The sequence below is a fragment of the Chionomys nivalis genome, chromosome 14, assembly GCF_950005125.1.
Source record: "Chionomys nivalis chromosome 14, mChiNiv1.1, whole genome shotgun sequence".
Taxonomy (NCBI): domain Eukaryota; kingdom Metazoa; phylum Chordata; class Mammalia; order Rodentia; family Cricetidae; genus Chionomys; species Chionomys nivalis.
This window is the reverse complement of record NC_080099.1, coordinates 23,797,855-23,859,740: the sequence shown is the minus strand read 5'-3', so window position 1 is coordinate 23,859,740 and position 61,886 is coordinate 23,797,855. Positions and strand designations below refer to the sequence as shown.

Sequence of the window (61,886 nt, the reverse complement as noted above, 5' to 3'; positions counted from 1 at the left end):
TTATTAGTGATTAAATCCACTTGGGTGTAGGTAGTGAAAGAAAACATATCAGCCTGCCTTGTACTTGACAGCTTCATTAAAAAATAGCAATTAGGGTTTTATTTTTCTTGGTTTGAGACAGAGTCCCTCTGTGTAGCCTTGGCTGTTCTCGAACTCTGTCGACCAGGCTTGCCTTCACTCGGAGATCTGCCTGCCTCTGTGTCCCAAGTTTAAAGGTGCGTGCCCAGCTAGGATTAGAAAAAGAGGAAGGCTAGTGCTACTGACAAATTAGTATTGGGTAGGTTTAAGATACAGTGCTCTAGTCAGGAATACTGTGAGTTCTGTTACATGTAACGAGTTTCTTTTTGTTTTGCTTGTGGATATAAATACACAGTTGGAACATTTCTGTATGCCCAGGTGAGTATCATTTGGTCTGATACAAACTAGTATATAAAAGGATTGTTTTTCCTCCCTCTTAACTTTAGAATACAGTACTTTTAGAGCCTGTCATGGAGCAGAATGTCTTGGGTATAAAAGTGCAGGCCCTTTATTGATATATATTAGATGATAGTTTCGTTATGACACTTAATACATGTACATATATTTTGATCATGGGCAACCAATTTTATTTTCTTCCCATATTTCCCAAACAGTCCCCTTTGATATCTTTTTGTGTGTGACTCAATTATTCACCAGAGTATTTCCAAGCAACTTTCTTTCAGAAGCCATTAGCTGCCTGTAAAAGTGGTTCTCAACCTGTGGGTCACAACTCTTGCAGGGGGATCACCTAAAACCATTGGGAAATACATTTTCTGTGGTCTTAGGTACTGTGACACCTCTGTTTTATCCATCTCCAGGCGTGTCCACATATATGTCAAGTTTACTGAGCTCTTAGCCCTGGAGGCGGTTTCCAGCCCTTCCGGGTTACTCATCCAATTTGCCTATGACTGCCGGCATTTCCTTACTCAGTTGCAATGAGAGCTGGACACTAATTTTGTCTCTATTGCCCAGCACAGAGCTAGGCCTACAGTAGGGGCTCTCTTGTGATTGAGAACTTTTCTTCCCACTTTTGTTAAGGCACAAATCCTGATCCCTGGACCTTAGTGTGTGGCTCAACTGGGTTTTAAACAAGGTGATTGATGCCAGGCGGTGGTGGCATGTGCCTTTAATTCCAAGGCCACCCTAGTCTACAAGAGCTAGTTCCAGGACAGGCACCAAAGCCACTCAGATATCCTATTTTGAAAAATCAAAAGTAAGGGGTCCTCCTGTCACTCCAGGGTTACTCTGTAGCTCTGGCTGTCCTGAAATTCTTTAGACTAGGCTGGCCTCAGGCTCACAGATCACCTGCCTCTGCCTCTGGAGTGCTGGGGTTAAATGTGTCGCCATTGTGCAGCTCAACTGGCATCTTTAAGAAGCTGGCAGGTGGGGCTGGAGCTACCGCTCAACTGCTGAGAGCAAGTACAGCTCTTGGAGAGGATCCTGTAGTTCAGCCTCTGAGGATCCGATGCCTCTTTGTGCACCTGCACTTGTGTGTACACATACACACGAACTTAAAAAAGAGTCCACGACACTATCCGCAGGTCACCAGCACATGACCAGATGATAGGTGTTCTAGAATATACAGAGACAAGTACCAGGAAAGGAATAGAAATGGGCCTGTCTTTTTCCAGTCTCTCCTCCCAAGTACCTCCTTAATTAACTTCTCATTCCACCCATAACAAAAAGCAGAAACGAGGGAGGAGTGGGAAATGAAACTTAGGGCTGCCCCCATTGGCTCTCTGAAATAAAATGGAATCTGTTTGGTTTTTGAGACAGGGTCTGTTTATCTCTTGTCCTGGAACCTGCTCTGTAGATCAGACTGGCACCACCATGCCTGGCTATCTTTTGTAACAATATTAAAGCCACTGTTACATATTTCTTTTGGAAAACCATCCTATGGATAGTGGATCATGTAGAGAAGACCATTAAAAGAAAATAGGATTTATGTGAGTATGGCTTTACCTCAGTAATTACAGTAGGAATTGAGAAAACAGGTTATTTTGAAGTTCTATCAGCTGGATCTATGAAGGTGAGCAAACTAAAAATGCCATTTGGGGACAAGCATCTAAGCTTGCTGACATTGATACCAACTGTCTTTGAAGCAAAGGTGATGGGCTCAAGAAAGCCAGACCTGACAGTGGTGGCAAATATTAGAAACAACATAGCTATTAAAACTTCATATTTGGCACTCAGAATCAGAGCTATGAAACTTCAACACCTTTGCCGAGGATTTTCAGTTGCTAGTAGTGGCCCTGCAGTGTTCCGAGTTGTGATCGGAGATGAATTTGTTCCACAGTAATGCAGTTTCTCTAATGACCCTGCAGAAGAATAGATGGCATGTCAGCTGATACTCTTGACCATGTAATCCAGGAAATTAAATCTGCTCTACTCCAATGTTTAGTATCCAGCCTGATGGATCCACAGATGTTGCAAACTGCTCACAGTTTCTAGTTTACGTGAGGTGTATTAACGATGGTGACTCTAAAGTTGAGCTTTTGCAAACCTCTTGAAACAGCAACTACTGTATGTGATGTATTTGACATGGATCGTTTCTTAAAGAGCGTAAGATCTGTGGGAAAGTTTTGTGGTATTTGCACAGATGGTGCTCCAGCTACGCTAGCTTGTCTATCTGGATGTCAACGCTTGGTACTGATGAGTCACCAAAAGGCACTGGAACTCACTGTATGACTAATCAGCAATTATTGGCAATGAAGACGCTGCCACAAGAGTTAACAAGTAGTAATAAGTATAAGTTCTTTCAATTTTGTAGAAGTAAACACTTTAAACTGTCAACTATTGTCAAAACTGCACCAAACTGGATGCTCCAAACGAAGCTCTGCTATTTCACACTGAGGAAAGGTGGTTTTTGTTTTTTCAAGACAGGCTTTTCCCCTTACTCCTGGCTGTCCTGGAATTCACTCTGTAGACCAAGCTAGTCTCTTAACTCATGCTTCTACCTCCCAGGTGCTGGTACTAAAGGCATAAAGGCGTGCACCACCACCTACCGGCTAGAGGTATTTTTTATTTTCCGAGAGGGTTTCTCTGTAACAGTCCTAGTGGTCTTGAAACTAGCTCTTATAGACCAGGCTGGCCTTGAACACAGATCTTCCTGCCTTTGCCTCCTGAATGCTGGAATTAAAGGCATGTGCCACAACCGCCCAGCTGAGGAAGTTTTTTAAAAGTGTGAGCTTAGTGATGAGCTCAAAATGTTTGTTAATCAGTAAGCAAGACCAAAGTTGAAAATATTTTTCAGCAGCATAATTGTGAATTACAGAAAATAACTTACGTGGTTGCCATCTTTGCCATCGCAAGTGAGCGAGTTAAATTTATCCCTACAAGGCCCAAATGCAACATGCCTCGGTTTGTCTGAAGAGATCTAATCATTCCCAGTGAAATCTCAGCTATGGCAAAAAAAAAAAAAAAAAAAAAAAAAGAGAATAAAGTTTGCATCTTGCCCAGCTTCTCTGCCTTCAAGGAAGGCGACATTGAACCACACAAAACAATTACAGTGATCTCTGTGAAAGAACACTTGCCCGTGCTTGCAGACGGAATCCCATTATATTTTCCAAATCTCCCCTACACCCCAACTGTGCTTGCCAAAAGCCCATTCTCAGCCAGATGATGTTCCTGAGACAGCACAAGAGTTCATGGACCAGCCATGCGGTGATGCCAGGTATAAAATTTGGAAGCAAGTGTTTGCAGTCCTGTGCTGCATCTTCTTCCATTTCCAAACATGTATCTTTGTGAAGCAGGGTTTTCCAGCTGATTGGTTATCAAGTCTCTGTACAGAAGTAGACTTGTGGAAGGTGAGCTTCATTGTGCTCTCAATAAAGGCTGCCCCCAGAATTCCTGATCTGTTGAGAAAAAAGCAGTCACACACTGATTAGCTTTTTTTGCATATAACCGCGAAATGTAGCCATGTAGTTTACTGTTAAGACTGTTAGCCATGCTACACCATGCTTCAAAACAAAATTTTATATATTTGTAATCAGAACTAAATATTTCACAATATATGACTACATATTTGTGATTAATCACTGCTTTTGTTATGTTCAATTGTAACAATGAAATTACATTCTGCATTTCAGGTTTTATATTACAAATTCATAATAGCAATTTACAGTTATGAAGTAGCAATGAAAATAATTTTATGCTTGGGGGGGTCACCATAACATAAGGAACTAAGTCGGGTGGTGGTGGCGGCACATGCCTTTAATCCCAACACTCCAGGCAGAGGCAAGCAGTTCTCTGTGAGTTCAAGGCCAGCCTGGTCTACAGAGTTCCAGGACAGGCTCCAAAGCTACAGAGAAACCCTGTCTTGAAAAATAAAAGAAAAGCTGTATTAAAATGGTGTAGCAGTAGGAGGTTAAGAACCACAGGCCTAGAGATCCTCCATGATCCCTGCCTTCCTCTGCTGTAACTAACCCACCGTCAATCCTCAGGGAGCAGTGGGGCTCAAAAGCCCCTCCCTCCAGAATGTAGACTTTACAGTACCATATTAAGTCTGAAACATTACTAGCTCAGGGGAGGAGAACAGTTTGAACAATTTCTGTGGGTGTCAGGCCGCCAGCCACTGGTTCTGCATACCACTGGACGTGACACAGTGGGGTTACTGTGTCTGTAAGCTATTTAGAATTGGGAGGAGGCAGGTGACTTTTCATTGCAAAGTGACTTGCTTAGCTAATACGCAGGACTATGAAAGTAAAGTTGTAGTCTGGACTTAGTAAAACTGATGAATTTGGCCTCTGGCTTTGGGTAACTTTTAGTACATGGAGAGTATGTACGCTGTCACTACTTTGGGGTTATGACTGCCTGCATGGTTTTGTCTAGGAGATAGAATCTTGCTACTTTTCCCAGGCTGTCCTTCAACTCCTGGTTTACTCCTGGGTAGCTGGGACTACAAGTTCGTATACACCATGGTGAGTGCTTAGTTTTTAGTTTATTAACCTAGGCACAAGACAGAAAACTTACATATTATGCCAAAGTAACAAATTAAGTTTTCTCAGTTTCATGAACAGGAAGAGTATCGGTGCCCAACATCGTTGGTCTTTCTTGGGAATTCAGAAACGATGTTGTGTACGGGACTAGAAGAGGTGCGTGTGCACGTGATGAGGGAAGGACCAACTGTGTTCCCTAGCACATAACATGGTTTGTTGTTGTTTTGTGGGGGTTGGGTTTCATTCATGAGTTTTATTAGTGTATAAATTTTTGTGTTACTATCATGGGTGGGGAAACAAGATGAGGAAATTGATGCATCAACAAGAACCTAACAGTAGGGGAAGGTGTGTGGAGGATGGAGGTGATGGGTAGAAAATGGGTGAGTGGCCAGAGAACAAGCTCTCTCTTAGACAGTCGGGCCCTCTATGAAGTCATGTCTGGGAAAGTACCATTCTGCACAAAAGAAAAGTTGCCGGTTTTAGGCGATAAAATGCCCCTCTGGGGTAAATGCATTGGCATGTCTTCTGGGCGCTGCTTGTCTGCCTGTGCTGCCGTAGCGGTGTTGGGACTCAGACCCAGGACTCATCAACTCTAGGGAAGCACTCTAACCTCCCTACTGTTTCTGGCCTTACTGTGAAGGAAGATGCACTGTATGCTTGGGGAAGGAAATCCCATACGTTAAACTGTTGCCAAAGCGTCTCATAAAGCCACATTTAGATGCGCACTGTCACCTGGGAAGATGCTAACTTAATATGAAGACTTTAGATTCCGAGTACTGAAGAGAGATGGCTCAGTGTTAAGAGGCCTTGCTGTCCTTTCTGGCATCTTGGATTCAGTTTCTAGAATCCTCATTGTGTATGTCAACCACCGGTAAGGGGGTCGGACATCTGATGTCCTCCTGGTCTCAGTGGGCATGCACATACATTCAGCTCATTTTTTTTTCTTGTATTGGATCCCTTGCCCTTTTTGTCTGTTTGAAATGGTGATGGAAGGGATAAACAGAACAAAATGCCAAGAGTAAACAAGATGCATACTACATATGCAGGTCAGGTCGCTGGGTGCTGAAACGGGTTCATCGATACACAAACACTACTGCTAAGTCAAATCTATAAGGATTCATTGCCTATGAGAAAGAGGGAGAAGAGAACTCTGCTGTAGGCACAGAGGCATAGATTCCCCCAACCTCTGTTTACACTGTGGGAGGTTTTATCACCAGACTGGGTTTGAACCCTCTCTCCCTCTGCCTCAGTGCTGAGATTTTAGGCATGCCCAGTAGAAATGCATAACTTCAAGCCCTGCCTAGACCCATAGAATGGTGCAGTCCAGCAATTTCACATATATCACTTAGAGTCGAATTGTGGCAAAAGAGAGACCAAGTAGAAGACAGGATAAAGATTGGGCTGTGGTAGTGCATGCCTTTAATTCTAACATTAGGGAGACAGGTGGGTCTGAGTTTGAGGCCAGCCTACAGAGAGCAAGTTCCAGGACAGCTGTTTTGGGACCTGATGCATGACTAGTTTGCTACCTATCTGAGCTGGTTATGAATGGAATGAAATCAGATTAAGGACTTGCTCAAATGTTGATGGCATCCACTTTGGTCATCTTAGCTATCATTTCATATATACATACATATTTACGGTCACACACATTAATGAAAAATAGATGGCCAGTTGTGGGAGCTGGTTCTCTCCTTCCACTGTGTGTGTTCAGAGGCTCAGACTTGGCAGCAAGCACCTTTACCCACTGAGCCAGCTTGCCAGCCCATCCATAGTCAACCTAGAACTCTTTGAACTAGACCAGTGTGCTCTGGGTAGAGCCCCAGCTCTAGGGTTGCATATGCACACCTCCTGACTTTTAATAATTTATTTAACTTTGTGTGTGTTGATATGAAGGTGTCAGATCCCCTGGAACTGGAGTTAGAATCAGTTGGGAGTTGCCACGCGGGTGCTGGGAATTGAACCCAGGTCCCCTGGAAAAGCAGCTATTACTCTTAACCGCTGAGCCATCTCTCCAGCCCCCATACCTCCTGACTTCTATAGGTGCTTATAGGTCTGAATTCAGGTCCTCATTCTTGCACAGAAGGAACTTCACCCGTTGAGCCAGCAACCCTGTCCATCCCTTACCTATCACTTCTACCAAAACTAAAGCTACACAAATTTTGTGAAGCCACTGAAGACAATGTGGGGCAGCAACGTGGCTTTGGTAGTGACAGGCAGAGCAAGGTGAATTCTACACTGGAAACTTTGATCCAAAACCGAAGAGTCAAACATGGCTCCAGGGATACAAGGATAGAGAATGACAAACTTACTGGCAAAAGGCCTTGGCAAGGACACCCCGAGGATATAATGGGCCAATATGGGGAGGTCAAAGAGGAGACGTCATTGTTTGTTTAGCCGGCATACCTAAAGTGAATTCTGCAATGGATGAGGACAAGGCGGATTTCTCCTTCATGGGAGCCATGTGGTGAGCCTCCCAGGTGGGTGCAACAGGGAGAGCCAGGGGAGGCTCACCAGCACAGTTGTCTCGCCTGGGGTGTGACAGTCAGCCATTTGGCAGTGACCAGCATAGGTAAAGTTCTGTGTCAAGTGCTAGTGTAGAGAAAGTTGGGAGTGCTGAGCTCTTGAGAGGCAGAGGCAGGCAGATCTTTGAATTCAAGGCCAGCCTGGTCTACAGAGTGAGTTCCAGGATATCCTGCGCTACACAGAGAAACCCTGTCTCGGAAAGTGTGTGTGTTTTGGGGATGGAGGCAGGCATTTAAGAGGCAGTTTCTGTCTGTATCCTCAGAGTGAGCTAGGTTTTCCTTCCAGGAAGGAGAGCTCAGGCCTGGTAAACTCATGGCTTTTGTCCTGGCTCCTTGCCTCTCTTTCAGAGTTTGTCACATAGGAAAACAAGCCGTGCAACTCCCTCTGTTGCTAGGAGATGGTCAAACATAGCCAGAAAAGATCTACTGAGGGTTTAGTGTTGCAGCTTTCCCATAAATGACAAACAGCTGTAGGGAAAGCAGGGGGAGGTAGCGGCCAGTCTCTGTTGGTGGCATAAGAGGACGGAAGAATTTCTACTGTAGCGGTTTCTTGTGCTCAAATTCTAGAACAAACGTGTCAATTAAAACCTATTTAGAAGAGCGTTGGACTTGTGCTTTATGAAAAATGGGGGTGGCAGCTTTTTACTTGTATATAATTTTAAAATCAGAAGAGGCCCCACCTTTAATCAATGAAAGTTCCCCTCTAGATTCAGGAGCTACATTATGCTATTTTCCCTAACTGTAAAAGGAATTTTTGTTTTGTGAAACAGGGTCTCGGCTGTGTAGCCCTGGCTGGCCAGGAACTCTAGATCAGGCTTGAACATGAAGAAATCTATCTGCCTCAACCTCCAGAGGCCTGGGATAAAGGCAGAAGACACCACGCCCAACTGTAAAAGGATTTTTTTTAGAGACAGGGTTTCCCTGTAGCTTTGGAACCTGTCCCGGAACTAGCTCTTGTAGTAGACCAGGCTGGCCTTGAACTCACAGAGATCCGCCTTCCTCTGCCTCCTAAGTGCTGGGATTAAAGGCGTGCGCCACCACCCAGCAAGAGTCTTATTTAGTTATGAATGCCTGGCCTTAGCTTAACTAGCTTCTTGCTAGCTTTTCTTAAATTATGCCAGCTACACCTTTTGCCTCTGGACTTTTTCCTTTTATTTCTGTATATCTTACTTTCCCTCTTACACAACCCTGGCTGAGTGGCTGACCCCAGACAGCCTCCTCCCTTTCCTCGGGTCTCCTTTTATTTATACTCTCTGCCTGCCAGCCCCGCCTATCCTCGCTCCTGCCTTGCTATTGGCCGTTCAGTTCTTTATTAAACCATCAGGTGTTTTAGACAGGCAAAGAATCACAGCTTCACAGAGTTAAACAAATGCAGCATAAACAAAAGCAACACTTCTTTACGTCATTAAATGTCCCACAGCATAAACAAAAGCAGCACACCTTAAAATAACACTCCCCAGCACAGGTGTGAACCATCACACCCTTTTCCCATGACATCTTGGCTGTGTCCTGCTGCCAGCCCTCCCTGGCTCCAATCCCTGCTTACCATCTCCCCAGCCCTCTGTCTTGGCCTCTCTCCCAGCACCCCACACTTCACACCTACTGCTTCTCACAGGACTCACTGTGCATCCGGCCTCCCTCAGAAAATGCTTCCACTTTACCCACCCGACTTGCATGTCTCTGGGATGCATCCCACGCTCAGGGAAGCTGCTCCCTTACCCTCGCGTTAACTCCTTCCTAACTGTTCAGACTGAGCTCCTCGGGTGTTGGAATCCAGCCGCGTCGCCCCATCCCCCGTGTTCAAAGAGGAGCATATTAGAGCCGATGTGTAATTCAGTGATGGACTCACGAAACACTGCGAGCTCAGTCAATGATGTGGCAGGGCAGGTGGAATCTGGAGGACACAGGGTCTCAAACTGAGTGTATATGTCACCCAAAGATGTATTCATTCTTCAGGAGGGGTGTAGACCAGAGAAGGTGGAGAATGCAAGATTTGATTTAAATAGTAACATGGGCTGGCAAAATGGCTCAGTGGCTAGGGGAAGGTTCCCTTTGGGCTTGGCAGCCTGAGTTCAATCTTTGGACCTACAGGGTAGGAGGAGAGAGTTGACTCCTATAGCTGTCCTCTGACCTCCACAGGTGCGCCGTGCATGGGACACTCAGTGATACACAAACACAAAGCCTTTAATACAGCAGGAATCTGAAAATATCATTGCTAGACACTCAAGACTATCAACCTTAAATATAGGATTGATCTTTTTACATGTATATTTCCAAATATGAAGTGGAGTTCACAAGGTCCTGCCCCTCCCCAAAGGTCATAGGCGGTAAACAATTGCTGAGAGGCTTTTCTTTCCAGAGCTGTAGCCACTAGGAAGTTGTCCATATTCCTGTAAGCAACTCTAATGTCCTTAGATTGGCAGGGGAGGGGGCTGGGACACCTGAAAGTAGAAAGGGGTTAGTTGGGGAGAGTAAGGGGTCAGCAGAAGTGTGCAGCACACAACATCTGTCCGTGCTTATGCGCTACCATACAGCTCATGAGCTTCGGGCAAGGGGCTGGAGGGTGAAACGTACAAACACACACAGAGACATGGACCTCTAGTCACTGGTAAGAAGCCCTTTATTCAATAGCACCATGGAGGCTTATATATCCTACACAGTCAGGTGGGCCGACAGGTGAAAACCTTATCCTCTGATCCTCAAGGCCAAGGCAACCCGTGCTCGTGTAGCAGAGCTGGTAAACAACTTTGACACAGCCTTTAGTAACTCAAATCAGAAGAAAGTAAAGATCCCTAGCAGGGAAGAGCAGCTGGAGGCCAGGACTCCAAATGGTCCCAACAGAAGTAGGACAAGGAAGGATAATGGGGGGCTGGCTTCATTAGAACGAACAGTTATAATCCGCATTGGCCACTTTAGAACTCTCAAAGCTATAAAGACAGGGAGCGAGTGCATGAGTCGAGCTGTTTGCAAGGCTGTGCTGGTCCTGGATCACGAGGTGACTGAGGTCTATGAGTGTTATCTGCTCCTTCTCTGGACATTTGGAGCTGCCGTATGCCTCCATGTCTTGTATCTTTGTGTCTTCAGCCTGGAAGGGGGCCCAGCGAGCCCCCACTGCTGTTAGACAGTCCATGACTGGACAGTATGTCCACATTTGGAGGTAAAGCAGCAGCCTGACTGAGTTCTAAGATAAAAGCAGGTACAAAACGAAGGCAGGGACGGTAGCCTTGTATCCTACTTTTAGCTACTTTGTAGCCCCGAGGGGTCAAATTTGCGTGTGTCTGTTGTGGTTAATGGTCCTAGGGACACCTGGCTGACACCCAGTCTTGGGGCTGAGAGCTGTAGGACCTTGTCCCAGAACCTCCCCTTTATTTCCTATCCAATGTCGGGAAATGTCTAACATCCCTTGGTCACTAGAGTTCTGTGTATCACGTGCAATGAAATAAAAATAAAGCCTGGAAGATCTTTTATCAAAAGTAATAGCTAATCGAGGGATGTTGTCCACTAGGCAGAATGGTTGTGTAGCATACATGAAGCCCTACCGTAGCCTACCTCACTACATAAAACAGGCACAGTGGTGAGCGCCATCAGGAGGTGACGGCGACAGAAGGGTCAGAAGTAAGGTCATCCTCTGCTACATAGTGAGTTCAAGGCCAACCTGGAATACATGTCCATTGAATAAGCCAAATATAGTGCACATGCCTGTAACCCCAGCAACTGGGAAGCAAAGACGAAAGGACCAGTCCACACTTAAGTCCATCCCAAGCTATATAGTGAGGCCATGTCAAAAAAATCCTCCTTCATCTCATACCATGAGCGCTTCTTTTCTCAAAAGTTGTTCTAAAGTAGCTTCTGAAACAGCAGCCCTCATCCCAGTACTCTGGAGGCAGAGGCAGGCAGATCTCTGTGAGTTTGAGGCCCAGCCTGGTCTAGGTCCAGGACAGGCTCCAAAGCTACACAACAAATAATTTCATGGTTGGGGTCACCATACCATGAGATGCTGTATTAAAGGGTCGCAGCATTGGGAAGGTTGAGAACCGCTGTTCTAGAACAAGGCAGGAGGCGCAAGTTTGCCATCTGCTCACTGGTGTGCCTTCTGAGGCTGGTCTGCCCCGGGGCCTCAGGTCCCGAACAAGGGGCTGAAACCCTTTAGCTCTGCCTCTTTTTTCGCCAAGTTTGAATTGCCCCGTCTGGTTCCTGAAACTCCTCTGGGCTGAAAATTAGGGCTGTTTTCTGCCCCTCACCCTAGCAACCTATCTGACTCTCTGTGCCGCCCCTCAGCCCTTGTAACTAACAGATCAATCCAATCATTGATGTGCTTTTCAAAGCCCAGTTTGCTGGAAGCTTTCGGTGTCAGCTGTTTGGGCTCTTTAGGACTGGCGCTGACACAAGGCGCTCTGAGAAATTTCGAGAGGCTGGTGCCCGGCCCCTGACTCGCTGCCCTCAGCATTTTGGCTCAGGCCATTAGCTTGCTTTTGTATCTGAATCTGCTTGGATTCCTGCCTCTTTTGGGCCACATCCTTCATCTCGGTTTGCATTAGGGCTCTCTCTTTGGCTCCGTCCCAGGTCTAATAAAGGTAAAGCCACAACGTCAAAGCTGCTGCAGTGGTAACATTCTCTTGCATTAGTCTTTGCTCTAAACAGAGGCGGGCATCCTCTTTCTGGGGCAGCTCCGTCCCTTGGAGATGGTGCTGAGGTCGGTGGGGATGAAACCCAGTTACTAGATTGTGTGTGTGTGATGTGCACACGCGTCTGTCTGTCTGAACGCAAGGCCTCTGACCCTCGGCAGATACACTACCAGCTGAGTCATACCCCTAAGCCCCTGGCTTCCATTCTGACTCTGTAACTGGCCTGGCAAATGAAGATAATTTCAGACTATTGAAACAATGGAGCCCAAAGAAATGGGAATTTCCCCAGGAATCTCATGCTGGGAGAAGGAAAACGCACCAGCTGGTTGGAAAACGTGTAAAGGGATTTTACACAGGTTTAATAACTTATCAGGTCATCTCACAGGATGAGGCTAAAGCCCATGACAATGATGTGTCTGTGGGTGGTGAGTGGACCACACCTTGACCTGTACTGAATAGATGTGCTATACTTGGCTTTCTAAACTTTGATCTCACTTCAGGAGCCTGGAAGATGGACTTAGAGAATTCGCGGGATCTCTTTGTCCCTCTTCCCAATGACGCCATATCGAATAAATCTTCCTTTTTCTGCTTTCCACTTATTTTTTCTTTTTAGTTAATTTATATGTATGGGTGTTTGGCCTGCATGTATGTCTGTGCACCACATACAGGCCTGGTGCCCATGGACGTCAGAAGGCATCAGATCCCCCAGAACTGGAGTTACACAGGAGGGAGCCACCATGGCAATAGGAATCAAACTTAGGTCCTCTCGCAAGGCAACCAGTGCTCTTAGCTGCTGAGCCGTCTCTCCAACCCCTATGCCTTCCACTTTTAGTTGGCTTATTGGGGATGGTGACTGGACTTGACTTTGGGCACAGGCTGTGAGCCAGGCTGACTCCTTCCTTTATCCTGACAGAGTTCTTGTGTCAAGGGGAGGAGCGGTGCGCCAGCACTTGAGATGAACGGGCAGAAGATCAGTCATCCTCAGCTGTGTAGTGTGTTAGACACCGGTCTGGGCCACGTGAGCTCTCATAAAGCAAAGCGAGTTCCACAGTTCTTGTGTCTAAACGACTGTGCACATAGTTTTTACTCTAACCTGGGACTGGGGTCCAGTTTCAGAGCACTCCGGTGTGTGCCCTGTCCTGGATTCCATCCCCACAACCAAAAATAAAATACTTAGCCGGGCAGTGGTGGCACACGCCTTTCATCCCAGCACTTGGGAGGCAGAGGCAGGCAGATCTCTGTGAGCTCGAGGCCAGCCTGGTCTACAGAGCTAATTCCAGGACAGGTTCCAAAGCTACAGGGAAACCCTGTCTCTAAAAAAAAAAAAAATTCCTTTTACAGTTGGGCGTGGTGTCTTCTGGAAAGCAGGCTGGGGTCGGTTGGAGGAACTGTAGATTGTGGGAATTATGAAAACTACATACAGAGAAATCAGCCCGGAATGGCCTTCAGCTCTTAGTCTTTTTGCTTGGCCAACCAAATGCTAAGACTGAGGTGTTGGATCACCAAACCTGCCAAGTCTGTAGTGTGGTTTGTTTGGTTTTAATTTTTTGAGACAAGGTTTCCTGTAGCCCATGCTTGTCTCAAACTTACTATGGATGGAGGATGGATTCAAAGGTGACCTTGAACTCCTGATCCCCCTGCCTCTGCTTTCTAGGTCACTGCTGTGATTACATATCCCACCATGCCTACTTTATGGGGTTCTGGGGGTCAAACTTGGCCTTGTGCATGTTAAACAAGCACTTTACCAACTGGGGAGCTATCTTCTCTTGTTATCTAACGTTTGCGTGTTGTGTCTGTGAGTTTTTTGTGTTAATGTTTGTGTATGTGTATGTATGTGTGTGTACATGTGTGGCTTCGTTTCCTGCCTGTGGCCCACTGTTACACTCCATGACACACCCGTCTCTGCCCCCCAGGGCTGGGGTTACAGACTCACACAGTTCACCTGGCTCTGATGTGGGAGCAGGAACTCGGAACTCGGATGCTCGTACTCGGCATACAAGCACTTCTGCCTCTCAGCCCTCTTCTTGTCTCCATTCGCCTTTTTGGTGGTGGGGATTGAACTTGGAGTTTGTGAAAGTTACAAAATCTTGCTACCACTGAGCGACTGCCCCCTCCAGTCCTACCTCCTCCCCCTTTTCAGGCAGTATTTGTTATACAGCTTAGGATGGTCTGCACTACATAATCCAACCTGGCCTCAACTCGGAGTCTCTGGCTCAGCCTCCTGAGTACTAGACTTGAAGGTGTGGGGCATCCAACATCTCCAGCTTTTCTTGTTGATATTTTTTTGAGAGAGGGTCTCCTGTACTCTAGTTTGGCTTCAAGCTCACTATGTAGTTGAGGATGTCTTTGAACTCCTGATGTTTTGTGCCTCCCCTTTCCCAGTGCTGGGATTACAGGCATGTGCCATCAGGCTGAGTTTAGGCTGTGATGCTCTGGATTGAACTCGGGGCTCTGCGCACGCTAGAGACAAGCACTCTACTAACCTAGCTATATGCCCGGTCCTTCTGTAACTTGCAAATACCTTTATAAACAGCCACAGGGAGCAACAAACCCAAAAGAAACACGAGGAAGTACACTTCTATCTGGATCATTTTTACAGTCACCGTAATCAAAGCCGTGTACCTCACTTGGCTCAGATATTCATTATCAGGTCTCTCATTCAGGACTTTAAACTTGAAGTCCACAAAGTGCTGAATGAGCAGGTCCAGAAGGCAGGCAACAATTTGAGATCCAGTCGGGGCTCCCTGATGAGAATTGAGTCAGCCCACGCCCACGCAGGGTCATCATCTGCTCTTCCATAAGAAGCTGCTGCCGGGCTGTGGAAATGCCACCACACCAAGGGACTCTGACACATTGGCAGATTCCCATCTCGCCACATGACTCAGCCCCACCACGACACTGGACACACACAGTGCTTATGCCAAGGATGTTCTGGAAGCTATGTGGTCACCCTCCAGCGATGACCATCATTTCCCCTGTTTAGACATCAAAGTGGTGACAGCAGCAGTGTTTAACACAGGTCAGGCACCCAGCAATTTCTTGGTCACACATTAAATGAGTCATTTGCAGAGCCATCGATGTCTCTGGTGCATGACCTGAGACCACAGAGCCATCAGCGATCCCTCCCAACCTTCCCTAGCTATACTTCGGCTAAACCACCATCCCAACCCTCCCTCCACAGCCAGGGCAGAGTCCAGCTGCAGTTTCCTGGTCTCCGGGGTTGATGGCAACAGCATCCACCTGGGTGTGTGCGCGCTGGGCCTGTTACAGCCAAGTTCTACAAAATAGGCATCTTAAAGAACAGACTCACGCTGGCCCCTTGTGTAGAGGCCTGAAAACTGAGAGTATGATGTTAGTGGGCTTGCTTCCCTTCAGTTTCCATACTGGGAATTAAACCCAGGCCTTGCTCATGCTGGGCAGGTGCTCTACCCCCTGAGCTATATGCCTAGCTTTTGTTTGTTTTGTTTTTGTTCCTGTTTTTTGACATAGAGACCTGATCAAGTCTTCCTCATCAGATTAGACCATGAAACCCAATATGGACAACAGAACCGCCATATACAGGCTGCCCATGCCTGCTTCAGCATTGCCAGGGCATACATTTCAATTTCATTCATTATATTACATGCTGTTATATAGACCTGACTGGCCTTGAACTTGCAGAAGTACACTTGCTTCTGCCTTCAGAGTGCTGGGGTTGAAGGCGTGCACCATCATCCTTGGCCTAGCCCATGATTTGGAGAGTCTTGTTACATAGCTGTGGCTGAACTTCCTCTGTAGTCTAAGCCATCCTTCAACTTTTGCCCCAGCTACTCAGGCTTTGGGATTACTGGTATACTACCACACTGGTAGTATAGGTACCAAGCTAGATAGGGCTGAGCAGAAGACCCTACTCCAGGCCTCTTGCCTAGCACTGGGGAGCTTCAAGCAATCTCACCTTGAGTGTGTCCATATAGCCCTTATCTCTGCCCCCCCCCCACTTTCTTTTCTGTTTGAGACAGGTCTTACTATATAGCCTTGACTAGCCTGGAACTCTCTATGTAGACCAGGCTAGCCTCAAACTCACAAAGATCCATCTGGCTCTGCTCCCTGAGTGTTGGGATCAAAGGTGTGTGCCACCACACACAGCCTTTTGTTTTGTTTGTTTGTTTCATTGTTAGAATTTATTTTATGTGTTTTGCTGCAATGTTTGTATGTGCACCTCATGAGTGCCCGATGCTCACGGAAGTTAGAAAGCATTAGATCCCCTAGAATTAGAGTTAAAGATGGTTGTGAGCAACCATTTGAGTGCTGGGAACCAAACCTGGGTCCTATACAAGCACAAGTACTTCTCTCTGCTGAGTCGTCTCTCCAGCCCCTGCCCTCACTCTTGCATTGTGTCACCCTGTGTCTATGTTTCTCGCTGTGAAGACAGGAGTGCTCTGGGTTCAGGCTCACCGTACGGATCTCAGCTTAACTTGGTTTCTATGCTGACCATAGTTCCAAATAAGGTCACCATCACAGCCGGGCGATGGTGGCGCACCCCTTTAATCCCAGCACTCAGGAGGCAAAGGCAGGCGGATCTCTGTGAGTTCGAGACCAACCTGGTCTACAGAGCTAGTTCCAGGACAGGCTCCAAAACCACAGAGAAACCCTGTCTCGAAAAAAAAAAAAAAAAAAAAAAAAACAAAAAGAAACAAACAAACAAAAAAGATAAAAAAGATGTCCTCATCAAATAATGAAAGCCTCCATTTAGTTGGTAGTAGAGTCTAAGTCTAGACTGGAAACCTCCTGATGCAAAGGCAGGTGCTGCAGACCCGAGCAGGCAACTCCTTCTGCCTTTCCCCTCGTTTCCTTTGTACCGATTTTTAAATTATCCAGTCAAGAGTAGACTGTGAGCTTGACTTCCAGCCAAGCATCCTCCTCACAAACAGACATTGCCTTGCAGGCTTCCTTTCCCTTTGGGTGTTTCTTTGTCTGAATCCAGGACGTCACTCAGGCTGAGCAAGTGTTCCACCACCCAGCTTTGTCACCTGCCCGCTTTTTATTTTGAGACAAGGCTTGGGCTTGGCAATTCTCTGGCCTCTCGGCCTCTCAAATAGCTGGGATTGCAGGATTTTTGACACCAAGCCCAGATTTTTTGTTTGTTTGTTGTTTTTGTTTTGAAACAAGGTCTCACTTTCATGCCCTGGCTGACCTGGAACTTGTTCTGTAGAGGAGGCTAGTCTCAAAACTGTGGTTATCCTCCTACCTCTGTCAAATCCAACCTAGATTTCAGGCGGGTGGTATTTACTCATTTATTGAGACAAGGCCATGATATATGGTCCAGGCTGGCCTGGAACTCATCAAGTTGTCCAGGCTGGCCTCAAATTTGAGATTCTCCTGCCTCAGGCATTTAAGGCTGGGATGACAAGTAAGGAATCCTTTTCCTGTTTTAAGCAGTTTTGATGAGTCATTCTGGGATTGGGGGAGGGTGAAAGCTTCCACATCCTTTATCAATGCAATCCTAACCTTCTAGGAAGTGACCAGTAAAGGTAAACTATTCCCCAAGGCTGCACAGCTGGCTAGTGGCCACAAAGGTGGATTTTAACTTTCATAAGCTCTGCCTATGAAAACTGTCGCCCACTCAGGCCCTAAGAGGAACTGGCTTCAACTGGTTTTTAAATACGGCATTAAGAGCAAGATGGAAGCAGTTATGCCAGAGCCAGAGGGGCTGAGAAGAGTGCAATTTTATTTCGTGCCTGCCTCTACATCTCACCCAGCTTTGGCCTCGCAGCGACCCAGAACCTGGCCAAATCAATCTGGGAAGACTGAGTGGAGAGAGCGGGGCCAACTGTGACTCGGTCCAGTGGCCAGAGCTTACTTCCCCAAGCCTTGTTTCTAGGCCGCCAGGGGACAGGTCCTTGCATGTAGGGCCGTTCTGATCCCTATCCTGCGTGTTCTTTAGGCTATCCCCAGACTCTCTTGGGAACCTCTTGCATGGGCCTTCTTGCAGAACCTGCCTAGCTGGGATTGTGCCTTTCTTGTAGCCCAGCATTATGTATGAGGCCCTGGGTTAGTCTCAGCATAGAAGGGGGTGGGGGAAGACACAACAATCTGGGCACTGGTCCTTTCTTCCCGTGCTACCTCCTGAAAACACCATCACAAGCATCTTAGATGATCCCTCGAGATCATGCAGAGTTCCACAAAAAGAGAAGTAACACTTCATGCTAGCTAGGGCTGCCTGACTTCGGTCGCAGGCAGGTGACCCTGGTGAGCTTGAGAGCCCAGGAGCATGATGGGTGGTTAAACACAGAGGGTCACATGTCCCACCCTGCATGTCTCACAGGTCTTCAGGAGGGCACTGATGCCCACCCTTCAGCCCTTGCGAAACGCCTGAGCCCAGGCTTCTTCCTCCAAAAGTCTAAAACAATGGCTCTCGACTTCCCTAATGTGGAACCCCTTAATACAGCCTCATGATGTGGTGGCCCCCAAGCATAAATTTATTTTCATTTCGACTTCATAACTGAAGTATTTCTACTGCTAAGAATCATAATGTAAATATCTGTTATGTAGATGGTCTCAGGTGACCTCTGTCAAAGGGGTCATTCGACCCCCAAAGGATTTGCCACTCACAGGCTGAGAACCACTATGACTAACCCTATGAAAACTGTCGCCCACTCAGGCCCTAAGAGGAACTGGCTTCAACTGGTTTTTAAATACGGCATTAAGAGCAAGATGGAAGCAGTTATGCCAGAGCCAGAGGGGCTGAGAAGAGTGCAATTTTATTTCGTGCCTGCCTCTACATCTCACCCAGCTTTGGCCTCGCAGCGACCCAGAGCCTGGCCAAATCAATCTGGGAAGACTGAGTGGAGAGAGCGGGGCCAACTGTGACTCGGTCCAGTGGCCAGAGCTTACTTCCCCAAGTGTTACTTCTCTTTTTGTGGAACTCTGCATGATCTTGAGGGATCATCTAAGATGCTTGTGATGGTGTTTTCAGGAGGTAGCACGGGAAGAAAGGACCAGTGCCCAGATTGTTGTGTCTTCCCCCACCCCCTTCTATGCTGAGACTAACCCATAGGAATATTTCACATAAAAAACCTGAATTTCGCCGGGTGGTGGTGGTGTATGCTTTAATCCCAGCACTTGGGAAGCAGAGGCAGGCGGATCTCTGACTTCGAAGCCAACCTGGTCTACAAGAGCTAGTTCTTGGACAGACTCCAAAGCTACAGAGAAACCTTGTCTCATAAAACAAAAACAAACAAAAAAACAAAAACCCTGAATTTCAGCCAGGGGTAGTGGCTCGTGTGTATAGTTATAGCACTCAGAGGCTATAGAAGGAGGGCAACCATGGGTTCAGGTCTAGCCTGGGTTACAGAATGATTTCCAAGTCAGCCAGGGCTAGAATGAGACTCTGCCTTTTAAAAAAAATCTAAATTTCTTTCTGTTGAAAATCTGAAAAATAACTGGTAGTAATGGCACATTTTAGTTCTAGCACTTGGGAGGCAGAGGCAGGCGGATCTCTGTGAGTTTGAAGCAGCCTGGTCTACATAGTGAGTTCCAGGACAGCCAGAGCTACATAGTTGAGACCCTGTCTCAAAAATGAAAAAAACCTGAAAAATGCCAGTTTCAGATTAGCTTGGTCTACATAATGAGTTCCAAGCCGGGGCTACACAGTAACATCCTGTCAAGGGAGGAAGAAAGGAAAGAAGGAAGGAAGGAGAGGAACCGGGAAAATCTGGTACATGGAGCTTGTGAGCCTATGGGAAGGCTGGGAGGGCTAAAGTCATGGCTCTCTCTCTCTCTCTCTCTCTCTCTCTCTCTCTCTCTCTCTCTCTCTCTCTCTCTCTCTCTCTCTCTCTCTCTCTCAAATGTGGTTTTGCTCCTGTATAGAATTTTACTTATATCAAAATAAGAAACAGAGGAAGACACACACACACACACACACACATGCATGCACGCACTCACACACACACACACTGACCTCTACTGACTGCGCATGCAAGCACAGCTCTGAGAAGTCTTGCGATTTCTCAGAGCACAGTGGTCCCCATTGGATACAGTGGCGTTGCCCCAGCCAGACATCCTGTCCCATAAGCTTCCCTGGTTGTTTCCTTAGTGCCTCCTCTAAGTGTTGAACAGGTCTCTATCTGTTGGCTTAGGCGCTCTTGTGTGAGGTGCTGATGAACTTCAAACTCAGCTAGTGAGTCAGCACTTTACCTTAGTCCTGCCCTTGGCGAAGGTGTTGCTCACAAGCTGGCTGATGTCAAGATCCCCAGGATGACAGGTAACCTCTCCCCAGAGAAACTGACCAGCTGCTCCACACCCTTTCCCTGCTCAGGTAAAGATGTGCTGACTCACATCCTGAGTGCGCCAGTGCCCAAGGCGACTACGAGATCATCCAATCTCATTTAGTTCTCGCATGTTGGCTGGGCTTGCTTGAGATGGCATCTCGGAATATATTGTAGACAATGAGTTGGCTTCTGGGCTTAGTCAATGGGAGGGAGAGATAGGATTGATTGATCTTGCCTGCCCCAGGTGGGAAAGGAGGGAGTGGCGGCCTACAACACCGTATATGGTATGTATGTGTATATTATGGCCGCCTGTATCTAGACTGTGGGTCACAGGCTTCACAGCTGTAGAGGGAGGGGAGGGAGTCATGGAGACAGTGGAAGGCATGACCTTTAGGTGGTCAACTTTAGTGTAACTGTCCTGCCACAGCGTCCTCAGGAGCAGACAGGGTGAGACCCTGAGCTGCTGCCCCTTGGGTACAGCTGATTGGACCTAGATAGGGGTCCAGTCTACTGACAAGCTCGCAAGATTGTGAGGGAGCCTGGCTGGAAGATGGAAGCAGGTCAATCTGAGTGGTTTTGGGGGTAAACAGGAATTCAAGGAAGAGCAGGGCAGTTAGTAGCAAGGAAGAGCAGATGTCAGAGGCAGAGAGGGAGAGAGGAGACAGGAGAGGGAGTAAAGATTCACCCTGAAGTTGATGTAATCAGCTCCAAAGCCTCTGTGGGCCAAGGGTGGGAAGGCGAAAGAAAGGCATGCTGGACTATCGATGCAGGCATCTGCATTCCACACCATATCTTTTTCTGGCTACAGGAGACTGGAGCTTTCCTCTCTACGCTTGTTGAAGCCTCCGCCTTGTGGTGTGGGGTCAGGCCCATGTGGATACCCCAGAATTGCAAGATGAAGTAGATTCAGGTGGTACTGTTAGAACTCATGGCCTAGCTGGGTGTGGTGACTCACACCTGGAGTCCCAGCATTCTGGAGGCAGAAGCAGGCTGATCTCTGTGAGTTTGAAGCCAATTTGATCTACAGAGTGAGTTCCAAGGCAGGCTCCAGAGAAACCGTATCTCAAAAAGGGGGAAGGAAGAAAGGAAGAAAGAGAGGGGGGAGAGAAGAGGAGAGAGAGAGAAAGAGGAGAGAGAGAGAAAGAGGAAGAAAAACAAAACACTTAGCCTGTACATTTCCTAGGCTATGGAATGCTGGGAGCCGAACTCTGGGCAGAGTGTGCCACTCTCCTGTGCTCCTATCCTTGGTCATGAAGCTAAGTGACAGACCTTGGCCTTGGGTGGCCCTGTGACCTAGAGAAAACCTGTGGATGTCTCAGCAGATGCTGGGTCTTCCCCTCCTTCCTGCGGTAAGAGCTGACTACGTGAAGACAGAAGCCTGGCCTCGAGGCCAGATCCTGATCCAAATCCAGGAAGCAGCTACTTTCTGGTCCCTGTTTTTTTCCTCTGTTTCTCATCTGCAAATAGCCAGTCGCATGACCAGCTGCCTGGAAAGGACAAACAAAAGAACAGCCCAAAGGTGACGGAGCGCCCTGGCCACGCTCAGCTTTCACTGTTCTTAGCAGCCATCCTGTGTCTAATTCCCTAGGTGGGAGAACCATGGCCCAAGAGTGGGGGCATGGCTATGGGTCAGGAGGACCCTGTGCCTTAAGAGGAGGTAGGGGGCCAGCCAGCTCCAGTAGCAGCAGTGGCCACAAGTGTGCCAGGCACCTAACATACACCCTTGCCTTCATTTGTCGCCTAGAGCTGCCGTCACAAACCACGTCGAGGCACTGGGGAGATGGCTTAGTTGGTGAAGCACTTGCTGCACTAATATAAGAGCCTAGTTCAGGCCGGGCGGTGGTGGCACACGCCTTTAATCCCAGCACTCAGGAGGCAGAGGCAGGCAGAGGATCTCTGGGAGTTTGAGGCCAGTCTGGTCTACAAGAGCTAGTTCCGGGACAGGCACCAAAGCTACAGAGAAACCCTGTCTCGAAAAACCAAAAAAAAAAAAAAGAGCCTAGTTCAGTTCCTCGGTATCCACATAAAAAGAGACAAGAGAATTCTAATGGCTCACTGGACACTCAGCCCTAACCAGCTGTCAAGCTCCAGCTTCAGTGAGAGACCCTGTCCCCCAAAAATAAGGTGATCCCAGCACTCAGGAGACAGAAGCATGTGGATCTCTGTGAGTTCAAGACCAACCTGGTCTGCATAGTGAGTTCCAGGCCAACCAGAACTACATAGTGAGATCATGTCTCAAAAGCAAAACTAAGAAGACCAGTAGAAGAGGACACCTGACATCAACTTCTGGCACTATTCACACCACACGCACACACTCACATGCACACATGTTCATGTATATACACACATTCATATGCAAACACACATACACACATGCATATACCTGTACACATATTACAGCATGTACCCCCCCCACACACACACCTTGGACTGGGGAGATGACCCAGCAGTTAAGATCCTCAGAATCGCCGGGCAGTGGTGGCGCACGCCTTTAATCCCAGCACTTGGGAGGCAGAGGCAGGCGGATCTCTGTGAGTTTGAGGCCAGCCTGGTCTACAAAGGGAGTTCCAGGACAGGCTCCAAAGCTACAGAGAAACCCTGTCTCAAAAAACCAAAAAAAAAAAAAAAAAAAAAAAAGATCCTCAGAATCTATGTAAATGCCAGGTGGGAGTGGTCTAATTCCAGTCTTGGAAGGCAAAAACAGGAGGATGCCCAAAGCAAGCTGGTTAGCGAGACTTAGCATATCAGTGATCTTAGGGTTCAACTGAGAGACCCCGCCTTAAAGAATTAGGTGGAAAAGCTATGGAGCCAAATATGTTGGAACAGGGCTTTAATCCTAGCACTCAGGAGGCAGAGGCAGAGATTGAAGCCAGCTTGGTCTACATACTGAATTGCAGGTCATTCGGGGCTTCATAGTGAGATCCTTTCACAAAAATAAAATAAAATTAAAATAAAATACCATCTTGAGCCGAAGAGATGGCTCAGTAAGTAAGGACACTTATTGCTAAGCCTGTGTGTTCAGTACCCAGGCTCCACATGGTGGAAGAAGAGAAAACTCCTACAAATTGTCCCCTGACCTCCACGTGAGCTGTGTCGTACATATGCATACACATTTGTCTGCTTTTTTTTTTTTTTTTTGAGACAGGGTCTCTCTACTTAGTCCTGGTTGTCCTGGAAATCATTTTGTAGACCAGGCTGGCCCTGAACTCAGAGTTCCCCTGCCTCTGCCTCATAAGTGCTATGATTAAAGATGTGTGTCACTAAGCCTGACCCACATGTGATTTTACAACTAAGTAGCCGGGTGGTGGTGGTGCACACCTTTAATCTCAGCACTTGGGAGGCTGAGGCAGGCAAATCTCTTTGAGTTCTAGGCCAGCCTGGTCTATAGAGCAACTTCCAGGACAGCCAAGACTACCTAGAGAAACCCTGTCTTGAAAAACCAAATAAAATAAAAAAAAAAAAAAATAAAATAAAATAAAGGGGAAGAGCCATCAAGACAGATTGCTGATATCAGTCTCAGACCTCCACATGGACACATGCCCACGTACATGGGAATGCACATACATGCAGTTACCGCTCACCATGCACACATACAGACACTTGAAAAAGAAAAAACCCCACCAAACGAAGAACATGTTCAGAGACCAGAAAGAGAGATGGATCCGTTCAGTGTTGAGTGCCTGCTGTTCTTCCTTCCTTCCTTCCTTCCTTCCTTCCTTCCTTCCTTCCTTCCTTCCTTCCTTTATGATTTTTCAAGATAGGGTTTCTCTGTGTAGCTTTGTAACCTGTCCTGGAACTTGCTCTGTAGACCAGACTGGCCTCAAACTTACAGAGACCCACCCTGCCTCTGCCTCCTGAGTGTTGGGATTAAAGGTGTGCACCACTCTTGGGAGCTGTGAACCCCCAGGTCCTGAATTTCTTGTAAACAATGTGTTATGCTTGCAGGTGCTCTGAGCACGAGACCCTCGGGAGTTCCTGATGGCAGGAGAGTGGTTTCTGGTGGGTTTGGCTGGGGAGTGGATATCGGTTAAGGATCCCTATATAAGCTGCCCCTGGACTCAATAAAGGAAGCATTCCTGTTTCAAGGATGACCCGTGTGTCTGTCTGTATTTGTGTGTTTAAATCTCCAGGCCCTTGCCCGGCTTGCGAGTGGTCCTGTAGTGCAGGCTCCATGCTGCAGGCACAGTACCGTGGTACACTAGTACCGTAGTAGACGTAGTAGTACGGACGCTGCACGCCACCACCGCCTGGCCTCTTTTAAAAACATGACATCACTCAAGTGACACAGTAACTCTATTAATTTATATATTGTCAATTTTCTATGTGTATGAATTGTTTTGCCTGCACGTGTGTGTGTGTACACCACATACATGCCTGGTGCCCAGGGGGTCAGACCCTCTGCAATGGGAATTACAGTTATAAACTGCATATAGATGTTGGGAATTAAAGCCTGATCCTCTAGAAGAGCAGCAAGAGCTCCTCACCTCTGAGTCAAATCTCCAGCCTTTTTCTTTTTCTTTTTTTAACCTTTTAAAGACTTATTTTATGTAACTGTTCTGCCATATGAGATGTGTGTGTGTACCAGATGCCTGAGAAGGTCAGAAGAGGGTGTTGGATCCCCTGGGACAGGATTTATAGACAGTTGTGAGCCGCCATGTGGGTGCTGGGAATTGGATCTGGGTCCCCTGTAAGAGGAGTCAGTGCTCTTAACCACCAAGTCATCTTTCCAGTTCTGCCTTTGCTGCTCTTGCAGAGGATCTGAGTTCAGTTCCTGTGCAAGCCTAAATAGCCTGTGTGAGTGATCCTCACCCTCCTTGTGATAGGGGTCAGCGCTCAGCAGGCTGGGACTTGGAGTCTGGATGGGGGCAACTCCCAGGCCAGGGGCTTTCAATCATCCAAGACTTCTTGGATATAGGGGTGTTAGAGGGCTGGGGTGATGTCCCCAACTTATTACACATAGCAAAATCAAAGCCAGCCTAAGATATCACGAGACTGTGTCAAAGCAGAGAGAGAGAGAGAGAAAGGAAGGAAGGAGGAAAGGAAGGAAGAACACACACACACACACACACACACACACACACCAGAACTGAAGAAATGGTCCAGGGATTAAGAGCATTTATAGATGGCCTAAGTTTTAGTTCCCAGCACCTATACTGGGTGGCTCCCAACCAACTAAATTTAGCTCCAGGGGATGGACACCCTCTTCTGATCTCTGCATACACGTAAATAAAAGCAAACCTTTTTTAAAAAAATCAAATAAGATTTTATTTACAGGTTCCAGTGAACAAGAATTGGTGTCTTTAACTTCTGCCTTTGGAAGGCGAGAAAACAGGCAAGGAAGGAGAGGCTCACGGTCACTCAGCAGACAGGGCTGCAGATCAGCTTTCTGACCTACAAAAGCTCAGTGTGCCAGACTACAGCCAGACACGGTGGCGCTCCCCCGGAAGGAGGAAGTCTCAACAGGAAATTCCTCGGGAGCAATGTCCTAGGCTGCTTATCAGCTCAGGGACTGGACTTCAGCCTCCCAAACTTTCTCCAGCCCTACTACCTCCTGCCCTCCTCAGCACAGACATGAAAAGGCAAACTAGTAACTGCCCAGGCCTGTTCCAAGCCTGTCTGGCCAGGCTGAGCTGCTGGCAGTAGCAGCAGCAGCAGTGGTAGCAATTCCAGAGAACCAACGGCTGGACCAGCTGGCAAAAAAGATTCTCCAGGATCCCGCAGAGAGAAGAGAGCTGGGCCTTCACAACTAGGGGCCACTTGTCTGAAAAGGGCATTTGTCTCCCCCATAGGCCGTGTCTGTGTGTGTAGTTCAATAGGCTCCAAGGGGAGGAGGGTTCAGGCCCAGCCAAGAGCTGTTGATTCTCATCACAGGAATAAATTCATTCTGGCAAGCAGGCACCCAGGAACCATGAAAGGGTGGACTATGAAACAATTGACCAGTCTGCTGTTGCCTCCTTCCTCCTCCCCAGCACAGCTCTGCAATTAGCAACGTCAGTCAGTTGGAAAAGCACGCGGGTTAAAAGTCACTCTCAGCAGGCTGTTAGAGGCCTGGAATCCCAGCACTCGGGAAGCAGAGGCCAGAGGACAATAGCCGGGGGCCAGCTTGGACTATACAAGACGCCGTCTCAAAAACCAACCAAACAACCAGCCACCGCAAACAAACGAAATTACACTTTGGTTCTAACCCCAGCCCCAGAGCCCTGGTGACATCTCTCAGCATAGTGAAGCCAGAGGAGAAAGGCAGGGCAGGGCGGGGTCTCCAAGTCAAATCCCAGGCACTTTCTCCTGGTGCCAGCTACACGGGCCACACCCAAACCTTCCTTTGGACACACCCTGTGACTCATCCCTGGCTGTCAGGCAGGTTTTGCCATGCTGCAGCTGGCACACGGGGACAGCAGCCCGGCTCCGGCCCCGGCTCAGCAGCGCTTTGTGCGGGGAGAGTGTTCTAGCCAGGGCAATTGATTCCAAGACCTCTAGGCTCACAGTCCCCAAGATGACCAACTTGTCCACTTCCTCCTACTTCCTCTTCATAGAAAAGGTCTTGCGTAGCCCAAAGGTGACCTTGAAGTTTTTGAATTTCTGATCCTCCTGCCTCTGGGAGGTTTTATAGGTGAGCTGAGATTATAGGGACAAGCCACCAAGCCCAGTTTATGCAGGGGTTGGGATCAGACCCATGGCTTTGCATACTCGGCGGGCACTGAGGTGTATCCCCAGTTCCTCAAGTTCCTTTATAAAATGATGGGGCATTTGTGTGTAACCTGTGCTGTGGGAGAATTGTTCCTACAGCCACTCTACCAAGCCAGTAAAGTCACCTTGAAACAAACGACGAGTCAGCGATTAGCTGACAGGGGGATTAGCCATAGAGTTCTTGGAGGACTGAGGAGGTTGGCTAGAAGAACAGGAAGAAAGAAGAGGATTTCCAGGGTGTTTTCAGGGCTGGTGCTTCAGGAAAAACATGGAGGGTCAGACAATCGACTCTCTGCTTTCCTTGGGTTCATCAAGTCTTTATTCTCAATTTCTGACTCCCGAGTTTTTACTATACTGAACAGTTTAGGTATTCGTTACATCTAGCATCTAATACGTGGTAAACCATGCCAAGGCGGTGAACCCGCCACACTACCGTCCCTGCCCATAGGCCCTCCCTGCCTGTTTTTCCCTTGCAAGTCTTTCTACTGGCCTTAAAAATGCTGCTGGGGTCATTGCTGTCCCTTCCCACCACTCGGGCCTCCCTCAGACCCCTTCCCTGGACGGCAAACCCAGACCAGCTCAACCAACCACCTTGAGACCCGCTGGGGCTGGGGCTTTCACTGCTGCCGCCACCACTGCAAGCTACTGAGGGACCCGGCCATGCACTACCAGCATCCTCTAGCCAGTCCTGCTGAGGAGCGACAGCTAACTCCGCTGCTACAAGAGTGGGTGTCTTTGTCCTTGCGGTGCAGCAATAGCTGAGTACACTCTGGGTCAGCCACCCCACCGCCGCTTCTGGCAGGCACCTTGGTTTCCTCCCGCACTGTGTCCTGCCCTCCACAGTGGCAGGCGGGCCGTCCTATCCCACGCAGCATCCCAGCCCCGTGGATTTCTCTTCCAGTTTCCTTATATTAGCTCTTCAGATAGCTCACCCCTCTCCTCAAAAGTCCTGCGAGCAGCCATAGCGGCCCCCGCTGCACCTGCCCTCCGAGCTAGCATAGTCAAACATTATCACAGCAGCTGATTAACCCCGCATCTCTGCCTATGCAGTTGGCATCATTAGATCTAGTGAGACACTCGGGATTTTTTAAACGGGAAATTAGGGGATTTTTTAGGGGGAGCTTTCCCATGTTAAGATTTGAAAATATTACAACACAGATAGTTAGGACCCTGTTTTTGGAAATGGAAAAATAAATGAGGGGATAAACAACTTAGCTGGGATTGACATAATGTCAGTCATAATTAATATCAGTTTGGTAATTCTTATTTTATCCTTTTAAAAGTGGTTTGGTAACTGGGCAAAATATAATTTGATAGATACAGTCTTAGACTTACTAACGAAAATAAGAAAAATACTCAGACACAAACAGCAAAATTCAGAGGAGTACCTACTTTATCATTGCAATATGAAAGTGAAAAGGAGTGGCCCAGCGTTTTTAGACAACCAGCCTTCATCTATCCAGTTATCATACAAGAATGAGCACCAGATGATAGGTACCCCAAAGGCTATGCAGAAGTTACCTGGGATCCTATAGAAATGTTAGAGTTGAAGAGATTTAAGGAAGCAGGTGTCTCATAAGGTAAGCTTTCACCTTTTGTGCAGCAGATGTTAAATTCATGGGCAGCTAGGAACAAAATTATTTCACGAGACTGAAAAGCATTCGCTGTGGCAAATATTGGGAGCTGGTCCTCAGTTACAATGGAAAACAGGGTGGAGAGAGGAAGCTAGGGCCATAGAACAGCAAAATATGGCTAGAAGTATTGAAATCTCCCAAGATTTAGCTCTCCTTGAGAATGAATATGCTGACTTGCAAAGACAGCTTAGATTTGATGATCATACCTTGGTGCAATGTCGTATAGCTGCTTTGAATAGTGAGACAGGGTTGGAGAATCAGGAAAGAGGACTGAGTCATTTACTAAAATTATACAAGCCCAAAAGAAACCTTCATTGATTTTTTTTTTTTTACAGAGATCGACTTCAGTTGTAAATAGAATGATTTCAGATCCAGAATTTAGACAAATATTAATGGAATCTTTGGCTTTTGAGAGTGCTAATTCAGATTTTAAAAGGATTATTAGGCCTTTAAAGGCAAGATCAGTACCCGTAGATAAATGGATCCAAAATACGGCTGATATTGAATCTCATGCTTATGATGCTGCTTTGGTAGGAGTAATTTCTAGAAATTAAAGAAAAATCAAAATATTAGATGTTTTAATTATGGTAAACAAGGTTATTTGAAAAGTATGTAGGCACTGGGTGATGGTGGCACATACCTTTAATTCCAGCATTTGGGAGGCAGAGGCAGGAGTCTCTGTGAGTTTGAGCCAACTTGGTCTACAGAGTGAGACAGGCTCCAAAGCTACACAGAAAAACCCTGTCTTGAAAGAAATGCTTCTGAGAGAAACATTAAAATGTATTATTAAAAATGGCCACAGACTGTTCAGGTTGTACATAGGCAGGGCACAACAGCTGCTGGTCTTTCAAAGGTACCAAGAGCCCTACCTTTAAAATGGTTAACTGATAAACCTTTCTGGAACAGTGACCTTTGACAACAGAAAAATCACAGGCATTAAAACAGTTGCTAAATGATCAACATATTGATGAATTGACCAGTTCTTGTAATTCTCCTATTTGTCATTAAAAAAATCTGGAGCTGGGTGGTGGTGGTGCATGCCTTTAATCCCAGCACTTGGAAGGCAGAGGCAGGTGGATCTCTGTGAGTTTGAGGCCAGCCTAGTCTACAAGAGCTAGTTCCAGGACAGGCTCCAAAGCAACACAGAGAAACCCTGTCTTGAAAAACCAGAAAAAGAAAATGAAAAAAAGAAATCTGGAAAATGGAGAAGGTTAACAGATTTAGGAGCCATAAATAAGGTGATTCATTCAGCCAATGGGCTCTTTACAGCTTGGAATTCCCTTGCTTTCTCTATTACCTAAAGGATGGTCTATTATAGTGACTGATTTTAAAAACTGCTTTTTTTACTATACCTTTACACAGAGAAAAATTTGCTTTCACAGTGCCTACTTAAAATAATTCACAGCCTGTTAAAAGGTATCAGTGGAAAATTCTTCTACAAGGGATGTTAAACAGCCCCATATTTTGTCAATATTTTGTCCAACAGCCCTTGTAAATAATTCAGAGTTTCCTGAATCTATAATTTACCATGATATGGATGTTATCTTACTAGCTGATTCAGATGCAGATACCTTAGAAAAAAATATTTGAAGAAACAAAGAAAATTTGCCTTGTTGGGGATTATAAAATGCTCCTGAAAATAGACAAAGAGGAGGTTCTGTTAATTACCTAGGATATAAGATAGGTTTGCAAAATAATTCAACCACAGAAAGCACAAGTCAGAGATCATTTACAAACTCTTAATGATTTTCAAAAATTGCTGAAAGATATTAACTGGCTATGGCCCACAATTGGATTAATGACTCAAGAGCTAAGTAGTTTATTTCAAACCTTACATGGTGATAAAGACCTGAATAGTCCAAGAAAATTATCAGCTGAGGCTGAGAGAGAATTGGCTTTGGTAGAAAAGAAACTACAGGACACACACATCAATTGCTTGGATCCACAGCTTGATTGTACTTCTACACATTCTCCTACAGGAACTTTTATGCAGAGAAAAGATCATATTTTAGAATGGATATTTTGCCACACAAGTAGAGTAAAAAACACTTAGGTAGAAAAGGATTCTGAATTGATTCTAAAAGGAAAATTGACTTTGTTTTTAATAGGAATAGACCCACCAGAAATTATAGTATCTTTTACTAATGCCGAAATTTTCTCATTGTAGGCAAAAAGTGAAGATTGGCAAAGAGCTTGTAGTAATTTCTGAGAGATTAACAACAAATATCTCAGAAGCAAGATACCTCAGTTTATAAAAAGAGCCAATCGGATTCTTCCTCACATTGTGCAAGGAACACCAATTTTTTTGTTATGATAGAAAGTAATTAGGTAAAAACACTGTACTCGTGGAGATAATATAGATAATAAAATATTTTCTCTGAATTGGCCAAATACTAATGGACATCATGAATGTATTTCTTACTTGATAATTGTTTTTATTGTATTCAGTTTCACAATGTTAGAGTTGAATCTTCCCTTTTTATAGTACAAAAAGGGGGAAATGTTGTGGGAGATTTGTTTGTATAACCATTGCACTGTGTTAATAAAGCCACCCTGAATCCAAGGACAGAGTCAGCTATTAGCTGACCCGGATTAGCCGTAGTTCTCAGAGGACTGAGGGGGTCTACTAGAGAGAAGAGGGGACTTTGGGGGTATTTCCAGGACTGGCAGTTCAAGAAAAACATGGAGACAGAGTTTGCCATCCTACTCTGCTGTCCTTGGATTTATCAGGTCTTTATCTCAATTTCTGACTCCCGAGTTTCTCCCACCTCCACAGGCATATAAACTATTTATTAACAGCGAAGACCCAGGGACTCATTTCTTCTTGGACACACCCATAGGATGGCCCGGTGGCCAGTGATCTTGGTGTGGTGACCTCAGACACAAAGGCCCAAAAGTGGCGCAGCCCTTTGGGCTCTTACCTTCTTCAGTCGCTCCAGGTCCTCATGTAGCTTGTTGTCTAGACCATCGGCCAGAACCTGGCTGTACTTTCTGTCCTTCACACCCTTCTGTCTGTTCAAGAACCAGTCTGGGATCTTGTACTGTCGTAGATTTAGCATGAGTGTGATCACACGGTCCACCTCGTCCTCCCTGAGCTCTCTAGCCTTCTTGGTGAGGTCAGTGTCCGCTCTCCTCCACACCACAGGAGCGTATCTCCGCTCCCACACACCCTTAATGGCAGTGATGGCAAAGGCTATTTTCCGCCGTCCATCGATGTTGGTGTTGAGTGCTCTGAAATGTGCCCTAACGTCTCAGGGATCACTAGAGACATGGCGGCAGCACAATCGGCAGTGTGTAGGCCTGTGGAAGAGCCGAGTTTTTTGTTTGTTTTGTTTTGTTTTCTTCGAGACAGGGTTTCTTGGTAGCTTTGGAGCCTGTCCTGGAACTAGCTCTTGTAGACCAGGCTGGCCTCGAACTCAAGAGATCCACCTGCCTCTGCCTCCCGAGTGCTGGGAATTTTTTTTTAAATGCTGGAACAGTTTAGATATTCGTTAAAAACCTGTACATGGCCTCCTATTTACTTGTTATCTCCAGACCACAATAGACCAAAGGCTCTAAGTTCTGTGTGTATCACTGTGGTCACCGTATCCCGTAGGGAAGATGATGGAGTACACAGATCTGTAGAGTGCGAGGGATTTACTCAGGTGAGAATGTTTACAGGGGAGATTGGGACAGGAGGATGGGTAAGAGCAGGGAAAGACAAAACTGAAGGGAAAGGGAGCTGGAGTGGAGCCGAAGGGGGATGGGATGAAGCTGCCCCCCCCCCCCCCCCCCCCCAGAAGCACTACTCATAAGGTCTAGGTACCAGTCTGGGGCAAGAGTTCGGGCAGAGCTTCCTTTTGTGACTGCTACCTTTTGAGTTCGGTACCTTCTGCTTGTAATATGTAAATCTTAGCCTAGTTTCCTAAGGGTTCAAAGCCTATGCAAAACCAGGTCCCAGGGGGACTCAGCAAACTGAGGCATCCCGGGATTTTGGGAATCTGCATTGGCATTGTCTCTTTGGGGAGCTTAGAGGAGATGATTTGGTAGATGGAAATTGACTTGCTAAAGGTGTGAACTGTGTAACAATAAAAAAAGCCCTTTGCTTAGCTACAGTGAGTTCGTTCACCAGGGTGCTGACCACCCTGCAGCTGGAAAGGCAAAAAAAAAAAAAAAAAAAAAAAAAAAATCGTTAGAGCTCCTGTCTTCATTCAGTGGACCTGCGTGAACCCACCCGGGATACACCACCACCAATCCCAGCTTAGCTAGGGGCTGCTGAGGAGCCTGGAACAAGTCTCTGTCCCCTGGGCCTTGGGGTCCCCTTGGAACAGTAGGAAGGCAGGGGCCAGCTTTCCTAGCTGCCTTTCCTGTTTTGTTGGGATTCTCACTACCCTTCTCTCCTCCCTCCCGGCTGGTAGAGGGCACAGACTGACTGGGAGCTGGCCCATCTTTGGCCCTTTGCAGCATCCAGCTCTGGAGTTGTGCGAAGGACACACTGCTGTCTCTAGATGCACTAAGACAAGAGGGTCACTGGCAAGTGCTCTGTGACCTTGAGTGAGTCAGTTCCCCTCCCTTCTCTTCTCACCCCTCCTCCTCTTTCCCCAGCAGCTGCCTGCCCTCCTTTCTGTAGGCCAGCTGCCTTGGCCACTGGCCAGGACTGAGGCCCGAGAGCCGTTGGGGTGGCCGGAGGCAGGAATGTCTGCAGAATCGAGGAATGTCTTTACTGCCCACTCCGCAGAAAGGAGAGCAGCAAGGCCCCCGGGGTTTCTTCCCAGCTGGGCCAGGGGGCTCTCCTCCTCTTCCCTCGCCAGCCATGTTTGTGTGTCCGGGTACTCTTTTCTCTATCTCTGTATAAATCCGAACTCTGTCGCCGCTGGGGCAGCACAAAGATGTCAGTCAGGCTTTTAGCCTGAACTCAGGACCCTGGACTCTTGCTTGAGGCCTTTCCGAACCAGAAGTCTTATCCACGTGCCACGGGGCTGTGTGACTGATGGGCATTTTTCTCCTTATGGCTTTAGTAAATGGCTTTCTCCTGGTTTTTCCTGGAAGTAAGCGGTGTGTAGGCAGAGCTCCGAGTAAAGCTGAGGACCCTGGGGAAGAGAAGCCCCACCTCCACCCCAGGCTGGTATCTGCAAGCCCTTCGCAGGTTCTCTGGAGGAAGAGAGGACTGCTTGCGTGCTGGCTGCTGAACGAACAGGAGGAAACACTGAATTTTATTGTTGTTTTTATAACAGATTTGAGCCCGAGATGAAACAGCTCTCTGGGTGTGTGAGCTGTACTTTCCCCCTTTACAGGACAGTGTGGAGCTGGGTGTACTAGGGGGAGGGGAAGTGGAACATACAGCAAGTTAGAGAGCTAATAGGACTCCAGGAAGCAGAGGCTCAGAATGGCAATGGCTTCCACAACTGCACTTCTGCGTCTTGCTCCCCAAAAAAGAACTAAAATCAGGTGATCCAAGGTTGGCTTTGAGCAGAGGCCATGCTCCTTCCCTTTCTGTGTGGCCCTCAGGGTCCAAAATGGCGCCTATCACACGTGCATTCGGGAAGCAAGATCAAAACAAAGACAGCAGAAGGCCCAAGGAACAAAGAAATGAAAGACCAAAGGAAGTCTCAGGAGCGGTCAGGACGTTAGGCTTCCATTTCTTTTTTTTTTTTTTTTTTTTTTTTGGTTTTTTGAGACAGGGTTTCTCTGTGGTTTTGGAGCCTGTCCTGGAACTAGCTCTTGTAGACCAGACTGGTCTCGAACTCACAGAGATCCGCCTGCCTCTGCCTCCCAAGTGCTGGGATTAAAGGCGTGCGCCACCACCGCCCGGCTTAGGCTTCCATTTCTTTGGCTAGAATTACGTACTTGACTATATCCTGGAGCAAAGGAAGATGGGAAATGCTTTTTTTGCTTTTTTTTGTTTGTTGAGAAAGTGTTTCTCTGCACAGCCCTGACTGTCTCAGAATACACTCTGTAGACCAGGCTGGCCTTGAACTTGGAGACCTGCCTACCTCTGCCTCCTGAGTGCTGTCCATTTTCCATGCTGACTAGGTGACATCCCAATATCTAAGCCTTTCATGGTCTTGTGAGCTCAGCAACTGCACCCTTGCCTTCCCGGGCTGTAGGGATCTGTGGGAAGCGTACGTCCGTAGCACACCACGCCTGTCTGCGCTCTGTGCGCCACCATACAGCTCGTGAACTGGGCAAGGGGCTGGAGGTTGAAACACACAAAGGCACACAGACAGTGACACGGGTCATCCTTGAAACAGGAATGCCCCAAGAATGCCCCTTTATTGTGTTCAGGGGCAGCTTATACAGGAATAGCCATGCCCCAGCCAAACCCACCGGAAACCACTCTCCTGCCATCAGGAACTGCCAAGGGTCTCGTGCTCAGAGCAGCTGCAGGCTGTCTCAGAGCAGAGGAAAACAAGTTGTTTACAAGAAATTCAGGATCTGGGGGTTCACAGCTCCCAACATATATCTCCATATTTGTGTGAACACAAAAGGGGACGCTCTTGTCCAATATTGCTGCAGAATTCCCAGAATTCCCTGCAGTCACCTGCAATTTATTCTGGAATAGGCTTAAATGTTTTTGTTTGTTTGTTTGTTTTTGTTTTGTCTACCTTGGGAACCACAGTGGCCTTCTTGGAAGCCTACCTGTTTTTCTTCTGAGAACCTTGAGTACATAAGGTTCTAGAACAGCCACTATCCTTTTTTCTCCAGTGGTGGGCACCGTGCCCAGGGCTAGCCTGTCAGAGTCATGGTGATGGAATCCAGGGTCAGATCACAATCCAGCCTATGCCATTCTGAGACTTGGGGGACCAGGTCTTTTGCTGAAGTCGTTGGGGAGTAGGGACAAGGGCATCTTTTCTATTGGAAGCACAAGCTGTGATATGCTCACGCTAGTCTGGAATGGCTGGTGGTTGTTTTTGTTACTATAGGGAGAACTTTGTTGAGAACAAGGAAAGGCTAGGATATTACTCAGTGGCAGAGTAGGGGCCTAGCAGGTTCAATCTCCAGTCTTGGTGTGTATGGGGCCAGCAGACCCTTAATGACATCACTCGGGCCTCTGGGTCTAGCCGTTTCTGAAGCTGGAACACCTCTGGATTCTCCGGTGATCAGTCAATAATTCTCTTATCTGTTTAAGTCGGTTTAAGTGGGGTTTTCATGACTCCACACCTGCAGATGAGAACGTCCCAATCTGTGCCCGAGCTACAGTCCTGTCTGAAAGCTGGCAGAAGGACACTGCCCTCGAGGGTTGTGGGAGAAATGGGTGTGTCAGCTCATGGATGTTGAGAATAAGTGTCTGAGCTGAGTGTCCACAACATGTGTGAGCGTTCATGCCACATGGAAATTGGTGTGCAACAGTGTGGAAGTTGCACAACTGCATGCGATTATGTATCTGAGTGTGTGTCTGGAGTAATCGGTGTGAGATGTTAGAGGAGCACCTCAGTGTGACAATCGGTGTGGCTGAGAGTGTGTGGGACTCCTCACAGTACTAGGGCAGCCTTTAAAAAACACGGGTCCTGTAAAGGATCCCACAGCTCTTAAGACAAGTCTAAGCCCTGGACAGGTGGGGCCTCTTTGACATTCCACTGTCCTCAGTCCCCTCCTCCTTTTCAGTGCTGGCAACAGCTGGCCTTTGCTGCCACCCCTGGCTTATGCTGACAGCTGCAAACAGAAGTGGCTGCTGCGATAGGGTGGCTCTGCCCAAAGGAAGAAACACTCACTGCCACGACTTGGGAGCCTGGAAAGGGTGGGAGTGGAGCAGCCCTGGGGCCCAGGACAGAAAGAACGCTGATGCTAGCAGCCCTTGTGAAACCTTTTCCTGCCTACGACGGGCCTGAAAATCCCCAGGCCTCTGTTTTCAACTGCCAAGGTCACGGGATCCTTTGCTGTGCCGCGGCCTTTGGAGGCTGGCAGTGCGCTCTCTGCTGCCATCTCCTGGGCACTTTCTTCTTGCGGACGTGGAGAGAAGCCAGGCTGGGGCCAAGGCAACTTCCTCCAGCATCCCAGGCAGCAGCAGCACATGGTTGGGTTGGGGGTCCCCAGGGTCGAGAACCCGGCTTTCTTGACACTCATTGTTAGGTCTGACCCTTGGTCGATGTAGTTGTTCCCACCTCAGGGCGACAAGACCAGGCTGGTAGATCAACCCACTTCCAGACTCCACCCGCGGGATTGTGCTGAGCCGGCCCACGCATGGTGGAAGCTGACAGGGACACAGATACCTGAGCACCCGGACATCACTGACCTTCAGACAGATGAAAACACCAAGGTTCACATAATTGCTCTAGGCACAGAATTACGCCCCCACCTTTCTCCTCCACTCTCCTCCGACCTCACAGATCCTTCCTGGTCTCCCCACCCTACTCCTAACCACGGCCCCTCCCCTCCCCCAGTTACTCCTGTAGAAACAGAAAAACCCTCTGAGTCTCACTCTTGCCACCAGCCCATACCACGCATGACCTATTTCTGTCTGCTTCGATCTGGACAGATACTTCCCCTGGCTTCCTCTGCAACTGAACCTTTTCACTTCTGGCTTCAGTGGGGCATCACTCTGCCAATCTTTGGCTGGAGCTCGAGCTCAGATGGCCACGCTCTCGGCCCCACAGGCCTCAGAGCCCTTCTCCTATGCTGCCCACTGCTTGCCTCGGTGACATTCAAGAACTCTATGGGCCTCAGGAATTGTAAACCTCATTTCTAAACGAGCTGACTCGGTTTGCTATCCTCTACGCTAAGACATTGCTTCTCTCATCTATGGGGCCCCAGGGTTATCCCAGCTCCGTCCTTTCTTGCTGGAGCCCTATAGGCATGGCTGGATTTCCAGGCTGGTTTCTTCTAGAGAACTCAGGAGCTATGTGACGGAAATTTCATCTACTTTATATCCATGGTGCATGGCAGGGTTCTGGCAAATGGCATATGGCAGGCTCTTGGTAAATGCTCACACAAAATGAGCTGGCTTGATCAGACCAATATGTTCCTGTTGAGACAAACAAGAATCAGCTCCTCAGTGTGCCTTCTGTCTAATCTTTTGCTAAAGGCAACAGGAAAATGCTTACCCAGTCCTCAGACTATTCAGAAGCTAGGCGAGACTCTTATGAGACCCATTTTCCAGGGGGGGGAACTGAAAGCCAGACATTAAGTGGTTTGATCTATCAGACTCACAATTCTCACTCAGCTCTTCTCTTACCCACCGTCCTGGACCATAACCCTGCACATCCTTGCTTATGTGATTTTCTCTGACCCCCGTCCTACCTCTGTCTCCCCTACCATCCTCGCCTGGGCCAAGGATCTTTCCTCTGTGCCCTTACTCCAGGCTTAGCCCAGGGCCCCAGAAGTTAGGGTGGGTCTGCAGATGTCTGGGTGCCAGGGCAGCTGAGCAGTGGAGGAGGGAACAGGCACACCCATGTTCTCCCATTTGGCTGAACAGGCTTCAACAGGCCCATTGTGCTTCTCAAACCTCAGGTTCCTAAAATGAGCTTGGAATGAAGGGAAAAGCCGTGCAGAGGCTGGGACCCTGAACCCAAAGAATCACAAGCCTGTTTTCAGATCCTGGGCCCTTCCCTTGTTTTTGTGTCCTAGTGGTGGTCCGAGAGTCTTGGGGAGGATGGAGAGGAGCAGCATGAGAAGGCATCCTAGGAACCGTGGAGGGTGAGGGCGGGTTATGAGATGGCCAGTAGCTTGGTTCAGAGCCTGGGAGGAGGGAGAGAATGAGAACCTGGTTCAGACACAGGTTTTTCTGGTTAGGGAGCTCATGTCACCAGGGAGGGGAGCTGTAGCCTTGGGGGGGGGGGGAAGGAGCTGCGTTGGGATCCCAGAAGGTCTGCTGACTCACACCCTCCTCCTCGTCTTAATTACTTCTTTTGTGCTTCCAAAAGCAGCACATACTCATTGTACAAAGGAGGCAGGCAGCTCCTTGTGCTCGTGCCCCCAGCCTTAACTGCCGGTGACATTTCGGTTTCTGTTCTTTCTGCCAGTTCTTTTTCTTTTTTTGGACAGGGTCTCACTGCATAGCCCTGGCTGTCCCGGAACTCACTGTGTAGACCAGGCTAACCTTGAACTTTCAGAGATCTGTCTGATTCTGCCTCCCGAGTACTGGGACTAGAGATGCCCTCCGTCACTGCCCTTGTCCAGTTTTCTTTTGATGAACACGTGTCTCTTCTTTCAGGAGAGAGACCTGCCCCTTGAGGATGGTGTAGATCCATGCAGAACAGTGGCGAGCCTACTCCCTTCATCACCCCCTTGGAGCTACGGCTGCTCAGAGCTCTGGGGGATGCTGATGAATGCTGTATGGGTCTGAGGGACTGAGGGGTGGTTAGGACTCCAGACGCAAAGACCAAGGGTCCCCTGGTACAAGTGCCAGCCCCCATGATTACCAACTGGCAAACTGTGAGCATCTTAGCCTCACTGAACCTTTCCTGCTTCCTCTGGGAGGTAGGAATCACGACAGATCTTTAGGGTATGGCTGAGACAATTAAGGATGCTGAGTTCAGCACCCTGTCTGGCTCATCAAGGCTGAGCTGTTCTTAGAGACACACACTTCATTCTAGGCATATTATCCTTCTTGGATAATATGGGAGAGATTAGTCACAGGGATTCTGAACTCACCCTGAAGATGAGAAGTTGGCATCTTGACTCACAGAATTGGTTGCACAAGCGTGGGATGGGAGGAATTAAGATTTCCCAGGCGGAATGGAAGTTCCTGCAGGCTGGTCTGCATCCACAGTTGCTGAGCTTGTGGGCACAGAGGTGATGGGTTCTGAGCGTGGTTGGCCAGGCCACCTGGGGCCATTCCCTTCTCTCTATCCAACCTCAGCAGACATGGGAGGAGGGGCAGTGCTGGGAAATCAAACCCAGGATCTTACAGCTTTCTGCTGTAACCCCCCCAACAGCCTCAAGGTTTCTCTTCTCACAGTTCCCCCTCAAATCCCTTAGGTCTTCCAAATTTCTTAGCTTCAGTGAAGGCATGGGGACCTGCCATTTTGAAGCCAGGCCCCTGTCCACTTCTGGCAGCTGTGGGACTTACATCCCCTGAGCCTCCGGGGTTTTCCCTGCCTCCCCTCCCCACCCACCATCATACCTACTATAGATTGCTTGCCACCCCCACTCCCATCCCCAGCTAGAACAATGTCTTAAGTTTATTCTGGCCATTTTGACTAGGGAGGCTAGGTGGAATACTGCCTCACTTGGTTCCTGGAAGCTGCGAAAGGCTTCTTTGGAGGCTCTTTTCGGATGTGATGGAGTTAAGGATCTTCAGATGGGGAGGCTGCTCTGGGCAAGCCGGGCACACCCTAAACTCGGCGACAAGAGCCTGGTCAAAGAGAAGATGATGGTGCGTTGTGCCTGTAACTGACCTGGCAGGAGAGGACTCCTCCCATCTGCTTGAAGACTAAGATAAAAGTATCCCCAAAATTTCCAGGAATCCCATGCTGTGGGGAAGAAAAAGACTGACGCATCATGCTGGGCAGAGGAGGCACTGGTCTCTCAAGAAGACATTTCACACGTTCTAACAAGGTACCGGACCGCCCTACAGAAAAGACCCGCGCTGAGACGGTGATGGGTCACTGATGGGCAGGACCACACTGTGACCAGGACTGCTGAGCTGGCATATTTCTTGCTCTCTGTTTCAGCCTAAACCTGGGTAGGCAGGCGACACCGAGTAGGTGCGTGGGATGCACGCGGAACGGTAGGCAGGCGACACCGTGTAGGTGCGTGGGATGCACGCAGAACGGTAGGCAGGCGACACCGTGTAGGTGCGTGGGATACACGCGGGAGGATGGCAGGCGACACCGTGTAGGTGCGCGGGATGCACGCGGGAGGATGGCAGGCGACACCGTGTAGGTGTGCGGGATGCACGCGGGAGGATGGCACGTACTTGGGAACTTAGGCTTGAGTTATGGGAAATCATCAGTCTTTCTTTTTTTTTTTTAAATATTTATTTATTATGTATACAATATTCTGTCTGTGTGTATGCCTGATAGCCAGAAGAGGGCACCAGACCCCATTACAGATGGTTGTGAGCCACCATGTGGTTGCTGGGAATTGAACTCAGGACCTTTGGAAGAGCAGGCAGTGCTCTTAACCTCTGAGCCATCTCTCCAGCCCCCAGTCTTGTTCTTTCTTTCTTTCTTTCTTTCTTTCTTTCTTTCTTTCTTTCTTTCTTTCTTTCTTTCTTTCTTTCTTTCTTTCTTTCTTTCTTTCTTTTTTTAAATTTATTTATTTATTATGTATACAATATTCTGTCTGTGTGTCTGCAGCCAGAAGAGGGCATCAGATCTCATTTCAGATGGTTGTGAGCCACCATGTGGTTGCTGGGAATTGAACTCAGGACCTTTGGAAGAGCAGGCAGTGCTCTTAACCTCTGAGCCATCTCTCCAGCCCCCAGTCTTGTTCTTTCTGACCATCCGTGTTCGCTCCTGCAAGTCTTGGTCCGTCAGCTCATGAATTTGCCGTCAACCTTACGTGGAATAAGAGTCCTTTTATCAGGCTTTAAGCTTTTGTTAATCTGGCAGTCATTTCTAATTTTTATTTGTTTTTGTCTTCTGAGACAGGGTTTCTCGGCGTAGGCCTGGCTGTTCTGAAACTTTCTCTGTAGACCAGGCTGGCCTCAAATTCAGAACTCTGCCTGCATCTACCTCCCACGTGCTGGGATTAATGGCGTGTGTCCCTGTGGCCCAGCGTATTTGTAAGATTTTTAATTGGTCCTTAATGATAGCCAGCCACCCACTTTAATTTCATCATCACCTATTCTGTTTCATGAGCGTTTTTCTTCTTTTCCTTTGGGCCACCACTCACTAATGTGATTCCTACTTTCATGTCTGCTTTGTAATTCTCCCTTGGTTGGTCTTCCAGAGTTTAAGCACTTCAGTGTCCTGAGTCCTTTTTTTTTTAAATCATGAGTTCATACATGCAGGCAAAGCCACCCATACACATAAAACTAAATATTAAACTAAGAATTAAGAAATAATAAAACAAGAGCATCCTGGACTACCAAAGCGGACCACGCTAACACATACGCTCTCACAGGCAGAGTTGGAATTAATTGGAATGTGAGGAGCTGCAGAAGTCAGTGGAGCTAAACGGGAGGTGGGTGGATCTAATCAGGGGGTGGCTGTTGTCTGGTGATGAAGGTCACAGAGCCAACAACAGCCTGAGTGAGCTCCTGGTTGGGTCCCTCCAGGTCCCCTGATAGCAGTTCAAACATGGCTGACACCTTGACCAGTGGTCTTAGGACCCAGCAAAGGATTCTGCCAGACAGTGAAGCCTTTCTGATCTCTAGAAACTCATGGAATAAATGTGGGTTGTTTCAAAAGGAAAAATCCCTAAACTTCATACTGGTAAGCCGAAGGCTTGGAGGTCACTGTGAGAGGCAGGCTAAAAAGACAAGAGAGACGAAGGGGTGCAAGAAGGGAAAGGAGCCCCCTGCTCCAGGGTCCGAGTTCAGGGGAGTGGACGGATGCTCAGTGTAAGAGCGCCTGTTTTCTTGCAGAGGACCCGGGTTCAGTTCTCAGAATCCACATGCCTGCTCAGGAGGGGTCACCTGCAACTCCAGCTCCCAGAAATTCAGCACCCTCTTCTGACTTCCACAGGCACCCGAATGGAAGTGGTTCCCTGTAGGTGGGTACACAGCCTCACACATATACAACAAACACATTTGTACAAAGCATCAATCCCAAACGTCACTCAGGGCTGCTCTTTTTCTTTTCTTTTGGTTTTTAAAGATAGGGTTTCTCTGTGTAACCCTGGCTGTCCTGGGACTCACTCTTTAGAACCGTGGTGGTGTGTACCTTTTTAAGCACAGCCCTTGGGTTCAGTCATATTTTATTTATGTGTATATTTCTGTGAAGGTGCCCATGGAAGATAGAAGAGGGTGTAGAAGCTGGAACTCACAGAGACCCACCTGTTCCTGCCTCTTGAGTGCTGGAATTAAAGGTGTAGGTCACCACCTCCTGGTATTTTTTGTTTTTGAGACAGGGTTTCTCTGTGTAGCCATGGCTGTCCTGGAACTCGCTCTGTAGACCAGGCTGGCCTCGAACTCAGAGATTGGCCTGCCTCAACCTCCCGGAAGGTGCTAGGATTAAAGGTCTGTGCCACCACGCCAGGTTTAAAATGCAAAACCTTCTGCAAAAACAACACTCACGGGCCACTGATGATGTTATGGCTAGTTCTAGAGAACAAGGGAGCCTGTTTTCCCAGAATTGACCACAAGAGGGCGCCATATGCCCCAGCCAGAGTCACCATTCCCTCTCCAAGTTTCCAGGAGCCACTCCTCTTAGTAGGTAAAGGCACTCTAGACCCTCTGTCTGGAAGGAGCTTGGGTCCTGGGCACTATTCTCCCCGTGCTGCCAATCCTGTTTCCTTTCTTCCCAGGACAGAGGCCTGTGTCACGGCACTTAGAGATGCTTATGAAATTGTTCCAGCTTAAGGGACAAGTATGAGCGGTGGCCTCAGTTATATGGGCTGATGCCGGGTTCCGCATCTATTGAGTACAAGTTGGGATCACCTTCCTGGCTGCTTTCGGAGGGTGGATGGTACCAGGCACACCGTGCACATGGAAGATTCTGAGTGCGCTAAGGTGAATACAGACCCGTAAACGAATGGGGCACGGTGGTGCCCGTCTGTTGGGGCCTGCAGGCTCCTGGCCTCTTGACTTTCTTTGGCTACCTCAGATCCTTTGCCTGCTGAAGTGAATTGAGCAAAATACCCGGTGCCTGCAGCTGCTCTGAGCACGAGACCCTGATGGCAGGGGAGTGGGTTCTGGTGAGGCCTGCAGCTGAAAGATCCCGAGAGCAGGGGCGTGGCTAGCAGTTAAGGATCCTTATATAAGCTTCCCTGGAGCACAATAAAGTCGGCACTCTTGTATCAAGAATGATCCTTGTCCCTGTCTGTGTGTGCATGTTTTTAAGTCTCTAGTTCCCGGCCCGCGTACCCATCCCATAGTGCAGGCGCTACACCCACCTTTAATCCCAACACTTGGGAGGCAGAAACTAGCAGATCTCTGTGAGTTTGAGGCCACTCTGGTTTAGAGTGAGTTCTGGGACAGCCAGGGGTCCATAGAGAAACCTTGTCTCACTACCATCTGCCCTTCCCCCAAACCTAAGCAATAAAGGGGATACCTCTGGGGCCCTGCTTGAGGTTCTTCCTGCCCACCCCTCTACCTGGAGACCCTGCAAATCTCTAGTCACAGAATGTGACTGTGACCTGCAGGCAGTTAGCTGGTACTCAGTGGAAGGAAGCTCTTTCAGAAGGAGCTACAAGGATAAAGCCTGTGATCCTTGAGAAGATTGCGACATCCAGCTGGATACTGTTTCAAAGCTGAAAAGCAGGAAGTGTATCCCAGGAGGTGCCCTTGGCCCTTCTCTGCTGCTCTGTTAGGCACTTTACTGACTATGGCCCAAGTGACCTAGAGCTTCAGACCCCTCTGTAGGAAAGCTGCTCAGGCCTTTCTCTCAGAACAGCAGTGTAGATGACCCTTGGTACCTGGGAATGACCATGTCAAAGGGCTTTCTATAGTCTAAATATGGAGGTTTGGGGGGATCCCACGAGGCGTGTGACTGTCTTGAGTGTCCCAGCACCTAAGTTCAGCCCTTGGTTCGGTCATATTGTATTTATATGTATATTTCTGTGCACAGGTGTCCATGGAAGGCATAAGAGGGTGTAGAATCTCCTGGAGTCACGTTGCTTATCTCCTAACATGGGTTCTGGGAACTGAAACCATGTTCTCTAGAACATCAAGTACTTTATTCTATTTATTTATTTATTTGTAAGGTTTTTCAAGACAGGGTTTCTCTGTAGCTTTGGAACTAGCTCTTTAGACCAGGCTGGCCTTGAACTCATCACAAAGTTCCGCCTGCCTCTGCCTCCTGAGTGCTCGATTAAAGGTGTGCGCCACCACCACCCGGCTTAAATATTTTTTATTTTATGTACATTTTGTGTTTTACTTGCATGAATGTCTGTGTGAAGGTGTCAGATTCTGGAGTTACAGACAGTTGTAAGCTGCCATGTGGGTGCTGGGAACTGAACCCAGGTCCTTTGGAAGAGCAGTCAGTGCTCTTAACTACTAAGCCATCTTTCCAACCCCAACATCAAGTACTCTTAACCACTGAGCCATTTCTGCAACACAACCCCAGCCCTTGGAGGCTGAAGCAAAGACAATTGCAAGTTCAAGGCCAGCCTGGGCTGCATGGTGGAACTATGTATGGTGAGACCCTATCTCAAAAAAAATAAAATAAAAGTAAAACCACAGAAACAAATACAACCTAATCTGTTAGCTGTAACCTGGGGACAATTGAAGTTGTGTTATTGCAGAGCTGGGCTGATGGCCTGAGGTCACTGTGTGATGTGTGAACAGTTAAGTTCAGACTGTGTTTTCTGGAATGAAAGGAAAAGGATTGCTATGTGATAGAGCCCCAACTCCTCTGTGGTCCTTGCTTAATTTAAATTTAAGGGTCCCTGTCCCCCCACAAGCCTCTACATTGACATACTTGGAGTCATAGCCGGGAAGCGCCCTGAGAGCAGCAGGAATGTGATGGGCAGTCCAGATGTGGCCCCAGGTTGCCATCTGTATTGGCCTCTGGAAGTGATTGGCAAGTGGGGGCACGTGGTGGTCACAGCAGTGAATACTGGGGCATTCTTCCTCACCCCCACACTCCCAGGAAGACTCAGGACACAAAGCAAAGGTCCAGCACTTTATTACGCTTGAAGAACACAGAGAGGAGGGCTTGAGGTTCGTCTCCAGTGGGAAAGCCACTGGGGCAGCCTGAGGAGGCCAGGCCCGATGGTGGGGCGCAGTATGATGAAGGGAGTTGTAAGCGGTGGCAGAATACTAGTGTCGCCACTCCTGAGTGTGGCCCCAGGGTGTCTTAACCTCTGTTAGCCCTGGGTTCCTTGTGTGCTACATCACTGGGTGGTGAGAGGACCAGGCAAGGATGTGTGGGTCAGACAGTGGGGTCAGCAACAGCTTCAGGGTATGAGCAGGAGGGTGTCTCTCTTCAGAAATGTCTTCCGGATGCCTGCTAAGAGCATAGCTTGGTGTGCCCCTGGGAGCTACCTGGTCCCTAGAGATATGAGGGCTATGGAGGGATGGCGGTTGCTACCTCTACCAACTCACCAACCATTCCTTTAACCAGGGACAGACAGTTAAAGGAGAGTTCTAAGGTGCATCCGTGTGTGTGTGTGTACACCAATGTGTGCACAGGACTAGTGTCCTCTGCCACTCTCTACCTTGTGGTTTTGAGATATTGTTTCTCACTAAATCTGGAGCCACCAATTCTGCCCAGCTGGCTGACTGCAGAACTCCAGGTCCTCCTGTCTCCTCTCCATCCTCCAGGACCAGGATTATAAATATGACCCCACATCTGGCTTTCTGCATAGGCACTGGGCATCCGCACCCAGCACTTGCCTGACTGGGCATCCCCCTCCCTCCCAAAGTTCTAGTTTTTTTCCCTTCACATTTATCTTAATTATGCATGTGCCAGTTTGCTGCGCACACACGTGGAGGTCAGAGGAGTTTGCTGTGCACAGCACTGCACACACGTGGAGGTCAGAGGACAGCTTTTAGGAGTCAGTTTTCTCCTGTCACATGGGTTCTGGTTTGATTTGGGTGACAAGTGCCTACTGATCAGCCAGCTCATCTCCCCAGCCCAAGTTCTAGTTCTATACCTAAACGTCATCAAGGGTTTAGACATTCAGCATCCCATAACGCAACTGGAGAGGTGGTCTTTCTATTTTTAAATTTTTGTACTTTTTGCTTCACCTTCCTCCCCTCAGGAGGGTCTCAGGAAAGCCTAGACTGGCCTCACACTCCCTGTTTAGCCAAGGATGGCTGTAGCCTTCTGATCCTCCTGCCTCTACCTGCCATGTGCTGGGATTATGGACCTGTATGGCCACACCTGATTTGTGTGAGTGCTAGGCACGGAACCCAGGGATTCACGCACTCCAGGCAGGCACTCTACCAACTTAACTATATTCTGGCTCTAGATTATTTTTTTGAAACAGGATCTCACTATGAAGAGGCATGGAATACCATGTGACTCTGGCTGTCCTGAAACTCAACTGTGTAGACCAGGCTGGCCTCAAACTAGATTTTTTAAAGCACAACAGAGATTTATTAAGGAAAAACAAGAAAGAACTCCCAAGAGTTAGGGGGCAGGGAGCTAAAAGGGAGGATGACTTGGCCCTACTTTCCCTTTCGGCTCAGACATTCAATGCTAGGGGGCCCATGGAACTTATAAACCTATCCTGGCTCTGCTTTTTGCTGTCTGGGTGAACTTGTCCTGATTTGGACCTAAAGAAAAGTCAACTGTAAGCCGCGGAAGCATCTCTGGCAAGGGATAAATAAGGCTTAAGCATGTCTGTGGCTCAAAAGTGACTGGGCAGAAAGAATTTTGGCAGGAGTGTGTAGAATCAGGAAGGTAGGCAGCAGAGAGATTCCTGCGCAGTGTATAGGGAAATCACAGTGTTCCTGAAGTGAGCAAAAATACCACCAGGGGGCGCTCAAAATCTTGTATTTTCTACCCCGAAAGCTCAGTTTTCTGAGTCTGTTGCACTCCAAATCCATCAGAGATGAATGGTTTTTCGTTTACCTAACTGATTTAATAAAATTTTAAAATAAATTTGTGTATGACTTTCTTAATAATGTGGATATGGGCCTGCGGTCCCTCCTTACCGTAAGGCCCGCAGGGAAGGAATGCGGAAGGTCAGAGTGGAGGGACTGCGGCCTCAGAGTCCTGCTCCAACCGCTGGGACAAGTTTCTCAAGAGTGAGGCAGTTCTGAGGTTCCCACATCCAGCCTCCCGGGGGTGTTATGAAATCCGGGCACAGTGAAAAGGAAAGCAATGCAAAGGTCAGAAGGGCTATCCCGGGGCCGCTTACCTCCAGTGTACCGCCTTCTCCTCCCTCATCCCAGAGAGGAAATGCCAGGGTGGGAAGGAGCAGATCCAGCAGCTAAGCCATGACCTCAAGAACAGTATTTCCAGGAATCCCCATCTTAGCATCCAAGGGATTCCTGGGAAAACTGGACCGTGAGGACAAGGTGGGAGAGAGAGGCCTTCAGCACCCGCCACACCCCTAGGGACCACCAGTTTTCTCTGCGCCCAGCCCTAGCTCTGGCAGCCAGTGTGGGGTGCTGCGACTCCCAGGGTGCAGCTTCCTGCCCTGGGAAGAGCGACTAGAGTTTGAAGAGGCTTGGAAAGTACCTTCCTTGGGGTCAAGGAAGCCTGCTGATGTTCATGAGAATCGATCAGAGAACCAGAGAGCGTCTGGGACCAGTCCCTTCCCCCCACTGCCATAGGTCAGGAGGGGGAATTTAAACCAGTTTGGGTGAAGTCAGTTCCCAGGCTCTAGCAACTTTCTCCCGGTTGACCTCCAGCAGGTCCCTTAAACTCCGAGCCTTGGTTGTAAAGGGACATCAGATAGGACTTACTGGGTGAGAGGCCAGCGTGAAGAAAGCGAGGCCACGGGACTCTTAGACCTGTGTGTGGTTCTGCCTTTGCTAGTATAGCAGAGAGTAGACAAGACCCGGGTCGGATTTGTTCTGTTTCCCTGCTCTCCTGCTCCAGGTCCCATAGTCTCGCAGTGGATAAGAAAGTAGACCCCAGCTCATACATCCGTATGGGACCTAGGGCCAGTTACTTAACTAAGACTTAGTCTTCTCCTCTGTGAGGTGGGTCGCCTTCCTCTGACCAGGTGCAGGAGGTTAAATGGCAATGGGTGTCACCCATTTGTATCGTCTTTGCTGCCCCATGCTTCTCGGAAGCCTCTGGGACAGGGTCCACATCTGTGAAATACCTGGGCTGGTTTAGGCAATAGCACGGAGCCAGGGTTAGAGGCCCGAACAGTGAAGACTGTGACTCCACGCCTAGCGGGGATGCACAACATTTTGACATTGCAACATGACAGCGTCAGCCAGGGCCCTGGGCCGCTACCTCCAGGATGGAAGAGTGGTTAGGGGTTGTCTGATGACCTACAGAGATGAATGGGGTTCAGCCTAGGATGACTTAGGGTGGGTAACTATGTCTGCAGTGTTGAGAAGGATTCTGAGGGTGTGTCGGAACCCTCCCAGAACGGATAGATGCCTTCATTTGTTAGCAGTGTCTTCTGTGGGCTCAGGAAGAGAAAGTGGAGGCAGGGTGTCGGCACCGGTCCCCACCGAAAGGGCCAGCGCCTACTGTTACAGATGCACGGGAGCAGTCGGTACTGGTGCGGCTTTACCTCAGGAACATCACCACGGACTACTGGGGCCGAGTCTAGGGACAACCTCTTGGACCCGCTACCCCACCGTGTCAACACTTACCACATCCCTTCCTGGAGATGGCTGCAGAACAACTTCTCCCTTCCTGAGCTACAGTGCTTCATCTCAGACTCCCAACTGACCAGAGATGCAGCACTGCACCCCAGGCTGGGAGACAGGCGCTCCGCGCGAGCTCAGGCTGCCCCGTTGCTCAGGCTGCCCCGTTCCACTCTCGGGCTGCGGCCTTCTTCCTGGGCAGGAGGAGTGTGAGCCTGCGTTGTGGTCTGCCTCCCACCCCGCTCTCCCCTTGCCCCGGAGCCCTCTGCGACTGGAAATTCCACCTTTCTTTCCTTTTCCTTTTAAGTTAGCTTTCTTGAGGTAGCGCCAATCCATTTAAAGTGTGCAATTAGTTTTTTTTTTTTTTCTCTGCAGTGCTGGGAATGGAACCCCGTGCCTTGCACACTCCTCTGTGTCTGTTCACCTCCTGGTTTCCTGCTCTTGTTCCCCGCCCATCTCTGTATGCATTCTGGGCAAAGGATCACTTGTGAGAAACCATCCCTCACTCCTTTAGACCCCGGGACACCTCCTTCATGTTCTCGTTCACCCTGTGAACTCTGTTTCCACCCAACTCTTGAGGGTAGAATTCCTATATGAGGAAAGGGAGCCGGCTGGATTCCCTCAGCGCCCAAATCAGGGCATGTTGAACGCTGCTTGAGTTGCAAACCACCTCATCCTCTCTCTGGGCCATTCCCACTTACCTCTGCAGTTCCCTGAGACCAGGGCTCCTGTGTTATAATGTGGGGTCCCTAGAAACTGCTGAAGACTTGCACGGGACAACAGACATAGCAGACATGTGGTGGTGGCTGACTGAGTGGCCACATGGAGAATTCATTTTCTCCTATGGGTGTGGCTTGTGTGGGAACTTCCAGGTGAGCACCCCAACCCCAAACCACCCACTCACCCTGCTCTTGATAAGATCCCAGGGTCCCCGGAAGACCTTTGCTTCATGGTGACTGTGGTGGCCTTGATGCTGGAAGACACACACTTTCAAGGTTGTCTGTAGGTAGCTTTTCCTCAGGGCTGGGAAAGAACAGAAAAGAAAGAAAGTTTGCCTCCCTTTTAGAAACCCCATAGCTCCTAGGCCTCCAACAGGGATCTAGCAGCAACCCCAAGTTGGGGGTGGGGGGCGGGAGCAGTGGGAAAGATGTTCTCTGATTTGCTGTTAAGGCCAGGATACCTTCGTCCTCAGGCATCCCCATCCAGTCCAACTTCTTTCTGTCTGGAATTGTCAGAAACTTTCCATGGCCCTCTTACCAGGAGATTCGAAACCGGGCTCTCTTGGGAGTCAGAACACCGTGTTCTCTCTACTCTGTTCCCCACAGCTCCCACAGACCCTGGGAGAGGCATCACTGAACCTGACCAAGGGACAATCCAGTAAGTAGCTGGTGGGGTCAGGGAGGTGGCTGGACACAGCCCTGCTGGGCCACACCGAGTCCCTGCCTTCCCAGGGTACAACTGTGCCCAAAGCCCTTTGGCCTATACTTCCTTTGCTTTCTGAGGGCAGCAGATGGAGTGGGTGATCGTGGGAGTCGTTTGGTGACACACCATTTGGGTTGTCCCCTGCCACCCTGTCTGCCCTCCTCTCCTCCTTATCCTCCATTCTTTTTTTTTTTAAATATTTATTTATTTATTATGTATACAATATTCTGTCTATGTGTATGCCTGAAGGCCAGAAAAGGGCACCAGACCCCATTACAGATGGTTGTGAGCTACCATGTGGTTGCTGGGAATTGAACTCAGGACCTTTGGAAGAGCAGACAATGCTCTTAACCTCTGAGCCATCTTTCCAGCCCTCCTCCATTCTTTTGTTCATTTCTTTTCCTTTTTTCTTTCTAGAAAAAGAGACATATGTAGATCAGGCTAGCTCAAACTCATTCAGTGTGTAGAACTCCTGATCCTCCTGCCTCCACTTCGGGAATGCTGGGATTACAGGCCTGTGTCACAATGCCTGGCAGCCTGAAGTCCTAAGCGTGGGGAAGAAAGCCTGGCTTGGGGCCTGGCAAGCCACAGAAGAGGCCACAGTGCGGTACTGAGGCTGCGCTCTCACGCCATGGTTTTCAGCTGCAGTTAGTGTCAATTCCCCGTCTATAACAAGTATTCCTACTACGGTATGTACGAAGGTTCACCTTACACCCTTAAATGCAACTGCAGGCAAAAGTGAAAACAGGACATCTGATGGCTAGTCTGGGATAGGATGCAGAGCCAGTTCCATCTTCTGGACAGTTCGTGGGGCTGGAAGAGATCACCTTGGCTAGAGGACCAGGAGTGGAGGCAGGGGCAGGCATGTTAGACTTGCAGATACGTGTTCAGAAAGAGGAACTGAGAGCCACTGACATCCCACCTTGGGATAAAGGAGAGCACAGCAAAAGTTCTAGATATTCGGGCTGGGCTACAGGATCTGGACAGAAGGTGGTCCATCTTTCTTAAGGAGAAGTAAATGGCCGGACGGTACTCAGAGGCAGGTGTTCAGCCAGGAAGGGTCTTTGCCTCGTCTTCCTTGTCCCATCCTTGGATAAAGACTGTCTAGTTCTGGCCCTGTGATTCTAGAATCACCAAGCTGGTGAACGTTTAACTACACATATCCCCATAGGTCTCCAAGGTTCCAGAGAAATACAATTTTCCCCCAGGGTAAGAGTACAAGTCAACATTCTGGGCTTCTTAGTTCAGAGCAGCCGGGCCTGGCCCCTCATCTTAACCTCCATGCCGAAGGTCTTTGTTTCTTAGGCCTCTGGGTTTGGGACAGGGTCTCATAGTTATACTTGCTCAATCAGCAGACTCAGGCAGCACTGCTATTGTGTGCTTGAGGACTACGCCCATGCACTTGGCCTCAATGCTGTCGGTATTGAAGGCTGAGCGGGAAGAAAGCACCTGGGCAGGGCATGGGGGCAGACTTAGCAGAGCTCCCGAGAGCCTGCGAGAGGACTGCCAAGAGCTTGTGGCCAGGGAGGTCCCTTCCTCCACCCCCTGGGTAGCTCAGAAGGCCTCCCGGAAGGGTTGGGGTGGGGACTGGGATGGCGGGGAGGAGCAGTGGGACAGGAAGGTGAACCTTCTGGCTCTCTGACCCCGGAAACATACGTGTACATGTGCTGGGCTGGTAGGCAGAGCTCGTCTGGACCCCCGCCTCCCTCAAGTGGGTTACTGAGAAGAGGGATGTAGCCCAAGAAAGGCTCCTTCGCCCTGGGGTGCTGTCAGAATATGGGAGAGCTTGGGGATCTAGGCTTTGTCTCCAGCCACCAGCACAGTTATTTCCCATTGAGCCCCCCCCCCCCATCTCTGGTGCTCTGAGACTTGGTTTCCCATTCTGTTAAAGAGGTGGTTGAAGCAGGCAGACTCCGGATCTTACCTTGCACTTGGCGTTGGCTCTCGGCATCTTGGAGGCCTGCTGCAGGGGGTGTCCCACTTTTTCTCCTTTTCCTATGTCTTCAGAAAATGTCTCCGGGCTAGGGGAATCTCTGGCTTCTGTCTGTTGGGAAGCTCCTGGGAGGGGTGAGAGGAGGGGAGGCTGAAGGACAAAATAAACAGTGCTTGTCTGGATAGTCTCAGGCCCAGGCAGGACGGACACTCCATGGCTCCTGCCCTTATATGGCAAGGCTGCTAGGAGCTAGGAACCCTGCCTGTCATTCCTCACCCCACTCACCACTCAAGAGGACTGAGAGCCACCAATGGTCACCTGGGCTGCTGCTAAGAAGACAGGCAAGGCCCAGCACACATCCCGAGAATCACCTATGCGAACTGAGCAGCCACCTTGGCCTTTGATTGGAGTAGCAGGTGGGAGGGCTGATACTGAGTTGAAGGGAACAGCCTGGGCCAAACTTAACTCCCATCTCACAGAGACCTCTCCTTCTCGGGACCTCTGTTTGTCTCTGTATAAAATGACGGCATGGAGGAGGAGAACTTGATCAGCCCCATGGGATGAGAGCCATTGCTCCCCCATTTTGCAGAAGGGAAAACAGGCCCAGAGAGGCTAAGAACAGTTATGCAACTGAACGGGAAATGAGGTAGGATTTAACTCAGGTCTGTCTGGTATCAGGGCCTGGAATCTGACATCGGGGTCCTGAGAGGGCTGATTGCAATGACGCAGCACAATGGGACAAATTTAGCCATCACACGTGCTACGCAGGAAGTTGATTGTGCTGGAGGTGTGCCCCTGGGAAACCAGGACTGCTGTAATGCTCCCCAACACAGCCTAAGGGGACCAGGTCCGTCAGACAGGGGCAATGTGCTGTTTACTGGGTGTCCTCAGCATTATGACACGGGGCCTGGTACAGATTAGGGCCTCCGAGGAGAGATCTGTGGAAGCGCTGAATAAATAAGCCTCGCTGGTCACAGCTGTGCCCTGGTCACAATTCCAGCTCTGCAGCCTGTTCTGAGGATCAATTGAAGCGATGGGTAAGAAAGCAAGGAAGCCAGGCAGTGGTGGCGCACGCCTGTAATCCCAGCACTCGGGAGGCAGAGGCAGGCGGATCTCTGTGAGTTCGAGGCCAGCCTGGTCTACAAGAGCTAGTTTCAGGACAGCTAGGGCTGTGACACAGAGAAACCCTGTCTCAAAAAACAAAAACAAAAACAAGAAAGAAAAAAAGGAAGGAAGAAAGGAAGGAAGGAAGGAAGGAAGGAAGGAAGAAAGAAAGAAAGAAAGAAAGAAAGAAAGAAAGAAAGAAAAAGCACGGAGTCGGCTTTGCTCTTCTGCTCACAGGTCCCTCTGCCCTCTAAAGTGGCCTCCAGCGTCTCCCTGTGCTGATGCTTTCTCAGCTGTTTCCCCTCAGTCCAACTGTGGGACCGAGGGGACAGATGTGCTCAGGACCCAGGCCCTGAACTCTGCTTGGAACCTCAGGCTGGGCCCAAGTCCCAGACCAGCAGCAGTGACCGTGAGAGAGGCTGCAGAGGGGAGCCCAAGGGGGTGGAGGAGTGGGCTGCTGGGAATCGCTCAGAAATGTTCCTCACACGAGCACGACATCCTGTGTGCTCTCAGGCCAGCCCTGGAACCTCCCTCACCCCATCCATCATCCTGGCATCGTCTCTGAAGGCTCCTTCCTGGGGCTGGGTGGGGGAGGGGGTGGGGGCTCAGGGCTGACTGTCCCCTTGCCAGAGAGAGTGCAGCTGGCTACTCTACGGGCCTGCTTAATGTCTGTCCGCCCCAGGAGGGTCGCGGGCGGAAGGAGGCAGCCTCCTAATCCAATTTGTTTACAACAGCCTCTGCAGCTCGTTTGCTCACAAGTGAAGAGTGGGTGTGTGCTCTGTTGGGGTGCACGTTCGCACACATGTGGAGGCTACACGGGGTGAACAGGTGGGCTGTGTTACACAAGCCTTGTCTCCCATCCATGGAATAGTCCCTTTCTGCTGCCCTGCCTCCCCTCTTTCCCCTCTTTCATCTCCAGTTCTTCCTGTTTATTCCAGCCCTGATAGATCCGCACCAGACTCCTCTACGCAAGGCCTGACCTTGCAGTGCAGAACTCTGTATACTCAGACAGGGCTGAAGAATCACCTCTATCCCTGGGAGCTGCTGTTATCAATAGCATAGTCCTCGCCCAGAGCCCCAGGATCCCAGGTACCCCTCCTACCATGCTCTTCCATCTCTATGGAAGATTACTATTGTGTGTATGTCTTCTTCAAGCCAAGCTGACTTCCTGTTGCAGTTGGAAGAGAACGGAGTGGGATGGGAAGGGGTCTCACACTGTTGGGGGTCCCTCGTCTTTGCTTCCATTAATTCACCTCCATTCCAGCCTCCAACACTGCTGAAAGGCTGCCCCATGGCTAGGCTCTGCTCGTTGAGATTCCCAGCATTCTCTCTGAGTTTCCCGAGCATGGGGATGGGGAGCTTGTCTGAGGCTCGCAGGCTATTCCTGGAGTTCCCTGAGTTGGAGTGTATGTAGGGAACATGGAACGAAACACTTACAGATCTGGGAGCAGGCGGCCACCGCTGTCCGTTTTCTGGTTCTCGGGAGGATTTCTCTCTGGGGCTCCCCATTCTCCAGCATAGCGGGGGATTTGACTAGCCATCACGCCTGAAAAGAAAAAAGGTCTGGCTCTTCAGAAGTATTCTGGGCCACTCTGTGACTAGAGTGCTGAACCCCAAGAGCCTGCGCCTGATATTGCTTTCTGAGAGACAGAGAGAGAGGGCCTGGGCCACTCTGAGCCCAGCCTTGGGCTGACTTGCTGAGGTTTGTCAAGCCTCATGGAATTGTCCTTCGGGCCCTACATGGCCAGGATCCCTGCTGCGCCCACCTTGCTTTCAAAAGGAAACTCTAAGCTCTTTGAGAAAGAGAGATCACCGGTCAGTGAAAGTTCTGCTCTCCAAGGGCATTGCCCAGAGACACTGATGGCCAGTGGTCCCTCCCATCTCTCATATCACAAGTGGGCTGTGCTGGAGAAGGCCACAACCTGGGGTAACTCGGTGACGGAGACTGTACCTTCTTCCAGTAACACAAGGTTCTCGGCCTTGTAGAATAGCCTTGGAACAGCACAGCAACTGCTGAGGTGGGAGGGGACTGAACAAGGCCTTGCAGCTTGCTCAAGGCAATCTTGACTGACCAGGGCTCAAGGCAGACCAGGAGCCAGGCTCAGCTGGCTATCCCCTGAGCTCTGATGACCATAAAGCAAAGTTCATGTGGTCATTGCCAAAGCCCACACCTTCTCCCAGGGGACAAGACACAGCTGTTCTCTTGGGAAAGATGGTCTACCTTAGCTTTTCTTTGTAGCTCCCTCCCACACACGGGTTCCACAGCTCTTGATTCCAGGGCCCAGTTACCACTATAAGCTTGGACAGAATACGGGAGAGGTGGGCCCACCTTTTGAATCTCATCCCTACCCCTCCCCAGCTGTGTCTGAGGGTCCTCGTGTTCACCTGGCTTCTGACCTCACATCTTTGCTTTAGACAGTCAGGGACAGTGGATAGCAAGCACAGTTCTAGGCACATGGCAAGCCAAGACTAAATGGCGGAGGTTTCTATCGTTAGCATGGTAAGTGCAGAGGTGGGGTGGGAGGGTGACATCTGGAGGTGTGGATGCCGACAGCAGGAGCCACCCCTGCCTAGCCCCTCCTCATGTTCCTTTCTGTACAGCTTTCCTTGGCTTCTGTTCCCAGATGCCCTCAGCCCCTTGTCACCCTGTAAAGTTCACCAACCTCACACGCTCCCTACTTCCTCCCCAGGGAATGGTGTTCTGGGACTCTTGAGCAAGCCCTGGGAATGCAGCATGAGGTGAAAACCAGCAACGCAGGGAAGAGAGAAAAGGGAAGAGAAGGGCGCTCCTGGCTCCTCTGGAACCCCAAACTTTGACTCCAGAAGCTCAGATGCTGGGATGAGAGGAAGGCCTAAACACCTCGATCCCTAATTTCCAACAAGGGCAAAAAAAAGGAGTGGACTGCCGGGCGGTGGTGGCGCACGCCTTTAATCCCAGCACTTGGGAGGCAGAGGCAGGCGGATCTCTGTGAGTTCGAGACCAGCCTGGTCTACAAGAGCTAGTTCCAGGACAGGCTCCAAAACCACAGAGAAACCCTGTCTCGAAAAACCAAAAAAAAAAAAAAAAAAAAAAAAAAAAAAAGGAGTGGACTTCCACCCAGTTTCCCTTGGTGTCTCCAAGCAAGATGGCGTAGAAGAGCTGGGAGCTCTTGATGCGCCTCCCCCTTGCTAAGAATGTTTGCCCAGTTCTCATTAGGAGCCTTCTGATGGAATTTTACCAACGAAGAGACTAAGAATCTCAAGGATCACAGCACCCCCTCAAGGTCACAGTCGTACAGCTCATTAGTCTAGGAGTCCCAGTCTGCCTCATGCAATCCAGCACGCACCGTCCTCGCTCCCCTGGAGCTCAGACCATCCTTGTCTTGGAGGGAAGGAGGCTGAGAAGAGGGAAAGCAGTTTTAGTATGAGCAGAAGTCATCTGGGCCCTGGCAAGGCCACCAGATACTGGGAGCAACGGTTTTCTTGTGGGTGTAGCTGTCCTTCCTATGCCATCTCTCTCATTCGTTGAGTATTTGTTTTAAACAAGCAAAACCCCATTGCCGTTATAAAAGCCTTGCTTCTGTCCTGTTTGCCTTTTTTGGGTTTGTGTATATGTTAGTGTGTTCCCGTGTGTGGGTGTCTGTGGTGGTCTGATGGTCACAAAGGAGGGGAAAGGGGACAGGGCTATGGTGCAAAGGGACAACTCCATCTTGAGTTAGGAATGCATGGGCATATTATCAGTGAGTGTAAAGACCAGAGATTGACATTAGGTGTCTTGTATAGTTCTCTAACATTTTTTTAAAATGATTTAAGTATGTCCCTCTCTGTGTGTAAGTATAGTGCTCTCAGAGGGTACAAGGAGGTATTGGAGCCCCTGGGACTGAAGTTGCAGATGGTTGTGAGCCACCATATTGATGCTGGGAATTGAACCCAGGTCCTCTGCAAGACAGTGTTCTTAATGGCTGGACCATCTCTCTACTTATCATCTAGCGGGATCCTGGGATCCTTTTGTCTTGGCCTCCTCAGCATTGGGATTATAGGTGCTATCAGGGCACCTGGCTTAAACGTGGTGCTGGGATCTAAATCCAGATAGATCCTCGTGCGTGGCGAGCGTTTTACCAGCGTCCGTCCCCCTTTCACCCTGCCCGTCTTCCCTGTTTTGTAAAGAACAGGGACTCCAGGGCTGTAGGGCTTTATAGGAATGGGCACTGGGCTTGTTTTCTGGATAACAGACACTGGTTTCTTCTGGACCATTGAGGGCAAGGAGATTAGCAGGCGCCTGCATATATAACCCCTACGGCTTATGTACGTGGGTCTTCCCCTCTCTGCGTGTCAGGAACCACATGCGCAGGACATGGTGGGAGAGGAAGGGACTTCCTGATGACAGGACTCTCCCAATCACCCCGTCCCCATCTCCCTTTCCTCGCTGCTGCAGTAGGACCTGAAATCTTGGTGCGTCCTGGTCTTACACCCTTGTTCAGATGAGAACACTGGGGCGCAGAGAGGCGAGGCAAGGGATGCAAAAGGAATGCTTGAAGTCAGCTGACATCCAGCTAGGGTCCTGACCTCATCTTGACTGAAAGATGTCATTGGTCGACACAGGGGGCCTCTGGGAGGGAAGTGGGGGAGAAGAAGAAGGCCTTAAGTTCCTTGGCTTTGAAGATGGAATAATCATGACTTCCTTCTCCAAATAGCTTTTGGCCCTTCCTAGAAGCCAGATGGCGGATGTTTGGAATGTATGTTGTAAATACTGTTTCAGGAGGGGGTGGGGGACAGATGCGTCACTTTCTCCAGTAACCAGAAAGGAGATCTGAGGGAGGGCAAGAGGAGGGAAGTCGGCTGTGAAAGGATTTGGGGAGAGGAGAGGAGACATGTGTGTATGTGTGTGTGTGTGTGTGCGCGCGCGCATGCTCATGTGGTGGCGTGTGTGTGTGTGTGTGGTGGCATGTGTGTATGTGCATGTGTGTGTGCGTGCACGCATGTGTGGTAGTGTGTGTGTATGTGTGTGTGTGTGTGATGGCCACAAATGAGGATAAAGGGATGCAAGACAGCAGCAGCTGGGGAAGGGGCTGTGGTGCAAAGGGACAGCTCCATCTTGGGTTAGGAATAAATCCTACATCTAAAAATAACTCAGCCTTTCCCCCAGCAGGGCTGAGAAAGGCACACTTGCCCTTTTATGGTAAGAAAAGCGTCTCAGAGGGAAGCTGCGCTGGAACCTACAGCTCTGGATGGAGCCCAGCCATGGGGTCTAGGGTGGGACGGGGTTGGTAGGGGTCCAACCTGATGGGATGTCCTGGCCCGAGTCCCCTACTGTCTGTGAAGGAAGAGCTGAGGTGAGGGCAGCAGGGTCCACCTGGGAAAGTCTACGGATCTGCTGGATGCTAGTATTAGGTCCTAAGAAAGCTCCTATCGTCTGCTTGATATTGGTCTTGGGTCCTGATGCCTCCAGTTCATACCAGGATGGCTCTTGTGCCCATTATCCTGAAAAGCACTGTAGACCACGAAAGGGCACTGACTTGGGAGTCAGTCCTCTTCCAGTTTTAACTTGCTTTGCCACCTTGAATGCTGTGGTCTTAACTTACCTCACTGGGTTAATTTTATTTACTTATTTATCTATTTATTTATTTATTACTTTTGTTTTTAAATTATTATTTATTGTTTTTTTTTTCAAGGTAGCATCTCATTGTGTAGCTCTGGCTGTCATAGAACTCACTATATAGACCAGGCTGGCCTTGAGATCACAGAGATCGACCTGCCTCTCTTCTTCCCAAGTGCTGGGACTAAAGGTCTGAGCCATTATGTCCCAGAGTCCCCTTATCACCAGTAGGGTTTCCTAGTGCAAGGCTCAGGCTCACCCTGGACTCACTATGTCCCCCAGGCTATCTCTGAACTCATAGCAGTCTTCCTTGGGTTTCAGAGTGCTGGATTGCAGGCGTGAGACACCACGCCACACTTGCTTCCACGATTTTTCTCTCTCTGGGAATTTCTTGGCTGGAAAGCAAAGCTTGGGCATAGAGGAATCTGGAGGCTGCTGTTTTCTTCCTGTGGCTCACCTGCTCCCTCTGCCAAGCCTCTGGATAAATCAAGATGAGCGAGGCAGTACATCATGGGGCGGGGGGTCCCTCTGCTTTCCTGGCTCCTCGGATCTAGACCCTGCTGAACACGCTGAGGCCTCTTGTTTAAGGTCAGTCATATAGAGAGCTAGGCAGAATCAAATAGAACCAAGGGCTTCCCCCTCCCAGCCTTGGTGGTTCCTTTTTCAAGAAGCCGCCTCCCATTTGCAGTTCCAATAGCTTGGGGACCATCTCTAGCCACATAAAGGGACTTAGAGGACAGAACAGCAGGAACTCGCAATAGGTTCCTATTAGCGGACAATGGACCCTGACTTGTTCCGGTTAGGTACCCGCCTCTCCTCTGTCCCTGCCTTTGGTATAAGGAGCCTCCAACACTGCCTCTAACATTGGCTAGAAGGCAAAGGAGCCCTAAAGAATGCTTGTACTTAGACAGTGTGATTTTGGGGAAGCCTCTCCTCAGCTTCTTTACCATTGACATGAGGAGAGAGAGCTCTGATGCCTGTATAAAAGGACTATTTTACCCAGAAGTCACCAGGTTACCTGGGGGAGCACATCAGAAAGTGTTCTAGTGTTAGCCAGCCTGAGGCAGGGGCTTATCACAATCGCCCAAGCTTCTGCTCTACACTGTCTGCCTTTATTCAGGGGAAACCTGGACTCTGGGCTCAGGAAGGCTCTAGTGCTGAGCATCCTTGCCCTGTCTGTTGGCAGAGCTGCTGTTTGTCTCCACTGCTCCAGGACTCTCCCCAAGCCTGACTAGTCCCTGAGCATCTTCCCTGGACCAAACACCTCCCCAGACTCTAGAAGGTAGTGGACTACCTGGAATTGCTCCTGCATCCTAGCTCACCATACTGACTTTTGTGACTCAGCCTAGGGAAGCTGCTTGCTTTCCTCATCAGCTTCCTATCACACCCACTGCTGGGGAAAAAGGAGCGAGCAGAAGGAAAAACCGAGGCATCTTGATTGTCATTCAGCTGCTTTCCTGTGACCCTGGTGGAATCTCCATGCAGACTCTCTGGAGCGTGTGAACGGGCTCTCAGCCACTCTGCCCCCATAGATCTCACTCCTGCAGGCTGGGAGGCCATTGGATGGATGGTCTCCAGGGACCTTGTTCTCGTAAATAGTATCTAGGTCTCTCTGGTCAAGTCTGGAGTCTCCTGGGAAGAGCAAAAGATCACTGTAGACTAAGAGGAAGTAGGGGGTAGGGGAGCCCAGGAAGCCCCTGTGCAAAGCCAGAGCAGAACTGACGTCATATCGGTCTAGAATCTGACATGCAGGCAGGCAGGCAGCGACCTGTGCTCTGTGGTTGTCCCATGCAGCCTGGGAAGGCATGCAAAGTTGCAGGCTGTTGGTGGGAAAGTGCCCATAAGGGACTCTGATGCCTGACTTTTCTCTCTGTTGTCACTGATAATCTTACATGCTTCTTGGGACAAGAAGCCCATTACTTCCAAATGCCCCGCCTTCCCGCCCCCAGGAACAAACTATTGGAGACTCCCCTCTGGAGGGCAGATGCCATGGGCATCTCTGGGGCTTCACGTGCTGTCCTCTGAGCTGCAGATTTCCTGCTCCTTTGAAATCTCTTAAGATGTTTGAAGTTGGTGACTATAGTCTGCTGATTCCCTGGCCTGACTCTTCTGTCCCCTTACTTGACATCCGTGGTTATATTCCCTCATCTCCCTGCTCCTCCGGGGTCCTTGGTCTGATGGTGTTTTGGAGAAGGGGAACAGATTAAAGGAAAGTACTACCAGAACTAAAAAGCCTTCGGACTCAAGCCATTGCAGAACCCGCTGCCCGCTGCCAGCCTCAGCGAGCTGATAGGCTCTGAAAACACCTTTGCAGTTTTGCTTCTTAGAATTCCTAGGCAGGTGGTGGTGGCACCCGCCTTTAATCCCAGCACTGGGGAAGCAGAGACAGGTGGATCTCTGTGAGTTTGAGGCCAGCCTGATCTACAGTCTACAAGAGCTGGTTCCAGGACAGGAGCCAAAGCTATAGAAACCCTGTCTCGAAAAAACAAACAAACAAAAAACCCAAAAAAATAAATCCTCATCCTGCCATCTCCTCTCTACCCTGTTCCCCTTTTCTCCCCATCTAGCAGCTTCCCCTCAGGTGGAGTCTTGGTGTCTACATGAACTGGTCATGAGCTGCCCCCCCCACCCCCCCAATCCCAAATGGTGTACCAGGACCTGCAGATCTCAGCAGGGCATGGCACTGCCTTAACTGTAATGGTGACAGAGCCTGGGCCAGGCCCTCGTCCAGTTCACCTTAGGGGATGCCCTAGGCTCTTTGAGGTTGGTGACTGGATGCCTGAGATCTACGGGCTCAAGAAAGGCTGTCAAATGAGGGGTGGCATCCTGGCTACTACTTAGGCCAGGTAGCCTGTTTTGACTCGTTCCATTTCCTGTTTGGCTGGGCCAAGCAGAGGAGGAAGGGCAGAGAGAGTTGGTTCGGCGGGGCAGG

The 61,886-nt window shown here is 49.1% G+C and overlaps 1 pseudogene; it reads right to left on the bottom strand.

Annotated features, from left to right (window-relative positions):
• Positions 1-31,548: 31,548 nt before the first annotated feature.
• Positions 31,549-31,943, bottom strand: LOC130887001 (40S ribosomal protein S18-like; annotated as a pseudogene).
• Between the last annotated feature and the right edge of the window lie 29,943 nt (positions 31,944-61,886).